This window comes from Furipterus horrens, unplaced genomic scaffold (assembly GCF_987537825.1).
Source record: "Furipterus horrens unplaced genomic scaffold, mFurHor1.1.pri manual_scaffold_4, whole genome shotgun sequence".
Taxonomy (NCBI): Eukaryota; Metazoa; Chordata; class Mammalia; order Chiroptera; family Furipteridae; genus Furipterus; species Furipterus horrens.
Genome location: NW_028327174.1, coordinates 3,820,412 through 3,887,058, shown reverse-complemented (window position 1 = coordinate 3,887,058; position 66,647 = coordinate 3,820,412). Strand labels below are relative to the sequence as shown.

Sequence of the window (66,647 nt, the reverse complement as noted above, 5' to 3'; positions counted from 1 at the left end):
GCCCCTTGAGGTTGATCCCCTTATGCTTCTTTAGCACAAAAGGAAACTGAGGCTCACGGAGGCAATGAGGCTGGCCCGGCCCCGTAGAAAATTTGCCCGGGTAGATGCCCCTGAGTGGGCTAGAATGGGTTCCATTTCTAACCTGAGAACCTCCAGTCTCACCCCCAAAGAAGGGTCACCTGTGGAAGGACGCAGGCCTCCACTTCGCTGGGTACTCTCTCCCAATTCCACCCCCCACTCGCCTCCATGGGAAGCCCCTGAGGGCTACAGACACCTGTCCTGTTCTGGAGCCACACTGTGCAGAGAAGACGCCACAGGGAGGGTCGGGAAGCCAGGAATGAGCAGCCCTGGCACTGGGAGTCAGACACAGCTGAGTTCAACCCAGGGTTTTGCTGGGCAGCTTCCTCATCTGTGAAATGGGCTCTCAGTCCACTGAGCCACACCAGTCAGGGCTCGTTGTTGCTTTTATTTGCATTTCTTCCATTATTAGTGGGGACATAGTAACATATACACATCCTCGGAAAAAAGGACAGGCCTGCAGGACTTGAAATAAAAAGAATTTATTTCCTATGAGAAAAAAAAAATCCCAGAATGCTTCAGTTTGCCAGGTACCCCTCATTCTTTTTTTAAATATATTTTTTATTTATGTTGACAGAGAGGGGAAGGGAGGGAGAAAGAGGGAGAGAAACATCGATGTGTGGTTGCCTCTTGCACACCCCACAACCAAGGACCCGGCCCACAACCAGGCCTGAGCCCTGACTGCCAAACTGGCGATCCTTTGGTTCGCAGGCCGGAGCTCAGTCCACTGAGCCACACCAGCCAGCCCCTCCTCCCCCCAAATTCTTCAAGGCAGGAGGAGAGGAATTCGAACAGCTGTCATTAGTGGCTGTGACACGGGGACGCCTGTGGGCCTGAGATGAGAAGCCTCCCGCGCCACCTCACCTGCCTGGCCTCAGTTTCCTCTGTAGAGTGGGAATCACAGTACTTACCCCTTAAGGCTGCTGTGAGGATGAAAGGAAGGGCGAGGGGCCATTCACCCACCCGTGAAGCAGTATCTGTTGCGGGGCCCACTGAGCGAGGTGCAAGGGAGAGAAATTGCACACGGATCCTACCGTCCTGGGGCTTATGGACCAGGTCTTCCTAGGGTGTCCCCTCCCCCAGAGCGGAGGTGCGGGCAGCTGCGTGGCTGCCGACACCGCGTGGGGGCCGCACCAGTGGCTGGGACCACTGTTATTGTTTAGAACACATCTGCTATCGCACCGATAAACCCAGCTGTCAAAGGGATGTTATTTCTGGATGAGAGGAGGTTCTGCAGGACCGGGGCTCCTTCCTGCCCGCACCCACGTGGGCCCGATCCCTCTCACGATGACCTGGGGCCCCGAGCCCGCTCCTGGTGGGGGCCCGCGGCGGCCGGCCGCGGCCATCACTGCAGGATGTTCGCGGCCTGCTGCCCGGGGCCTGCACAATGCTCAGGCGCAGACACCGCGTCCCCTCTGACCCGGATTCCTGGAATTGTCTGCTGGAGTGGAGGCCTGTTCTCCGTCGCCCGGACAGGTTGCCTGAGATTAGGTTATTTCGGTCACATTTGGTTTTTTGGCCCGAACGCGTCTCTTACATTGTTGTGGCCCTGAGCTGAGAGGCCTGGCTGGTTCAGCCTCTGTAATCTGCTCTGAAACGCGCTGGCCCTGTTTTCAATTGTGATACTACCCTTGTCACCAGTGAAACTGGCCTCTCCGGTTCCACCGAGCGCTCAGCATGCCAAGTACCCCTGGCAGCCATAAATCTGAGTCTTAATTAAAACCCTTGCTCTTAGCTGTTCCAAGTCTGATTCGTTGAGCTTTGCTTACTTTTATTTTGCAGTATCGCGTTGAGTTTTAATTTATGGAAAGTGCACAAACCTGAAGCATTCAGCTCAATACATGTTTACGTATGTACAGACCCCTGTGACCGCCATCCACGTCGCCCCAGAATGTTCCCTCAGGCCCCTTCCCAGCCAATACCCGCCCCTACCTCAAGAGGTAGCGGCCCATCTCACCTCTAACCCACAGATTAGTTCTGCTGTTCTTGAACTTCATGTCAATGGAATCATGCAGAGTTCTCTCTGGCATCTGGCTTCTTTCAATGAACAAAATGTCTATAAGACAGCTATTGTTTATGGCCAGAAACGTACTGCATGTTCATTGCAAAAATTACAAATACTCTATAAGAGAAAGAAAGGGCCACTTAATGTCCACGCCTGTTAACCGCCCTCTGCCTTCTAGTGTGTTCCTTACAGACCTTGTCAGGCAAAGGAAAAATATTTTCAGCTTAAATCAACTCCGATTATACCTGTTATTCTATAATGTTGTCTCAGGCAGCACAGCACAGCCCTCCCATCTCTTGGCTGTGCCGTCTTGAACCTGTGAGGACCTCTTTCTGAAGTTCAGTTTCCTCATCTGTGCAACGTGCAACGGGGATCCCACCCTGCAGAGGACCAGCAGGAGCGTACGCAATCGCCCGGCCAACACCAGGCTTTAGTTCGGGCCCCCAACTCTGGAAAGAAGAGCAAAACCCTTTGATGGGTGCTTCTTGATATTACAAGGCCTCTCTCAATGCTGGAGGATTTTCCAGACAAGGTGTCCCAAGGCTAGGGACAAAACAGGGCCATTGAAAACCTGCACAGGCGCCTGGTCCCCAGGTGGGCCCTGGATGCTGAGGCCAGCACTTGGCAAACACACTGGGCCAGCCCTCCCGCTCTGCTGCCCCGACCTGCTCCCTGCTCTTGGGTAGGGACGGTCCTCGGCTCTGGAAAGCACAGTCTTCACTTCTCTCAAGTCCTGGCACTAAGGCCATATCTTCTCCCCTTGACCACCCTGGCTGAAAGCCCCTTTCCTCCCCCTTGCTCTCCACTCACTGCCCGGCTTTACTCTCGCTCCTTGAATGCAGGCAGTGTGCCGGGCTGCCCTGCTAGGGTGCGTCATCTCTAGACCCCCACCATCTGCCACCCTGCCTGGCGTATTGTAGGTGCCAGTCAGCATTTGTTATATGAATAGCAAAATTACAGTCATATCAAGGACAAAACGCAACCCTGCGTTTGTGCCAGAGGACCTGCTGGGTAGCGGGCCCTGAAAACACAGAGAAAGTGGCTGTGGCCTCAGAAGAGGGGTTCACCAGGGAGGGAGGCCCCCAGCGAAGAAAGGGCTGCCCCACTGGGTCACGGCCTTTTCTTAGAGAGCAGGACCCGAACACAGGCCAGCAAATCCCCACGGACAAAGGGATACTGAGGCGCAGGACGGCTAGGGGCCAACTGTAGAGGGGTGGGAAGGGCAGGAGGCGTAGGGAGACCTGGGCTTGAACCTGCGTCTGCTGCCCACGCGTTCTGGCAAGTGGCCTCCTTTTTCAGAGCCTCAGTGTTTCCTTATCTGTAAAGTGGGGCTACAAGCTCTCTCCTCCCAGTGCACGGACCCCTGTGGGTGCTCCGGTGTCTGTAACACAGGGACGGCCAGCCCCACGCAGCCATTGTCAGGATTACAAAAGGTCATAGAAAGTGCTTGGTTCTGAGATTCCTTTGGGGACCTGAACAGATGGCGGTGACTGTTATCATTCGCCATCTCCCCCGAGGTTTGTTTGGGACTGAGAAGAAGCCCAGGTCCTCTACAGCCAATTCTTATTCAAAAAGTGTTTTTCCCCTTCTCTCCCTTTGATCAGCATATTATCTGGAGGCCTCACAAGGCAAACATTCTCACCCACCCTCCCTTGAGCCTTCTCTCCCCCATCTGCCCCCAAGCGGTCCTCCTTCCAGCCTCAGGTTTGCTACTGTTTACTGAACACCTACTATGTGCCTGGCACTGTGCGGTCAGCCTCCAGACCCCTTGGGAGACACTGCCACACTCTTGGTTGGTTCTTCTTGGCCCAGGGGACCCGTGTCATTGCCTCCCTCCTCATCTGCAGAGCGAATGTGGAGAGAGGCCCCTATTTTTAGGCTCCTCATGCCCGCCTGGAAGGCACCCTATGGCTCTTAGGGAGGGTCAGTGCCATCAGGCTCTGTAGGGCTGGGTGGAAATGTGATGTAGGGGAAAGCCCTAAAAGAAAAGATTAAAAAAACTCTCAGAGGCCAGAGAGCCCCCAGGGAGGGAGGGGCCTTGGAACTTAAGAGTTTACTAAACATTTTAGGATTATCTTCTCTGATCCTCCCTACAGCTCAGCCTGGGGGTGGGGGTCGGTGGGAGTGTGTTGGGGGTGGAGGGGGATGAGTGCTGTCATCCTGTTTATCCGATGGGAACACAGAGAGAAAGTAGCTAACACTCCTCACTTCAGAGGCGGGAAAGGGCGAGGGGGGCCCCAACAGGTAGCATGTGATAGAACTAGTATCCGGGGAGCCCCCCCCCCAGCCCCTGCTATTCACTGTCCTGAGAGGCTGCAGGACCGAGGTAAACAAGCGTTCCTGCTACAACGGTTACTTTGTAATTCCAGCCTGCCTCCCTCACCTCCAGCACAGACCCCTCACCCCTCCAGAAGCAACCCCCTTCCCAAACCTGCCCAAGGGCCGGGGCTCCACGCCATCTGAACCCTTTCTGATTTCTCCTCCCTCTCCAGGGCCTTTGGGGGTCGTCTCTGCTCCCCACTTCCCCCTGGGTTCAGGGACCCCAGAGTAGAGAGCTGGCAGACCCCGCTGTGGGAAGCAGAAAAATGGGGGTGCTGGGAGTGGTGCAGCAGGAAGGGTGGGGCGGGGCGGGGGTGCAGAAGTGGGAAAGGGGGTCGTTTCACGGGTATGGAGCTTCTTTTACCAGATGGAAAGTTATGGAGGTGGACGGGGTGATGGTTGCACCTTACGGGCGTATTTAACGTCACGAGCTGTACCCTCCAAAATGGTAAAGACGGTCAATTTTGCTGTGTGTGTTTTACCGCAATAAAAATAATTGAAAAACAAAACCTAACTGCGGGAACTGCCAGCACAAAGCACACGCGTATGGGAGTGCGGAATTCACGCGGTTCGTGCGGCACGTCATTTCGTCCCCTCGGAGCCTCAGTTTCCTCCCCGGCAAGATGGGCGTGGCAAGCGCCCCCAGCCTCGGGACTGCTTTGAGGGCGAAGGGAGGAGTCCCCGTAAAACGCTGGTGTTCTGTCCCCCGATCAGCCCGTGGATCCGCGCGCAGGACTCCGCGGAGCCCCCTGCGCGCGCCCGCGCTGGGAAAACAGCCCCCGCGACCAATCTGGCGGTCCGCGGGAGCAGGAGGCAGAGCGGGGTAAACAAGTAAACATCACACTTGTAGCAGTTGTGTTGCCAATCGTCCCGGCCCCGACTCTGCGCGCGCGCTGGGGGCCAGGGAGGCGGCCCCGGGGGCGGGCCCGGGCGGGGCGGGCCGTTTATATTGTCTCGCGCGGGCCGCCTGCTGCACACAATACGCCTCCCGGCTGGCGCGCTCCGGGCACCGTCACCGCTGGCACTGCCACCGCCGACGCGAGGTGAGTCCGAGCCCGGCCCCCCCCCCTGCAGCGACCTCAGTCCCGCTGTCGCCCGCCCCTTCGCCCCGCCGGGACCCGGCAGGTAAGCGCCCAGGGTGCTGCCCTGGGTGCAGCGCGGCTGGAAGGTTGGAGACCCGTAACCTGTCTTTTCCGGGAGGGCGGGTGTCGGATGTGTCACTTGCGGGAGACCTTTCGGGACACCGGCTCCGAAACACGGCCTCTCTGGCGGGGGCTCCAGGCCCCCGCGGGCGAGGGTGCTGGCGGCGGCCCCGCTGGCCTCAGTCTCCGCATCTGAGCGATGGTGCGGCCCCATCCACCCAGCCGGGAGGACCGGATGCCCTGTCGCCCCGCTCCGCTCTCGTGCGCGGCTTCCGGGCGCCGGGCACCCATGTCCTCCGGGACCGTGCTCACCGGGCCAGAGCGCGTTACTGCCAGCTCGGGTGTCCACTAAAAAGGGGAAGATGGCGTCGGGTACTGTCCCCGCGGGACCCGAGGCGCCGCGATTCGCCGCGATTCGCCGCGCACCTGCGAGGAGTCGGAGACAGGCTTGATTCCGCGACGCGGGGGAAGTCCAGAGCAGGAACTTGCGCGAGCGGGGCGCTGCCCTCACCCCACCTGGCTGCGACCTGCACAGGTGCGTCCTGCACAGGTGCGCCTGAGCGGCGCAGCGTAGGAACCCCGCCGGGTGTCGCCGTGGCCTGTTCTCGTGAACCCCGAGCCGGCCGGCCTGCCCGCCCTCGCGCGCTCGGCGCTTGGGTGGCCGCGGTGCGCGTTCCAACCGGTGACCCGCAGGGTTCTTGCCACCTGCCCGGCGCGGCCCAGACCTCTGGGCTTAGGGCTCTCGTGATGCGCTCAGGCCTCCCAGGTTGGAGTCGCGGTGAGAACCGTTAATGGTTACTGTAATTTTTGCTAGCACATACCTCCCCGGGGGGCCGGACCTTGTTGTTGCTGCTGCTGCTGCTGCAACATTTCTCCTGGGCACCTGCTGCGTCTGGGCCCTTGGAAGTTTTCTCCGTCAGCTTCGCTAAAGCTCCCCAGGAAGAAGGACTCAGCCTTATCCTTCCTCCATTCGGAAGGGACAGACTTGAGCTCTGTGCTGGCGGGCCTCAGGGTGGGGTCTCATCCCACAGATGGAGAGAAGGTGGGTGACTTTCTAGGAGGCGACAGAAATGCTGTCCAGCTTGAAGCCCAGAGCCGGGTTCTGGAACCCGCGGCTCAGTCACTCTCCATCCGTGCTGCCCCGGATGGGCGGTTCTGCGCAGCAGCCTCGGTTTGCTTGCTCTGGAGCCTGGGCCCGTGAGGGTTTTGACCAGGTGCAGAGAACACCCACAGTGGTGGTGGGCATCGGTGGCTTCCCACTTTAATCTTGGTCTGCTTGTTTGGGGCATGTTTGTATGGGGACCATTTCGCGCTTGTTCCTTCACTGGCCTGTCTCAAGTGGTGGCTGGGCCTGGAGCTGGGCGCTGGCACCTGGCTGCTGAGTGCTGCCGCCTCCACGCCGTCCCATCCCCCCGACTCGTCCCCTCCCTTCTCACTCCAGCATTTGGTGATTTCCCACCATCTTGTGAACCTCAGGGCCACAGCGCTGTCACCGACTGACTATCAGTGGCTTTGCCAGTCTTACCAACCAGCGTCAGGTTGTACAAGTTTATTTTTGCTAGTTTTTGTTTTCATATGTGTCCAGTGTCTGGGGAGACTGTGGGCTTTCAGCCAGTGCCTCCAAATGTCCTCCTGGGCAGGGCATCCTATGTGATAAACCTTCTGAGGGGGCTTGTTTTCGGTGGGAACTGTCTCTCGGCAGGGGTATTTCTCTAAGCACCCAGGAACCGGTGAGGCTTCCGAGGGGTGCATGAGGCTTAAAACAAAGGGAGTGATAACGCCCATTACACTCCCTGTGGCTGCCACCCTCAGCTCAATGGCTGCCTCCTCTGAGAAGTCTTTCCTGACTGCCTCATCTAAAAGTGCTGCCCTCCCTCTCCTCCCACCAGCTCCTCTGTCCTAGGACCTTATTCAGCTGCCTGCCGGACACTAAAGACAGTGTGAAATGGCCCATTTGGGCTCTCTTGGTGTGACTCACGCCAGCCTGCAGCTCCGTGAGAACAGGAGCACCAAATGTCATAGTCACAGTCCGGGCACGCCGGGGAGAAGCTGGATAGAAGGTTGTATGCGTGTTAATTACTGTCAGTTTTTAAGCGGTTAGTAGCTAAAAAAGCTGGATTTACTGGGCTGCAAAGAAACCAGAGAGCAGTGTTCACCCATTTTTTCACTTGGGATCGTGATCCACTCAGTTGTGTCTTGAAGCTGACCTCGGAGGCATTTTCCCCTCTCCCTGGAAAGCATCCTGTTTGTAGTGAACCTATTAAATTCGTAGACAATTAATGGCTTCTTGCTTCCCCTGCCTCGGACCTTGAGGATCCCATGAGAGTCTGGCTGTTTTTCTCTCTGCTTAGAACAATTCCAAGAGGTTTCAAGGAAGTCCCCGGCACGCTTGGGTTTTGTTTTTGGTGGCCACCAGGAAGCCTGCAGTGGCCTGGAAGGGACATGGGCACCTGACTCCTCCTCGTCCCCCTTTGTCCTGCTGCGGTTGGCTGGGGCCGGCCCTGGGAGAAATACGGAATGCAAGCAGATAAGGCCACAGGCCTGTCTTCCCTGTGGGCCCTGCGGCGAGCGTTGGCCTGGCCTAGTCGCCAGGCGCTGGGCAGGCTTGGGGAGGGCAGCTGATTTTCCTAGTGTCAATATTAGGATGTAACAACACAAAACACCCGCGGGCCTCGCGGGCACTGCACGGTAAACCTGTTTTTCTGGAGGCGGGTCACCCAGACGCGGCGGAGGAGCGGTACACACGCTAGAGCAAAGGAAAGCTCGCCTGGCTCTTTGGGGAGCTCGCTGTGATTTGAAGATGTAAGATGGAGAGTTCTTGATTATTTTTTTTTTTCCTCTCAAGAGGTGATCTGTGTGTGTCTGGCTTGGAGCTCAGCAGAGGCTCTGTCACGGCAGGGCAGAGAGGTCTGTGGACAGACATCGCAGGCCTGACCCTGGGTGCTCAGCATGGGTAGTGCTCCAGGCTCTCTGGTCCTTAGTGAGCGCTTGCTGTATACAATACCACGCATGCGTGCAGCGCCTCCTCACAGCTGCCTCCCGCCTAGGTCCTTCCGGCTGCCCTTTTACAGAAAAGGTGAGCGTGTGTCCCATCTGGGGTCCCCCAGCCAGGGTTGCCCGTCCCTGTGAGCCCAGCTCCGTCTCCCTCATTCTGTTTTACAACGTGCAGCCCTGAGCTGTCCGTGTTCACTGGGTCCCTGCACGGAGCAGGGGCAGACAGACAGGTAAACATTTAATGAGACCATAATGGGCTAAGTGCCCAATCCAGGTCTGTTTACCCACGGTGCTGGGACAGCAGTAAATTCTGTCAGGAGGAGCTGGATTCGGGGCCAGGCCTGGAGGAGGGAACAGGCCCCCCCAGGCCAGCCTGCCGGAGGCAGAGGGAGCGTGTAAAGGGTGGCTGGGGTGAGTCCAGGGGTGGGGGGCTGGGCCCCGTGGGACAGAGGGAGGGAATGGGAGTCAGCAAGTGATAGAGATCCTCAGAAAGCACTGCGGGGAGACCCCAAACTGCGGTCCATCTCTCTGAGCCCCTCAGGGTCTAGGCCCAGCAGGGCGTGACCCCTTAGTTACTTTATTTTTCATTTTAAAAAGATTTTATTGATTTTTAGAGAGAAGGGGAGGGAGGGAGAAGGAGAGGGAGAGAAGCGTCAGTGTGAGGGAGAAACGTGGACCTGTTGCCTCTCACGCCCCCAGCCGGGACCGTGGGGCCCCGCTGCACCCAGTGAGCCCACCAGCCAGGGCGCCCCTCAGTTCCTTTAGGGACGTGCCCTTCGAACTGAAACTCTGGACCAGGTGGTGTCCCAGCCCCTGACTTTCCAACGGTGACGGGAGAGCCAGAGGCCCGCTTGCTGGTGCCCGCGAGGTCTCTATGACTTGCAGAACATGGCCCCCCGAGTTTTCCTTTTCTTTCCTCTCATTGGACTGTTTACTGTAACAATACCACAGAGTGGGCGGTTCATAAGCAACAAGCTTGATGTCTCCCAGTTCTGGGTGCCGGAAGTCCAAGGTCAGGGTGCCGCAGACTTGCCTCACCTCCATGGAGAAAAGGGAGGGAGCTCCCCTGGGCCTCTTTCAGAAAAGCGCTAATCTAGCGGCCTCCCAAAGACCCCGCCTTCTGAAGCTGTTTCAGTTCGGGCTCCAACACACGCAGCGCTTGTTTTACCAATGAGGACTTAGGAGCCCCAAGGGGCGAAGGAACTTGTCCGACGTCTCATGGCCAAGCTGGGTGAGAACCCCGGCGTCCCTCGGCCAGGTGCCGCTTGGCACAGCCAGTTCCATCCAGGTGGGGCCCCGACAGCGGCCCCTCACTGCCTGCTCAGGTCTGCGCCCGACCAGGGGCCGGGTTGGCCTTCTGGGGGCGGCGGGGGGGCCGGGTACCGGTGAACCATCGGGCCATCTTGCTCGCGTATACCTGACAACCTAAAGGAAACTGCTCCTACCCCGGGCAGGTGTGACGGCGGCTCTGCACATGTACCCTTGTGCTTTTCCGGGTCCTAAGGGGTCACTGCGCCATCTGATACACTCGGTCCCCTTGGAAATATGAGCGGATTTGCTCCTCTCTCGCCTCTTTGTGATGCTCCGAGAGGGTCAGGGTTTGAAATCTTGGATCCTCTCCTGGTGCAATTGAGGAAATTGCGATCGGAGAGGTGGTCACATGCCCAGGGTCAGGCAGGACAGGGTCCACAGATGAACTGCTGGCTTGGGGTGATATATTTAATTATAGAAGTAATTGTACACTCCCTGGAGATAACACTGAAGTCTGCTCCTCCAGCCCCTGCCGGCCACCCAGGAATGCCGCGGGCCCCTCCCGAAGCAGCCACGTTTCCTTCCAGCTCTTCCACGCGTTTCCATTGTAACCAGTGAAATGCCCACATTTGCATAAATGGCCTCACAGCTGACTCCTCACCTTGCCCGTGTCGCTCAGCAGCTAACCACGACTTCTTTCCGTCTCCTTACACAGACGCCCACCTGCTTCCATTTTTACAGGGGCCGGCCTGCCCAACGGGTGTGGGTTTGGGGAGGCAAGGGGGTGCTGGTTTTGCACTGAGCTAACATTTCTGAGCCTACTGAGTGAGCTAGGTCCCCAGGGCGACCCCAGGACCTGGCACTGAATGGGGCCTGAACAGCGTGCACCAAATTTTTGGCCTGAACTCTGGCTTTAAAGACAGTGTCCTGGGGTTGGAGGCCAGGTTTAATGAAGCTCCTCCCCTCGGACGTGTGACAAGCCCCTCACCGCTGAACCTCAGTTTCCTTATCTGTAAACAGGGGATAACGTTCCTCTCTCCCAGAGGGTTAAAACTGGGGATGTGCACATGCATGCGCGGGACAGAAACATCTATTTGTTGTTCCACTCATTGATGCATCATTGGTGACTTATCGTGTATGCCCTGACCGGGGGTCGAACCTGCAACCTTGGCCGATCTAGACGATGCTCTAACCAGCTGAGCTGCCCGGCCAGGGCTCCATACCCGTACGCACCATTCTACCTCTGTTTCCAAGCCGGCTCACCCCTCCTGGGCTCAGAGGGTGGGGCACTAGCAGGTGGGACGACAGGTGTTTTTCCGAGGGTATCGACCCATTTTGCTGGGTCCGTGTATTTCTGGAGCCCAGACGTGGCTCTGATTGTGTGACGAAGAGGCTCTGAACTTCCGTTCTCAACTCTCTGGGGCCCCCATCTGTGAAATGGGGTGAACGGCCCCTCCTTCTGAGGGAGGTTAGACTCAGCAGATGCAAATAAAAAGGATGTAGGGGTCACCAAGGACACGAAGTCCCAGTCCCAGAGAGAGCAGTCCTTGTGTGAGGCCACAGAAGCCAAGCCGGGCCTGGACTTCTTGTCCCCATCTGCCCCAGCCCTGGGGAGGGCTCTGCGGGTTCAGTGGGGTCAGGCCAGCCCCTGCACTGCGTGCACATGGGGTAGCAGGACCAAGGGGCCATGGTCTCAGGGGTCCATTTCCAGCCACGATGTTCTAAATTAGTGACCAACACCCACCCATTCCCAGAGTGAACTTCCAACTTTATTTTTGCTTGAAATACCTTTCTCTCGCCTGACTTCTCTCTCCCTCCCTTTCCCCCCATTTCTTCTCCGTCACGTAAGGGAAGTGAACCCTGCCTTCCTAAACAAGCTGTTTGGGCATCTGCTGGTTCATAATGGCCGAGGCTGGGATCTGGACTTCCCCTGCCAGGTGGGGAGGGAGTGGGAGGAGGTGGGTGGGGGGTGGGGCCGGAAGGGGCTGGGTTATTCCTGAAATAGGCCTTAGAGGCAAATGGCTCCATTTCAGACCCATTCAAGCTGTGGACTGGAAATAATGATTTTTGATGTAGTTTTGAATCAGGGATGCCGGTGTGTGCACAGTAGGAGAAGTTCAAGAGCACAGAAGCACATGTAGTAAAAACCAAGTCTCCCTCCCACTCGTCCCAGAGACACCTGGTCACCCTCTTGACTGACCTGTGCAGATGGGAGTGTGTTTGCTTATGTCTGCGTTTTCATGCGCACAGCAGCGCCCGGGGACACAGTGACAAACCCTTCATTCCCGGCTGCATCCGTGTGGCCAGGCGCCTTAAGATCTGGGCCCAGTGGCACTGCAGACCCCCTGGGCATCTTCCTCAGGGCAGCCAGGTATGTGCCGGGGTGTATGTTGGGTGCACATGTCCAGAGGTCAAAGGTTCCGTGCATCGGTGACTTTGGTAGATACGGACTGAGGGGACCCGGCTGCCGCCCTGCTCCTCACTCACTCCCTTCGGGTCTCTTCATCCCTGAACCAGCTCTGCTGGGAGCCCCAGCTGGGCAGCGCTGAAGGGCGACAGTTGTATCTCTTCACCCTCCTGGCAGCCCCCGAGGCTGTGCTGCTTCTATGCAGGAGAGCCCGGAGCCAGCCTGAGGCTGCAGGTCCTGGTCTCACAGCAGCGGCGAGCTGGGACCGGAACCTGGGTCTGTCCTGCTGAGGTCAAGGCTTCGCGGCGTGAGCGTGCGCTCAGGGCATTGGGCGCGGGTGCTCCAGCAAACAGGGCATCGCCCCACTCATGGGCGGGGCAGGGCTGGTGACCCGGAGAGGTGCGGGTGGGAAGCCCTCCTGGAAGAGACTGGGTGGGGACCAGTGTTCCCCAGCAGCCGCTGGCCCGGCACCCAGGACCCCCGTGACCAGGTGGCACTGATGGGGCCCCAGAGCTATCATCGCCTGTTCCAGCTTCGCTGACACGTGGCAGGGCTGGGTTTGGGGGACCTGAGGGTCTATACTCCCAGGAAGGGCCAGCTGTCCGAGACCCAGTGTGTGTGGGGGTGGGGTGGGGGCACAGCCTGTGACCTGCAGCCTCCACTGACCCTCCCTGTGACCCGTATGGTCCCTTCCACCCTCTGTGCCTTAGTTTGCCCATTTTCAAAGTAGAAGTGGGTCTGCAGGTCCCCGCCCCACACCGGCAGCCTTGGTTCTGCAGTCTGGCAGGACACCTGCACCTGCCACACCGGCCTGCACTGCGCTCGGGTGCAGCCCTCAGAGGGAGATGGCGTCTCCCCATTTCCCAGGTCTGGAAACTGAGGCCAGGCCAGGAGCGGGGGGCCTGAGGAGCCTGCCCCCCTGTGTCCTCCAGGGCTGCAGGTGTCCTCATGGCCGTGGGGGCGGCTCTCTTCTGCACGGAGGTTAGATTTGCATCCTGACCTCTGTGGGCAGAATACGGTTCCTGGCTGGTTTTTCCACTGAGTTGTGTAGGAGGGTTAAGGTGTGGGCTGCCTGGGTGGGCGGGGACGTGTGGCTAGGTGTGCCTGCCTTTCACCGAAAAAGCGCGTTTTAAACCACTCATTTGCAAATCTGCTGGAAAAAAATAGAGAGCCACTGTGGCCAGTGCGGTTGGCTGGAGACAGAAGGGAGCGGAGGCAGGGGCTGCGGGACCCCCTGGGCCCCCGGCCTGACTCTGGGGTCTGGGAAGAGGATGGTAGAGCCAAGTTCTTTAGGGACAGAGAGGAGTGAGCCAAGCAGAGGAGACAGGATGGCAGCCGATGGGCACTGCCCGTGGGGCACGGGCACAGGCTGGGGAGGCGGCCTGGGGGCGGGGGGGGGGGGCCCGGAGAGCAGCGTGGCACTGCTCCCGTGGGGACTGGGAGCTGAGCGGAGCTGTGACAGCGTCTGACCCGAGGCTGCTGTCTAGGAATCAGATTGGAGGGAGCCCAGTTGGAGACCAGACAAGCAAGGCAGCTGGGGCCGGGCCAGGCGGGAGGTGGCCGGTGCAGGGCCTCCGCCAGGGGGCCGGGGAGCTGGGAGGCCGCTGCAGGGCCCTGTGCCCGGTTCCCAGCCACGCTCCGACCTCGAGCCCCGGGCCAGCGCAGGCCTGGCTGGTTTCTCGGGAGCCCATCCACAGCGCCTCAATCGGGCTTTGACAAGAGCAGATGCTCAGACACCCTCCAGGATTATAGCAGCTCACGCTGCTTCTTGCCTGGACAAGGAACCCCCTGAGTTTGGGGTCATTATTCCCATTTAACGGGTAAGGTTAAACAGTGCCTGGACCAAGATCGCATTGCCAGGGCCTGGCAGGGTGAGGATGTCACCCAAGATTCCCCTGCCCCTCTAGAGGGTCTTCAGTGCGAATCTGAGGACGGGGAGGAACTGTGGCAGCTGTCCCAGGCCCACAGGGGGTGGGGACCCACAGGAAGGCGTGGACTCAGGCCTATCCCCAAACAGTTCAGTCCACTGGAGGAGGCAGCACCCCACTGCGCACCCACCCTGGAGATGGGCAGACACACTCAGGCCTCAGCCCCAGCTTGGCCAAGCTGCCAGTGGTCACTGTCCCTGGTCCGGCACCTGCCCCTATAAGGCTGGCAGGGTGGTGCCTCCCCATTGGGTGCCAGAGGATTCCAGGACTGTCTGCTGGTGGGCCGAGGGATGATGGGGCAGTGCGTCATGGTGAGCCTCAGAGGCCACAGGCCCTGTGAAGCCCCCTTGAGGACCCTTACCTGAGGGGGCAGCAGGGGAGCACACAGCGGCCTTGGGGAGAGTGTGGAGGGGGGCGGGGTGGAGGCAAGAGGGAACAGGGAGGCAGAATGCAAATGAGGGCTGGGGCTGCTTTCCCAGGGAAATGGTCATTTTCATAGACACTGAGCCCCCTGCGGCCTGGGGGCAGCCAGAGCTCTGGGTCCCAATGTCACGCCAGCTCAGGGGGGTTAACACAGGGTCAAGGGCACCAGTGAGCGCACCCGGCTTCCAGTCCATGCGGGAAAGTGACAGTTTCCTCCGCGATAAGCACGCGTTATGTGAGTCGTTCCTGACAGGACCTCATGTTGCTGTAAAGGCGTATTTCTTTTCTACTAAGATTTTCGGGTCGTCTTGTAGGGGTGCCCTTGTATTTTGTGGGCTATCTTGGATCTGGCAACCTTGAAACTCTTGGTAGTTCCAACAGCTGGTTCTCCACCTCAAATGTTGTCTCTGCTGAAATCCTCCCTGTCTTTTATTAAAACGACCAGATCTTCTCCTGCGGTTTGAACCGTGTATGTCTTTGCTCCCCGTAGAGGCTTCCTCTGAGGTGCTGAGATCCATTTACAATTTCCTCTGTTGAAGCCTCGTTTAAGTCACCTTTCCTTCTGTACTAGCGTGTCCGCCCCTCCCCCCACCACGCTTTCCTTTCTCTGTTCAATCAAGCCAGGTTGCTGAAACCCGGAATGAGAGGCGTGGCCGTGGCGGGGGCTTCGCCCCCCGGGCCCCTGGCCGCCAGGGACCATGGTCTGCCTCTCAGCCGCCTGTCTGCCCCCAGCCCTGAAGGCTAACAGCCAAAAGTCAGCTCTGGTCACGGAAGTGGCTTCAGACAATAGTACTTACATGTCATGGATCACCACGCTGTCGTCCAGTCTAGATTGCCCGCCACTGAGCGGAACTATCGTGTGAAGATGATACGCCCAGAACAGCTCCTGGGCTGGGTATTTAAATTGCTGACAGCTCTTTAGGGCTCTTAGAAATGTCACCGTGACCTTCCCCGATGGCTTGGTCGAGTCCCAGGGTCTTGGGCCTGCATGCTTTTAACACTGCCTGCAGATGCCCTCAGCAGGTGGCAGTGCCGCCACCCCCCTCGCCTTGGGTGCGGGCGCTAGGGCCCACCCTCCCCTCACCCACCAGGTCCGACCTGCCAGCTCCTGTCAGGGGGAAGGTGCTTGTCCCGACAGGTGCAGGTGGCATATGTCAGGCCTCGGGCCCTCTGTGGCCATTGTGGCCGTGTTTCCTGCCTGATCCCTGCAGCCCCAGCTCCCTCTCCGGCTTAGCTGCCTTCTCTGTTGGACTTTCACCTGAAACAGATGAAGAGCTCAGCCGCATCCCTCTGAGGAAAGCCACCTCTCTTGGAGACAAATTCCGGGCCCTTGTCCTCCCTCCTCCCTCGAACAATGCAGTCCTTATGCGGTTTCCTCCTCAAAGGCCAGAGGGCCCCAGACCCCTCCTGCTCCGCTGCGCCTTTGATGACGTCAGGACACGTCCGCCTCTTTGCCTGCGTTTGGGTGCGTTGTTGAGACTAACCTGGCTGGTCTCCTGCCCGAGACACTGGGAGGATCCCCAGCTCCCCTCCATCCCCTCGAGCCCGGCCCTGCCTCTGCTTTCTCCGCCATCACCCTGTGAGGCTGAAGCAGGTGGTGAGTGCACTCCTGTCTGGTCTCAGCGTCCCTTCAAGGTGCCCGTGCGCAGCCTGCCTGCGGTTCCTCCACCCCAGGAGCGGGAGATTTGGGATTCTCCTTCTTTGTTCAGGCAGATGTGCGGAGTTAGTTGTTTTTAAAAACCCAGGACAGCCCCGGCCAGTGGGGCTCAGTTGGCTGGACCATCATCCCAGAACTGAAAGGTCACCAGTTCGATCCCTGGTCAGGGCACAGGCCTAGGTTTCAGGTCTGCTCCCCAGCCTGGGCGTGTACAGGAGGCAGCCAGCCGACGCTTCTTTCTTGCGTCAATGTGTCTCTTTCCCTTCCTCTCTCTCTAAAAGTGACGAAAAAAAATGTCCTGAGGTTAGGATTAAAAAAAACCCCAGGACGTTAATGTAAGAAAATAATAAGTAAACACAAGGTCATCACGGTTGGCACCTACTCCCTCGGTGTTGCAGGCTCTGCTCAGGTCCTTACAGGAGACCCCCACCCACCCCCACAACCCCGCGAGGGGCTACTGAGACCGTCCAGCTGAGAAAATGGCGGTGCCGCCCAGCTAAGGGGCAGAGCTGGGACTTGGACTCAGACGCTTTGGTTCCCGAGGCCGATTCTTCATCCTTCTATTCCAGACCTAAAGGCATCTGTCTGGCACAGGGTGGGGGAAAGAACGGTCAGGCAAGTCATTGGGCCTCACCCAGCTGTAGCAGGTGACGGTGGAACGCTTACGGGCGTGCAAGTCACAGTGGTAACAGTCAGGGAGACCCTTGGCTGCAAGGAACAGCAAAGTCAGTGAAGGTGATGTGACCAACCTGGGGTTTACTTTCCTTACCTGTTCGGCAGTCATCGGCTTGTGTCCCTTCTATTTCAACAAGACCATCGGGGAGCCCACATCACCGCTCTGCTCAGCACTCTATACATGGCGGCTGTTCTTGGACTCAACACCTCAGTCATGAAATGGCTGGTGCAGCTCGGACCTTCCCTTCTGGGCCGAAGGCAGCAAGGAGAGGGAAGAGCTGCGCCCTTCCCACCCCCACATCAGATTTCTGAGACCTCATCGAGCAGGACTGGGTGGCCCGCCCACCATTAGCTGCAGGGCATGCTGGGCCAGTGAGGAACAGGGGTGTCGTGAGTGGCTTAGGCGAACAAGGATTCGGAGCCACCCCGAGGAAAATCAGTTCTATGAGCAGGGAAGCGGGGAGGTGAAGGACAGACGTGCCAAGACAGTGCAGGAAGAAGGTTATAACACATTCCCGTTTTTGAAATCACTTGTGTGTGTGACGTGCGTATCGGCTTAGAAGCAAAGAGTGGGGATTCGCAGGGTCCCTCGGCGAACTGGGACTGTGGATGATGAGTCCCCGTTTAGCTTACTTGCTTTCTCTGCTCAAGGGAAGCAGCAGACATCGAAAGCAGGCACCATCGTCCTGGCTGGTGTGGCTCAGTGGACTGAGCACTGGCCTTCGAACCAAAGGGTTCCTGGTTCAATTCCCAGTCAGGGCACATGCGGGGTTGTGAGCCAGGTCCCCAGTGGGGGTGTATGAGAGGCAACCACACATCAATGTTTCTGTCTCGCCCTCCCTCCCTCCCTTTCCCTCTCTCTAAAAATAAATAAAATCAAAAGAAAGAAAAAAAAAAAAAAAGGTGGAGCCCAGCCTTTGTCCACTATTTTGACAACAGACACCTGGGTTGTTTTTTTTTAATTATTTATTTTTTTTATTTGTTCTACACTTGGATTTTTTAGTTTGCCAACTGGTCTCTTAGGGGGTCAGTATTAGAGAGCCCCTTATATTTATACTCTGACTCTTCATTTCACAAAGAGAAAAGACAAGAGCCCTTATGCATCGTCTCCAGGTCCTCGACTTTAGAAATGCATGCCCGGGAACAGAGAGGCACAGTGACTGGCCCAGAGGCACACAGCCAGCGTGCGGCACTGGGCAGGGAGGCCGGTGGTGGCTGCAGCAGCGGTGGGGTGGGCGGGGGGCAGAGGCCGGACGGCTGAGTGAGACCAGGCGCACAGTTCTGGGCATCAGTGTGTGTCTGTCTTTTTTCCCCCAGAGAAGAAATGTCTCAAGCGGGACCCCTCTCCAGGGGCCTCGTTCTGTGCGCCTTCCTTCAGGAGCATGGCCTGCAGACTGTGGAGGCTCCCGACATGACCAATCTCAGTCTCCTCCCGTTCAGCTCTGAGCCACTGGGGTAGGTCCCAAGGGCCCCTCTGTAGGCGCCCCCCCACCCCCGCCCGGCCAGTGACCTTCAGGGGGCGTGGTGAGAAGAGCAGGCCCTCTGGGTTCCCGGCAGGACTCCAGAGTGGAAATTCCCCAGGTGTGGTCATGGAGGCAGGTGCCAGGAGGGAGGCTTTGCTGACCCCAGGTCACTGAGGGCGCCTCAGAGCCCCCAGCATGTCCACAGTCCCAGGAAGGACCTTGGACACCTGCCGTTGAAATGGCTCAAGCTTGTGGCCTTAGGACAGAGTGCCTCTTGGTCCCCACGACCATGGTCACCTGGTCAAGGCCTCTTAAGAGATGGATCCGAAGTAGCCTGAGGCCACTTCAGACACAGCTCTGGCCCGGGCTGCTAGGGCAGCAGAAAGGGGATGTTCCAGGATCACTTCCGGTTCTGGGTGCTCCCTGCTGCTTGAGGCCTTGGGGTTCTCTTAGTCATGAGGTCCCAGCCTCGGGGACAAGGGCTGGTTGGGGTTTCCGGGCTGCAGGGACCGAAAATGTGCCTTTTCCCTTTTCCCTGGTCTATCTGTAGATGCCAACAGGGGACGTTCAGCCTGGGACAATGTTTTCCTGAGGTCCCACAGGGTATGGGCATACAGGTGGGGCTTCGACCCACCTCCCTGATTGGCAGCCCGCCCCCCATTGCTCCTGGAGTAGAGAGAGCATGAGCCCCGGGGACTGGAAAGGTGGCCGGGGCGGTGCTGGGCCGGGAGACCTCTGGGTCTGGGGATTCCCAGGCAGCTGCCTAGTCACCAGCGTGGAATGTGCGGGCAAACCCCCGAGAGCTGGGCTGCACCCCGCCCCGGCGCCCGGCGGGGGAGGGGAGAATGTCCGGCTTGGAGGTTGGGTGGGAGTGTCTGCCTCTGTTTCCTTGAGGGACTCCGTTCATGAGAGTGGCGGGCCCAGTCAGGGACTGGTTAGCCCCTCCCTTCTCAGAGGGTGGTGACACAGGCGGTTTCAGGAGTGGGGACCAGGCAATAGGTCCCAGAGCTGCTCCCCACGAGGAGGGTAAGTTGAGACCCCTGTGGGAAGCCAGCCTCAGAGCCTCCCCCGAGGGCTCAGACCGAACCCAGAAGCCCCCTGCCTCCCACACCTGCGGACAGGACCTCGGTGGCTGTTTCTTCAGCCGAGTGGGAGCCAGAGGAGGGGCGTGGGAAGGCTCCTTGCCCCTCGCCCTGCCCTGCGCCCCATGAACCTGTGGCCCGATTGGCTGGGTGGGTCTGGGTGTGAGAGTCCCCAAGCCGGCCCGCCCCTAACTCCCTGCACCCTCCTCACAGGGACGTCCCTCACGAGATGGCCATGCGGCTGGCCTTCATCGGGGACGAGCTGGAGCTGAGGTGGACGCTGCCCCGCATCGCACAGGCGCCCTGGATGGCCGTGTACAGGTGACCAGCCCCTGCCAGCGCCGCCCGCCCCGGGCGCTGGCCTGCTGCTCCTTGTTCTTCCCGCCTTCGCCCCTGACAGCAGCCGCTTCTCCTTCCCTCGCTCGTCACGCCGAAGGGCCTTGGTGTAAAGTGACAGGTGGCAGTGTCCATGTGTCCTCCTGGGCAGACACTCAGCGCCCATGATTTGCCAGCATCCCTGTGGGTTCTCAGACCTCACAGAATTGCCCAAGGTGGGGGCATAGGAACCTTATTCAAGACCAGGGCCAAACGTGACGTGCTCTCTTGGTCTCCAGGGTGGCAGCCTTCTTTGGGGTGCCCAGGCCTCTATTCAAACAGAGCTCCTCTGCGGGGTGGAGCTGCTCCCCTGGACCTGCCTCTTTGGGGCTGTGGACAGTGGAGCGTTTTCCACGTGGCCGGCTCCACGTGACCAGCTCTAGAACGCAAGGGCACGTGGGGGAGGAGACGGGAAATCGGATGAGTTCAGGACCAGGAACGGCCCGTGGAGAAAGGCCCTCATTGCAGAGCCCAGGAAAGGGTGAGGGTGGCAGTGGGTGGCGGGGTGGGGGAGGGGGACAGACCCACTCCTCCCCATAGCTGTCGCCTGAAATGAAGGCCCGGTTTGCGAAGTAATGGCCCACGCCCCATTTCATCTGTCTTACAGCTTGGCTTTCACCTACAACCAGACAGGCCTGAGGGGCGTTCTCAGAAGTTTCCTGGGTGGCCTCACCAGCCTCAGGGCGAACCGAAGGTTCTGGTGCTTCCTGACCCTCAGGGCCAGGGTAAGCTCTGACAGTCTGCAGCGCTCCCTAAAGCGTCCCTCTCCGGTGGCCGCAGTCCCCACCACTACCACTTGGTCCCCGGCTTCACCTGCTGCCACTTCTGCCTGGTCCGTAAGGCCACGGGGTGGGGTGTGCTGACTGCGCACGCGTTGTGTGCCTCACCTGCTCCCCACCTGTGCCCACGTGGGTCCCTCGGCCAGGAGCACCCTCCTCTGGCAGACATGTCTGGTTCCTTGCTCACCTGCCCCAGGCAGGTGCCTCTTGACCTGAGCAGCTTTCCTGGCCACTCCCTGTTCCTCCCACCACCTCAGCCTGCCATCCCAGTTCCCAGCAGATGACAGCCGGGGGACCTGGCCTCCCCTCTGCTGGTCCTCAGTGACACTGTCCGCTCCCACCCCTCCGGCCGGCCTCGTCTTGCTGGACCCTGGTCCCCAGCCCCTCCCGTTCTGAGGTGCTCCTGCACCCCCGCCCCACCGCCCCACCGGGCGGGCACAGAAGGCAGGATGAACCCGCCCCTTCCAGGCCGCCTGCCCTCACCTCTCCACCTCCTCCGACAGGTGTCCCCGAACCTTGGCCCCAACCTGGGGCGCAGGCTGTCCCTGCTGCTGCTGCTGCTGGCGCTGCTCCTCAACTGGGGCCGCCACGTCCTCCAGTGACGGCTGCGCGGGTGCTGGGTGGGGCAGGCCCCGCCCCCGGACCACCACCCTGGAGGTGGCCTTGTTGATTTGCTGTCTTTTTAACTTTCTTATGCTCCCTTTTTATATTTAAATTCTGAGTGCTGGACACTCCTGAGGTTTCATACTTGTTTTTGTTCTGTCCTGTTTTGTTTTTGTAAGAGATGAATTACACCTCTGGGATCTTTAGGGTGACCTGCTCTCCGACCCCAGGGCCTGTCCCCAGAAGGAGCAGGTGGCGGGGGGAGTGCTGGCCGCACCCCCGTGCCTGCGATGCCGCAGCAGAGAGAAGCTGCTGGGCTAGTTTGTGAGGGGTGAGGAGAGCCCAATAAAATGTTGGTTTCCATTCGCCTCCGGTCCTGTGTCGGGGTGTATGGCGTGGGCTCCCTCTTGCCCTCGGAGGGAATGATGGCGGAGGGGAGGGCAGGGGAGGGCATGCTCCTAGCCACCTGCCTGCGTCACAGCCTCCAGGCTCATCCTGGCACCTGCAGGTGCTGCCTGAGCCCCAGGGAACGGGTTTGCTGCGGCCCCGCCCTGCCTTGGTCCTGAAACCTACCACTAGGGACCATTCCCGTGGGCTGCCAGGGCCGCTCTGCGTGCTCCCCGGGGGGCTGCGTGCAGATGCGGAGGGAGGGAGGCCGGACCGGGGGCCCTGGGGCAGTTCCAGCTGATATAGAAAGGTGCCGCGCTCTTAGGAGTTAAAAGCAGCTTCAATCCAAGTCCATAGCGATTTAAGAAATTACTCTCCAACCCCCCAAAAGGACCAGAGGCCTGTCCCTCCCAGGAAGGGGGCAGGCGGGACATGGGTCCCCCAGTAGCCTCCTGATCCCTGAAGAATTCCCAGAGCACCCCCCATCACCTCTCGCAGCAGCTCTGCACAGGCCGCGGGGCGCTGCGGCAGGGGGGGCCCGGACCCCTGGCCCCGGGGACAAGTGGGAGGCTGTGGGGGCAGGAGGGGCCCCACCATCCTTTTCCATTCCAGCTTTTGAACAAGGTCCGTGGTCTGCTCTGGATTTCTGGCAGTAGGGCAAGGTGGGGGGTCAGGAAGAAGTGCCCATGGCAACCTGCTCCTGCTGGGCAGGAGAGCAGCGCCCAGTTCTGGGGAGTTGGGTTCCCCGCTGACAGGCCCACCCACCCCTGCAGACTCTGAACCTGAAGGAGAGACAGAGGCACCAGGCGTTAAGGGAGGAGCCAGCCAAGGCAGAGCCTCCATCCTGTCTCCTTGGGGAAATGCCGACAGCGTCCTGTGCTGGGAGGCCACCCCACCTTTGGGCCTCTCTGTCCCCCTCCCATCCCTTCCCTCTAAAAATAAATAAAATCTTTAAAACAACAAATAAAAAAATAAAAGAACATAGTTCTTCCTGAATGTTTGAGGATTTCTACAACAAAGTTTTAAGTGCTACCAGCGCACGGTGGCCGGGAGCCAGGACAGCGTCCCACGGGCAGGGGGTCCCATGGGCAGGGCGTCCCACAGTCACTCCAGGGATGACTCGGGGATGGGGGAGGAAGCAGGCCCTCATCGGCCCTCCCTGCACCCCTCCTGCTTTGCTAAAGGACCCTTCCCCCCAGAGCAGAGGCCACCCCCTGGCACCGGCAGGCGCCCAGTACCATCTCCCGGGCCTGGTGGGAGGGCTGCCAAGGCCAGCCGGGTCCTACGGCGCTTTGGGTTCAACGACAGAGGAACACACATTCTGGGGATGGGTAGCTGCAGGGACGGTGGAGTCCCCCGCGTCACTGGCCTGCCTTGTGGCCACGCCGGTGTGCCCACAGCACCTGCCACGTAACAAGACAACGGGTCAGGCCGTCTCAGCCCATTTCGGAGGCACCTCCTGAGCCCGCTGACCCGGCCTGCCCAGGAAGCCGGCCGGGGAGGCAGGGCGCGAGCCCAGCGGTCTCCTCACGGGCCCGGCACTGTTGCTTCGTTTCCCAGCATCCAAACGCGTTTCAAGGGGGGTAAATGGTGCCCTGCCCAGCGTGCCTCAGTGGGTTGGGCGTCCCCCCCCCCCCCCAAGTGAAAGGTTGCTGGTTCGATTCCTGGTCAGGGCACGTGCCTAAGTTTCAGCCTGAGGCGTGTACGAAAGGCAACCGATGGATGTTTCTCTCCCTCCCCTGCTCTCTAAAAACAAAATCACTTTTTATATTTAAAAAGAAAAAGGAGAAATGGACCGTCTTGTATAAAGAAATACTCACTCCTAGTGCTTTATGTGGCGTTCAAAGCTATTTGCAAACAGTCCCAATCACGCGGAGGGGGAGGCCGGACAGGAAGGAAGGGCAGCCCGGGCCTGGCCCCCCGCGGCCCCCCACCTGGCCCGCGCTCCTCAGGAGGCCCTACGCGTCCTGCTCGGGGGCCTCGTCCGCCCCCAGCACCTCCACGTTGCTGTACAGCTTCCAGGCCTGCAGGTTGCAGCTCTTCAGGATGGCTCCCAGCTGCTTCCCCGGCCCCACCTCGAAAGTTCTGGGGAACGCGTTGCCCTTCTTCCTCTCGTACACGGCGTGCATCGTCTGCTCCCACTTGACCGGGGAGACCACCTGCTGGGCCAGCAGCTTCCGGATGTGTTTGGGGTGCATGTACCGGGCCCCGTCCACGTTGGCGTGCACGGGCACCAGCGGCTTCTTCACGTCGATGGCCTGCAGCACCTGCGCCAGGGGCTCCAGGGCCGGCGCCATGAGGCGGGTGTGGAAGCCGCCGCTCACCGGCAGCATCCTGGTGCGTCGGAAGTGGTACTTGGAGGCGTTCTTCTGGAGGAACTGCAGAGCCTGGAAGAAGGAGAGGCAGGTGAGCCAGGCGAGTCTCAGGGGGAGACACAGGGAGGCAGCGGCCACTGGGGCCGGCGGCCCTGTCCCCGTGTGCGACACGCGCTCCCGTGCGCTTCACCCTGCGAACCGCCGGGGGAGCCGACGCAGCCCGCCTCTGTCTTCCAGGTGAAGCCGCTCCCATCACTGGTGTCCCAGGAAGCTGACCATTCACGCGTCCCCCAGGCAGGTGACCACAGGGTGGCGGGAAGAGACCCGAGGCTGCAAACGTGGGACCTGGGTCCCCTCCCAGCACTGTCACTCACAGCTTGGCCGCCCCAGGCAGATCACTCGACCTCTTTGAACGTTTTCCCATAAAAAGAGCACAATTCCACCCGCTTCCCAAGGCTGCTGGGACGTGACCAGGGCCGTGCGTGGCAGTGTCGGATGAACAAAGAAGCACCCCCTCCCGAGTGCTCGGGCTCCAGCCTCACCGCTGCCCCCCGGCCTGCACTGCACCCGTTCCCAGGTCCCTGCCTGACGTCCCACGTGGACGCGCAGGCGGCGCCCAGCTCGCGTCCCATCGGGGTGCAGCAGGCCCACCCCGGGAGCTGTTTGCAGACGACACCACTTGCAAACATCTTTAAACAGCAGATGTTCTCGAGACCCTTTGCTCTCAGGCCTGCGCAGGACCCGCCGCTCTGACAACCGCCCACGTCCTTCTCGGGGCTGGGCCGCGGCTCCTGGAAGACGAGGGACGCCTCCAAGGGGCCCCAGCAGCCGCGCGAGCTCAGGTGGTTTTACTTTCCCCTCGGGCCTCGATCTCCTCCTTGTGAAACGGGGTGAGCGCGGGAGTCACAGGCTGTGCTGAGGACAACTCCACCTGGCACTCAAGTGTCACCCTGACACCACGTCCGCCCACGTGCACCGGGTAAAAGCCGTAACAGGGTAGCTCACTGTGCCGCACAGGGCAGGAGGGATTACTGTTTTGGGGGGCTCGGCATCTCGGGGCCGCTCCCTGCAAGACTGTGTCCACCCGTCCCCACCAGTGCAGCCCTCCTGTCAGTTTGTCGTGTCCCACACAGATGCCACCCCAGCAGCGCGAGCCCCAGGGCTAAAGCAGGGCAGGGGTGCATGCAGCCCCGCAAACCTCACACGGAGCACGGCCTGCGCTTGTGGGGAGCACGCCTGTGGGGACCATGGACTGGTTTGGGCCCTGTCACCGTGGCCGGGGCTCTGGCTGACCCAGGCTGACCCGGCGCTTCACACCCACAGCCACCCTCCAGCCACCGCCACGCAGTGAGGGACACGCCCCAGTGGCCTCTGAGCAGCGGCCTCTCGGGCTCCACAGCCAGGCCCCGCGGTGCCGGGACTGCTCCGGTCGCCCCCAGCGCCGGCGCGACGGCCCCTCGGCGTCCCCCCGGGTGCTTTCCCGTGTCTCCGACCCCCCAGCTCGGGCCCCCAGCAGCCACTGCCGCCGGCGCCAGCAGGCCCTCTGTGGCCGGCCCTCAGCTCGGGCGCCGGTCTAGCAGGGGCTGGGGAGTTTCTTTGGTCCGTTGAGGACCCCGGCCCTCCCTGGCCTCTTGGCCGTGGCGCTTCCAACTGCACGGGGCGGCCACACCTGGGAACCGGGGGGCCATCAGCGGACCAGCACCCACCTGTCCAGGAGCGGGGGGGGGGGGGGGGGACTGTCCTGTCTGGGCTGCGGTCTCCGAGCCCACTCTGGGCTTCATTCCGGGGCTGTTCATGGGAGCCAGCAGCAGCCTGCCTCACGATGACTCGCGGGCCGCTGCCACTGACCTCATCGTCGCCCTGGGACTGTCACAAGAGGGGCCCGTGGGCCCCCACCGATGCAGAGGCGGTACCCAAGGACGCCGGGCGGGCTGGCAAGGCCTCAGGAGGAAGCAGATCCCAGACTGAGGCGGACTCCAGCTCCCGTCTGTCCCCGTCGCCTCCGAGCACCCACCCCCTCTGGGGGCAGGGGGAGGATGTGACTCGGGGCAGAAACAGACACCTCAGAACAGGCAGGGCCGCGCGGAGCAGCCCAGCAGGAAGGGCCCTCCTCTCCCTAAGGAAGCGCCCGCTCCGGAGGCTGTGGGAGCCCAGAGTGTCCTGCAGGAAGGCCCTTCGCCCTGCAGGTGGGCTCGGCGATTGGCCCGGGGAGGCCCCCGTCTGTGGGTGGTGAGGGGGGACGGGGTCCCAGCCTTCAGCCTCCCGCTGCGGCGCTCCCTGTACCACACCCCCGGCCCCCCGCACGCCCCCATCCCCCCACCCCCTGCACGCTGCGACAGACCCCCGGGCGTGGAGGAAGCCCACCGTCTGCACTGGCCCAGGGCCTGGGAGGGCTGTCCCCGCCAGCACCCACCTCCAGGTGTCCTGAAATCACCCTGCAGTCCGGAAAGAGGTAACTGGCCACCTCGCACACAGGGCTCTCTATGCCCAGAGTCTTGCAGTGCTCCCGGGCTTCCAGGCAGGCGAAGGAGAACTTGGACTGAGGCCGGCCGAGCACGGACAGCATCCCACTGGGGACGGCTTCGCAGGCTTCCTGCATGGCCTCGGCTCGCACTTTCACCGCGTACAGACCTATCCGGAGAGAAGCGCGTTCAGGAAAATCAGGGCACGTCACGGAGGAGGGGACCCAGGCCGCAGGAAGCAGCAGGGCTGCCCCACGGAGCGCGGAGACCCTGACGCCGGCGCTGCCACTGCTGTGCATTTGCGCCTGTCGCACGCAGACGTGCTGCGAGCATCAGAGCCGGGGCTGCCTGTGCCGCTGCGCGCAGTGCCCACGGGCTCCTGCCTTCTTCTTTTTTAAGTATATTTTATTGATGATGTTGTTACAGTAGTTCCAATGTTTTTCGCCTTTGCTCCCCTCCGCCGAGTACCCACTTCCCCCTGGCAATCCCACCGCCCTGGGCTCCTGCTTTAAAGCTGGCTTGGTGGAGGGTCTGACCAGGGGTAATTCTGCCCCTGGGGCAGTGTCTGGAAACATTTTTTTATTGTGACAACTGGAGGTGGGGTTTGCTACTAGGAATTGGTGGGTAGAAGCCAGGGATGTCACTCAACAGGAAAAGTGCCCCCCACGCAAAGAATTATCTGGTCCAAAATGTCACAGTGCCACTGTTGAGAAACCCTGGCATGGGGCGAAAGGAGGCGGCTTCAGGGCGATATTGCTTTGGGCAAATCACGATCTCCTTCCAGGTCAAACTTTTAGTTAGTAAAGTGAGGCTAACAGTAAATAATCTGTCTGGGCAGTTGTGAAAAGTGGGACGTGCCAGCGATTTAGTTTATTATTTAAGAGAAATCATGCTGAAGAAGAGAAGCAAGAGCCAGAAGTAAATCAAGCATTACTGCCCTCACTGAGAGCTGGAGAACTACTCCCCAAAACCTTGGGCTCTCAGCTCAGTGAGGCCCAAGTGCAAGGTGAGGGGACAGGGCTGGGCCCGGGGAGGCAGCTCCCATGATGGTGACGCAAGAATGGCAACCACTGGACGTCCACCCTCCCGGTCCTGGGTCTGCTCCCAGCCTGGGAAGGTTAGGGGACTAGTTCTGGGTTCGACGGGCCAACAGAGAAGGTCTGAGGGGCAAACCTGGCACCTGTCTCTCCAACTCATCCTCCCTCACTCCGTCCTGGTACGTATTTGTACTGAACTCCCAGCCCCCGTACTGTGCAGCAGATACGTAAGAGCCCGTGGTAGGAAGTAGGAGAGAACACACAGGCACGTGGAGGGAACCTGGGGAAATGCTCCCATGCCGGCGTTCAGTAAATACCTAAGCAAAATGCCAAGTGAAAAAACTGAACAGGGCACACATGCTGCAATTCTGCAACTTACTCACCCATAAAACTACGTACGTATACAGTGATCCCTCACTTACCGCGGTATTACGTTCTAGAGCCCCCACAATAGGTGAAAGTCCGCAAAGTAGGAACCTTACATTCTAGTATTTATATATATTTTAAGGCTTTAGAAACCCTTCCCACACACTTATAAACCGTTCCCACGCCCTTATTAACCTTTTCCACACTTTTTTTTTTGGTGTATCAAATATTTAATAAAATATAACAATAATATTTCAACCATGTAAAGTGAACAGCAGTCAGTAGCGGTATTAAGGACTATCATCACTGTCATTAACACATGAGGAGAGACTTTAAGGTTAAAGTACTCTCTTTCCCACACTTTTATAAACACTACTTATGTTCTTAAACATTCTACACCCTTAAACCTACATCACTTTAACATACGTATACAGTACCGCAAAATCCCGCGATATAGCAAAAAACTCCGCGATGAATAATTAAATATATTTTTTAAAATTCCGCGATACAGTGAGGCAGCGATAAGTGAGCCGTGATATACAGAGGGACTGCTGTAAAACTTTTATTAGCATGTGGAAATATGAAACACTTTTCCTTTCCTTAATAGTGCTATATTAAAAACCAAACCAAACACTGAGGTGAAATTCACAGTGGTTCCAGAACGTTTTTGGCAGTGTCCCTTGTCCCAGTGAGCCCGGCAAAACAACACCCGTGTACGAAACCAAAGCCCTTTCTGTGTACCTTCAGCAAATTCCATGGCTCCGGCAAACACCAGGGCTGCAAATTCTCCCACACTGAAGCCAGCAGCAGCGACACAGTTCTCAATGACCTGCGGTGACATATGCAGAACGTGAGGCCCTGTTCTCGGCGGCCCGGTGAGCCAGGTTCGGCCGGCCTGGTGCTCCAGCTAGAAGACGACACACCGGAGGGGCCTTGACAATCACCGATCCAGCCCCGTTCCTGCTGAGGAACCTCCCTGGCAAGCGAGAGCCCGCTGGCTGACTCCGGGGTAAAGCTGGGACTCCGACCCAGGGCCCCGCGTTCTCCTGCCTCTGCAAGGGGTCGCCTCCCCGGCCGGAGGGAGCCAGAGGGCGCGCATTAAGCACGGAAGTTAAAAGCACCCCACGGCTTTCAGGGTCGCGGAGAGCTGGATTCGATTCTTAGCTTGGGATTTCTCCCTGACCTCTCCCAGCCTGTTAGCTCGCCTGCGACATGAGGAAGGAGCAGGGCCCAGACCACAGGGCTCCCCAGAGAATTACAGAAAGACCATGTTTTCCAAGCACTTGGCACAGACCTGGCCCCGGGTAAGCACTCAGTGAATGTTCTTATCAGGACACTCAACTAACTCCTTTCGCGTCTCTGAGAACCCTCCCCTCCCCCACGAAATCACACTATTTCACGAGGCCCTTGCGCGGATGAAATGGCGTAAGGAGTTTAAAGGACTAGCTTAGCATTCACTGCCTTGGTGGTGCTGAATGCGAACAGCAGTCAATCACACGTTCAGGTGCAGCGACGTTCTCAGGTGTTTTCTCAATGGTCCTTATTAAGGATGTCCGACCCTTCCGAAGTAACTTAGTAATTAACGAAAGTATCAAGGGCCACCGAAAGTCACCAGCCGGCCCTTGACCCCCGGGCCCCCTTTCCTGCTCCGGTTTCCTCTCTACCGCGCAACGCTTATCGCCTTTGACACGGGCGCGGGGTGCACAGCGCACCCAGTCATCTCTACGGCCCCGCCGCCAGCAGGCACGCCCGCCGGGGGCAGCGGTCCTCGCTCCCGTTTCCGGCTGCAGCCCCGGCGCCCGGCCCCGCGCGGGAACCCCGGCCGGCCCGGCGCGTCCGGCGGCCAGAGCGCGGGCCTCACCGCGGGCTGCAGGTGATGCAGTTTCTCCACGGCGGCCAGCGAGGCCACGAAGACCGCGGGCTGGCAGTGCGCGGTGCGGTCCAGGTCCTCCTGCGGCCCCTGCAGGCTCAGCTCCAGCAGGTCGTAGCCCAGCACGCGGCTGGCGGCGGCGTAGAGCTCGCGGACGCGCGGGTAGCGGAGCAGGCCGCGGCCCATGCCCACCCGCTGGCTGCCCTGGCCCGGGAACAGCAGCACGGAACACTGGCCCGGCGGCCGCCGCGCCGCCGCCGCCCGGGGCCCGTCCTCCTCCGTCGTCGCGTCCCGCAGCAGCTCCGCCACGTCCACGGCGCCCGGCGGAGGCGGCCGGAAGTCCGCGGCGCCGCGGCGGCAGCCCGCGCCCCAGCCCCAGGCCCGCAGGGCCCGAGCGACCCGGACGCCCATGGTCGGGAGCCGGCCCCGCGCGCGTTACCGGGGCGACGGCCGTCCGACTGCGGCGGCGGGCGCGGTCCCTGACGCACTTCCTCCCGCCGGGCCGGGGCGCGCGGGCCGGGGAGAAAGGTTCCGCGGAGACTGGTTCCGCCGAGCCCCGAGGCGCTCCCCTGCTGCGTGCGGGGGGCCCAGGGCGACCCACGCGCTTACCTGACCCCGGGGACGATCAAAGCTCCGCATCGCGCCACAACAAGCCCTCAAAGACACCCACTGGATGAACACGCAACGCAGTGCGGTATTCACTTTGCTGTCTCGCACGTGACAAGCGCCGAAACGCTTCCACGTCCTTTGACTCGGTGCGTGTTTGATCCTCCCAGCCATGCGGGGCGGTAAGCGAGACAACAGCTCTGTTTTATCACGTCCCTGCAAAGCAGAGGAGGGTCGACCACTGCTGTTCACATAATAAACACCCATAAGTACTGGTTTCGTCGAACACAGCCCCGGGTGTTTTTCTGACACGAGCTTACTGCGCTTCTCCCAGCCACACCACGATGAACTGGTGCTGCTGTTATCCCGCTTTATGGGCGAGGAGACAAGGCCCTGAGACTGCGTGAAAGGTGGTTAGCGACAGAAGGACAATGGAAGGCGGGGTTCCCCCGCTTCTGAGCAGTGGGGCGAGGCTGGGTCAGAAAGAGTCTAACTCTTGCCCTCACCCCTGTGGGAAACGCTCACAATAAAGACGGGGACACAGGACCTGAGCAGCAAAGCGGGGCGTTTGTTCACGAGTCTGCAGAGCCGGGCGCGCCCTCAGCCAGGGGCATGCGCTTGAAGTAGACAAAGGAAACTGGTTTTATACTAACACGATTAGCTCCCCTCCCCCGCTTTCTCCCCAGTTTCTCCATTCCTGGTTAATCTGGGTTCAAATCTAATGCGATTAAGTACTTAACTCAGGGTGTGACTAACTAAGGGTAATCTAGCTATAGGTCTATTTCCAACTCATTTGCAAAGTTGTCCAGCTACATCTTCCCATTTCTCTGTGTTTGGTGACAACAATCTTCCTCCTTCTGACCCCAGAGATGTGTGTGAGGAGCTGCGGAATGTCATTTCCTCGCCCCTTTTCCATGATTCATCTGTTAATTATCTCCTACTGGTTTGAGAGTCCCTGGCTAGCTTCTTTATCCCTCACACCCCTAACCACAACCCCCACCCCCACCCGTCTGCTTCTCTCTCATTTCCTGCCAACTTCTTCTAAGGCGCCTAGGACACACACATACACACACACACACTTTGCACACCTCATGAGAAAGATGGAGGTAGAATGGCATCAGCAAATCCTCAGTGCGTTTGTTCTAAGAAAAGAATTAAATGGGCGGGGACCTAACTCCCAGGACATCATGCAGCCTTGCTTTGGACAAGGAAAAATCGGGAATAAGCTGCATGCCCAACTAGAGGAAATGAGTTAAGTGAATTGTGGCAAATCTATACAATGCTGTGGTCACAAAAGATAGGGAGGAGAGTTTCCAGTTGAGACATAAGAAGAGCACAACCTGCCTCCAGAAGCCTATAAACCTGCAGTAAAGTGACCCTGGAAAGACGCAAGTCCACAAGGACAGGGAGAACAGGAAAGGGGGCCTCAGCAGCAGAATCTCTGGAAGCTGGAAAGCAGGTAGACCGGTATTACCTGACTTAGCCAAATCCTTCCCAGCAGCGGAGCTGAGAACCAGCGCTTATTCATACACCAGGGTCTTCAGAAGTTTAGGAGCTGTTACACTCGCTGCTTCGAGATCTAAGGGTGAAAGAAGGCTAAAGTAAAGGGAACTGTGGATTTGAAGGTGTCTCTGAGAAACAGTTGGATCTTTGGATCCCCTTTCTAGCCACTAGGTGATGTCCTTCCCCACTCTAGCACACATCTGGGGTTAGCTGTGGCAAGGGCTGGGTGCAGGGACAGCGGTGAAGGTGGGTGTTCTGCTACTGAGTGCTGAATGCAGAGACGCCTGCCAGTGCTCTCCCCCACTGCACCCCAGAAACCTGCAGCCAGGCCCCTACCCTCCAGGCAAGGGACTGGAGGACCTTGGGGAATCTGACCAGTTCAAGAAGAAAATCCCAAAGATATCAACAGCCCGGGGAGGTCCCAGACAATTCGCCCACCAAGGTCAACTTACAGTGGAGCTAAACCAACAGATACCATCCACAGACTTACTTTCCTCCTTTTTTTCTAATCACGGGCCGCCATCCCAAGAATTCTTTTTAGATGCAAAACCAAACCACATAGATTTCAGAAACTACAGAAAACTATCATTGATAGTTGAGAAGACACAGCACCCATAAGAAAGGAACAGGGAGTTATAAAAACAGAAGAAAAGCAGAAAACACAAAGCGATCCCAGAAATTAAAATTAGCATTGCAGAACTGAAAAACTCAAGCGAAGGCCAGGAGGAGAACGTCGAGGAAACCTTGCAGAAGGGAAAGCAAAAACGCCAAACAGGACGAGTAGGAGAGGAAAAGGAGCTAGAGGCCAGCCCAGGAGGTCCAGGGGATTGAGTCCCAGCGGTTCCAGAAAGAGAAGTGAGAAGATGGAGAGAATTCCTTCCATTTCAGCAAACTTTTTTTTTTTCTCTTTTCTGGAAAATAAAGAATACGGGAGTCCTGTGTGAAAGGGTCTCTGGGTGCTGGCCTGATGAATGAAATTAAACCCACACTGAGGAGTATCAGTGTGAAATTGCAGGACTCTGGGGACAAAAGTCTTAAAATCTCCCAGGAAGGACAAAATAGGTTCCATGCAGAGGCTCAAAACACAGAATAGCTTCAGCCTGCCCATCGGGGCTGTGGCCGTGGGAAGGTCACGTCTTTGACCTGCGGGACAAATAGCTCCAACTTCGGGTTCTTACTCGGCCGAGAGTCCATCAGTCAGGATGGAGAGGGCAAGACTTCGAGCAGCCTTTCTCCAGAACTCCTAGAGGATGGGCTCATCGCAAACATGCAGGACCAAGAAAGGCATAGAGGTGCCACCCAGGAAGTGAGCAGCAGGGACCCAGGATGCCCTGTGCACAGGCGTGCAGGCGGTCCCCCTGGGAGCAGTGCGGCTCCAGGGATGCTCTCGCTACGATGCCGGCTGCCACTGTGCCACCCGTTTAAGGACAGTCCCTGGGCAGCCCCGCCCAGAGTCTTGTTCACACCTGGTGGGAGGCGGATGAGGTCCTGTTCTCCTGCCACTGCCTGTGGCCTGGCTCGGCTGAAGACACCTGCTCTGTCTCACAGAAGTGGCCGCCCACGTGCCTGAGTTCTGAACATGCGTGCAGTGAGCTCAGAAGCAAGAAGACCAAGCAACCCATGTCTCTGACCATTTCTTGCCGAGTTTCCTGCCGCAGCCCCGCCTCACCCCCAGCCCTGCCCATGACTGCCGTATGCGGGGAGGCTGAGGCCAGTCCCGCTGGACCTTCCTAGCGGGCTCCCCCTGGTCTGGCCTCATGCCCACCGTCTCCAGTGAAGTGTGGGCTACCCCTTCCCCTCTCGAAGCATGTGAGGTGGGCTCCATTCCCTCAGGACTGGAAGGGCGTTTTCCCTGCCTCCTCCCGGCAGGGACTGAGGTCAGAGGCTGGGTTTGCTTGTGCTGTATCCAGCAGGGTTCAGCCCAGAGCCCAATATTTTGTCCCTCAAAGCTCCTGTGCTCAGGGCTGTGGAGGTCAGAGGTCACAGCCCACTTGGAGTGGAGGTTGCACAGAGTTGGGGTGACTCTGGAGAGCCGTCAGAGTCGGACACATGGAGATGCCCACGGTGGGAATGAGTGGTGCTCTGGGCAGGGGAACAGCGTGCGCAAAGGCACTGAGGTGGGAAAGGGCGGGGCAGTCAGCTGGACCCCGGCTTGGCAGGGCCTTGCGTGCCAGGCTCCTAGGGCGGGGGGAGCCATGGAGGGGTCTGAGTAGAGGAAGGGCCTGGAAGGGAGCTAGGGGCCAGCTAGAGGCTTTGGCTGCTGCCCAGAGGAGGGGCAATCACTGTGTCCAGGCTCAGGGGGGGCTGATGGGTTGGGGAGGAGAGAGGCAGGAGTCACGGGACGTGGGCAGGCACATCTGTACGCACATCTGTATGTACATCTGCAGTGTGAGTCCCTCGGGCAGCAACTCGCCCTTGGAGCTGCAGGCTGTGACCTGTGCAAGTGTGTTAACTTTGTGAGGGTGGGGCCTTTGTGGGTGGGTGCTCAGCCCCTCCCTTTGGCCCTGGCATGCCCAAGCATTTGGGGACAGCCACCTCTGCCTCCCAGGGTGTCTCCATGGGCCTGGAGCCCTGCATGCAACAGGGCTGAGGCCGGAGGGAAGCCACATGGCTTCCTCCCCACGGGTCTTCCGGGGGAGGAAAGGGCCCCTTAGCCAAGCTGGGGTCACCTTCGTAGTGGAAGAAGGTAAGGGCTGGCAGCTCTTGGGGGGGGGGGGCGTGACCAGACCGCCTTCACTAGGAATGGGGGCACAGTGCCTGGAGCCATCACACTTTGCGGGACCCAGGCAACTACCTAAATCTCTTTTAGAATCAGAAGAAAGCGGTGGGTGGAACCTAGCCTGGACTATACTTGTCATTACACCACTGCAGTCACACGTGCAAGGGGCCTTGGGAGCAAAAATGACAGGGCCCAGCCTGGGAAAGTGGGACAGCGGCCTGGAGGTGCCCCGCGCGGAGCCTGGGGCCCGCCCTTGACCTGTCCCCGAGGACCAGAATGGGCAGCTGTGGCTCCTGCGGGCTGGGGGCCCTGCCAGACCGTGTCAGCCCAAGGTGGCTGGGACTTCGGTGACCAGGCAGCGCGCATATGGGGAGGGGAGGTGCTCAAGGCCGGGCCGGCCAGGCCCGTCCCATCAGGGGGCCGCTGGCAAACTGGAGGCCCCTCTGGGCCGTGATGAGTGCAGCGCCACTCACAGAGCGCCACGTGTCTGCAGGGCGCCCTGCCTGGGTCATGCTCATGAGGCCCCCGGTGGTGAGGACCTGGAGGCCGAACCAGCCGGCCAGTGGCTGAGCCAGAAGGAAGAGAGCAGGCCGCCTCGGGCCCCCAGGGCGACAGGAAGAGGGTGCTCCTCCGCAGACGGCGGGCCAGGCTGCGGTGTCGCAGGGTGTTCAGGCTTCGCCACCGGCGCTGTAAGGTCCCTCTCCGGCGCGATCTCTGTTGACCCATTTTACAGATGGGAAAAGTGAGGCTCGAGAAGCGACCCCCGCGTCACAACGCCGACCTGACCTGCGGGAAGGAGAAGCGGCTGAGAGACTTGCCCCTGGCGGGGGAGGCAGGAGCGCGTCCCTGGCGGCGCCACCGAGGTCCCGCGGGCAAGCCAGTGGGCGGTGGCCCGGGCGCCCAGCCAGCCGGGCGGGGCCGGGCGGAGCCTCGCGGTGGGGGCGGGCTGGGCAAGGGAACTGGCTGCCCCCTCCCGCCGCTCAGTGCCCTTCCTGGAGCGAGTCCTCGTCGCTGGTGAGTAGGGACGGGCTCCGAGGGGCCCCGCGGGGGTGCGAGCCCGGACAGCGCAGCCCCGGACCGCGCCTCTCCGCCGGCGCGCGGTCCGAGGGGGAATCTGCGGCCGGAGGTGGCAGGCAGGGGCCCAGGGCGGGGACCCGCGCGGTGGCAGCGGGGCTGCCGGGTGAGTCAGCGGGGGCGGCGAGCGACCCCGGTCCTGGCCTGGACTCCGCTGGCGCTGGCGGATTCGGGCGGGAGATGGGGGGCCGGGGATGTGGGGGAGAACTTGGGCAGCCCCGCCCCGCCTCCGCCCCGTCCGGCCAGGCCCCGCTTCTCCGGGGGAAGCAAAGCCTCCGCGGGGCGGGGCAGACAGCGCTCTCCCTCCCGCTGCTGTGGTGAGCGAGCCCGGGCAGGGGAGGGCGGGAGTGGCCGAGGCCCTGGTCTCCCGATCCACTTGAAACAACACCCCATTTCTAGGGGCGGGAAACCCAGGCCAAAGTGGAGAGGTTATTTGCCCCAAGCCAGGTAAGACCTGGTCCCCAGTTCCCATTCCCAAGCTCAGGTGAGCTCTAGCCTGGACACGGGCCTGGTGGGCGACCTGCCTGTCCCCTCTACCCACCTGCCGTAGAGGGAACCTGAGGCCCAGAGAAGCCCAGGTGAGAGGGTCGTGGGGCTTCCAGCCGTGAACACACTGCTGAGTGCTGGGTGGGCCTGGCACACGCCAGGGGGGCCGGTTCTGGGCTGGGAGGCTCTCCCACGGGCCTGTCGAAGCGCGTTGGCACCAGCCATGTGCTCCAAGGTGGATGGCAGAGAGGGCAGGACTCGGGCCTTCCCAGGGACGAGGGGCTGTCCTGCTCCGAAAGGGCCGTGGGCCAGGAGGGACGTCGGAGGAGGCTGTGTGCAGGAAGCAGCCGCGGGGGCACCGGGCACACAGCAGGCCCAGCACCGAAATGCCAGCCACCCGCTGGGACGCAGGCTGAGGGCCCCATGTCCCTGTGGGGCAGAGTGCGGCCCCCGCAGGGCAGCAGGAGCCGGGGCAAGGGAGCTTGTCTGCTGGCGGTGAAAGGCGCTGAGGCCGGGACAGGGGCGGGTAGCCGGCCTCTTTGGGAGGCAGGGAGGGAGGCTGCCTCTTCCTCAATCTCCAGAGGGACCCTCACAGGAATCCCTTTGAACTGGGGAGACTGAGACTCCCCCAGGAACCTGTTCAAGGTTAGAGCTGCAGCAGTGGGACGAAGGTTTGGACCGTGGGGTCGGCTGGGGCCCGGGGCTTGGGCGGACAGGCAGGGGCCTACTTTCTCCATGTACACTTCTGCCTTCTCAACATTTTAGTTTCGGATCTGGGTTCTATTAATTTATATTTTCTTTGACTTAGTTTTCATTGTGCGAACAAGGCCTGGGTGTGCTGTGTTTAAAAAGTAGTCATGTTCCATAGCGCAAGGTCCCCTCATCTCCCCAGCCCTACCCGGCCCACACCTGCTGTTACCTGTGGGCCATGGATCCTTCCAGGCCTGGTGTCTGTTAAGGCTTCGCAGAGGTTACAGTGAGGGTTAGCTGAGAGTCCTTAAAAACAAAGAAAGAAAGAAAGAAACAAACAAAAACATAAGCCCCTGGGGCAGTGGTGGTTTCCGGGAGGGATAGGCCTGGAAGATTAGGTACAGCTGGGGAGGGAGGGGTCAGAGAAAGGGCGAAACCCTTTGTGCTGTTTCTGGGCAGTTTTGTCACCTTCTCTAGGGAGGGTCACCTGCAGGGAGGCCACAGAGAACTGGAGGATCCCCCAGAGACCCACTGGCTCAGCCCTGCTTAACAGATGGGGACACAGATGCTGGGGAGGTGAGGCCATAGGGCTGGGAGTGAAGCGTCACAGGAGGTCCTGGGTCCCAGTCTGGGGACAAGGAGGTTGAGATCCTGTAACTCCGTGGGGGCTGGGACATTGGCCTGAGGGCTGGAAAGAGTGAGGCTGTTGGCTCTGAGTGAAGCTTCTAGCACTGGTCAGCTGGGGTGGGAGGGGCAGGCCTTCAGCGCCATGTTGGGAAGATGAAGGAGGCCCAGAGCAGGGAGGTGACACAGCCGAGAGTGGCCGTGTGGCCCGGAGCTGAGGCCAGCAGGTTCCCAGCTCAGGGGGTCGGGGTGGAGTTGTGGGCCTGATTTACACGGACCCAGAAAGTGCTGTGATTCCCTGTGCCTCAGTTTCCTCTTTTGGACCATGGGAATAGTCGTCAGTCCACCGCGGAGGCCGAGTGGGCCGTGCGGCTCAGGGCTCTGAGAAGAGGCTTCCGGTCCCCTCCCCGGAAGAGTAAGCGAGGTGCTGACCCTCCCAGCCCCTGCTGGTCATGCCCAGAGGCCCAGAGCCTTCTCCTGGCCCCAGGTCCTGAGCCCCGCCTGTGCCCCATGCTTGGCCTGTTTTCGGAGGCGGCCCCGCGAACGGCCCCGGGCTGGGGGCGGGGCCTTCTGTGAAGCGTGCTCACCTGCGCTCTGGTGGCCGACCCGCTGGCTGACGCTTCTCAGCCTGGGACCCGCTCCGCGGGGGACACTCATACCCACAGCCCCTCACCCATCTGAGCCTCAGCTGAGCCTCCTGTGACCCGTGGATCAGGCAGGGCGGGCTACACCCTCTTGCCCTGGGGGAACTGAGGCCCAGAGAGGTGCTTTGGCCTGGGGTCACCCAGCCAATTGGAGGCAAAGCCAAGGTTTGGGTTCTTAGCCACCTTCTGACCGAGACAGAACTGAGGGTGGGGTCTTTGCCCCTCTGCCTATGTCCCGAGCCCCTTCCTGGCTCTGGGCGCCTCCTGGTCCTCCCTGGGGCCCCCTTCCTGAACGGAGCCCTCTCAGGCCTGCCTGGCCCAGCATGACTCAGCTTGGTGGGTCCCCCAGTGGGGTGACTCAGGAGCCAAGCGGTCCCCAAGGGGCCCAGGAAACTCCCTGCTTGGCTCTCTCCGTGTGGGACATCTAGCCTCTCCTTTTTCTGACCTCCGACCCCCTAGGCCCAGTGGAACCTGGACACAGCCAGGCCCTCCAAGGGGCACCTGGGTTGCGGCAGGGGCACCGGCTCACACCCGCTCTGTTCTGTACCGCGTGGGGGGACGGGACTGGATGGCGGGCTCCCGCGCCCTGCCGGCTGGCCCCCTGGGGATTTCCCAGGCAAGGGGTGGGCGCTGTGTCAGGGTGACATGAACACCCTCGCCCACAAAACTTGGGGGGTACGGACACAGGCTGCAATGTGGGTGAACCTCAAAACACGCTCAGGGAATGAAGCCAGACCCTAAAGGCCACAAATTGTAGGGTTCCGTTAGCCTGAAACCCCGAGGAAAGGTAAATGCACAGAGGCAGAAAGCCCCGGTGGGTCCCAGGGGCTGCAGGAGGGAGTGGTGACCGCTGAGGGGGTACGGGGCTCTTTTGGGGTGATCAACTGCCTCAGAACTTGAGATTGACGGTGGTTGCACAGTGGTGGGGTGTACTGACTGCCACTGAGTTGTGCACTTTAAGGTGGTTAATTTCAGCCCTGGTCGCGGTGGCTCGGTTGATGGTGCCGCGTGCTGAAAGGCTGTGGGTGCGTCCCCGGCCAGGTGCCCAGGAAAGGCACCCGATGGGTGTCTCTCTCTCACATGGATGTTTCTCTTTCTCTTTCTCTCCCACGTCCTCTCTGAAAGCAACGAAAAACGCCCTCCTGTGAGGATAAAAAGAAAAAATTAATTTCCATGTTTTGAGAATTTCACCCCAATTTTTAAAAATTAGGAAAAACGACAGGAGCCAATACTGTCATAGAATGGGAGTGATGTGAGGACGTGGGGGCTCCGAGGGGCAGGTGGAGGGGTGGGCCCTGGGAACAAGCACTGGTGCCCTGACACAACACAGAGCACTGTGCAAGGGACTACCCAAACCAGGATGCTTTTTAAACATTTTATTTTGAACTAGTTTATTTATTTTTAATGTTTATGTATTGATTTTTAGAGAGAGAGGGAGGGAGAGAGAGAAGCATCGATGTGTTGTCCCACTAATGGATGCATCACTGGTTGATCCCCGTACGTGTCCTGACCAGGGGTCAAACCTGCAACCTTGGTGAATCAGGACGATGCTCCAACCAACTCAGCTATCCGGCCTGGGTTGTGTTTTGTACTAGTTTTAGGCTTACAGAAATGTTACCCAGTTCCCACATACCCTCAGCCCCAGTCAGCATCTCAGCTGGCCAGGCGCATGGCACGCTGCTGGGCACATAGTAGGTCCTCAGGGTGGATGGGCCGTAGGGCCTCTGGGAAAGGGGGTGTGGCTGGCGAGCATAACAGGGAGGCCTGATACCCAGGTCCCCGGCCCTGGGGGTGGCTGCTTCCGGGCGTTCCTTGCCCTGAGCCCTGCCAGCTTCTCAGGGCTGCCAAGGGGACTCGCCCAGCGTTGAACTCCTGCCCCTTCCGACTCACCACCTCAGTGGCCCTGGGTATCAAGGCAGGAGCAGGGCAAAACTTGGCCTCAGAGTGCTGTGTGACCCCAGGTAGACTGCTCTCCCTCTCTGGCACACGGGAAGGGAAGGTGTTTAGAGGGGGCCTGTGGGGTGGTGTGAATCACCTGTGTACAGACAGTCCCCACATGGGACTGGGCCCAGGTAGGCCGGGTTGATGTCCCATTCTACAGAGCGGAAAACTAAGGCCAGCCCGGAGAGTTGATCTGCCTGAGGTCACAGTGAGGCAGTGGGGAGCCAGGGTTTGAGCCAAGCTCTGTCTGCTACCCACTGCCTAGTGAATGAATGAATCACGAACAACTGAGAAGCACCAGAACCTAAAGCACAGCGTATGGACTCCCGTAGGCCTCCCAGATCCCCACCCCCTACTCCTGCTACCCCCACCCTGCCACCCCTGCTGGCACTTGGCCTGGGAAGCCTGCTTGGTGGAGGGGACCCAAACTGGCCTGAGTGAGGTGGCAGCAGAGGGCTCACTTGCCAGGAGACCCAAAGTCAAGGCTGAGGGTGAGAGCACGACCTTGGCAGCCGGGCTGGAGCTGAGGGGGAGCCGACAGTGGGGACGGGGGGCCCCTGAGAGACACCTGCGGTCAGGACGGGCTGGATGGAAGTGTGCTCACTGGAGCCCTGGGGCTGGGCTGGCAGGGGCTGCCAGTGGGAACCCAGCGCTCCTCGCCCTTGTTCATGCTCCCCGCCTCCCCGTCTTTCCTTCCGATGAGTGATGAGGGGCTAGGGACCGATCTGTCCCGGCCCCAGGTTTGTGCAGTCCGTCCTTGGGGAATGCCCGGTGAGGCCTGGGCCCGGGGGCGCATGGCCTCTCAGCCCAGCCCCGTCTTCTCTTTCAGACCTTCCAGATCAGCCAGCAGTTCAAGCAGCCATGGCACCGCCCTGGCTGCCCGCCGTGGGCTTCACACTGGCACCCACCAGCGTGGGGGCCTTCCTGGGCTCCTACTACGTCCGTGGAGAGCGCCTCCGCTGGTATGACAGCCTGCAGAAGCCCTTGTGGCAGCCGCCCCGCTGGACGTTCGGCCCCATCTGGGGCACGCTGTACTCGGCCATGGGGTAGGTGGGCCCGTCCACCCGCCCGCCCGCCCGGGCAGGGCCATCCTCCCCTTCTCAGGGGCCCGGGCTGGAGGCAGGGCACCTCCTGCGGGGTTTAACCGTCCAGTGCTCCTTGGGCAGACACATTTGTGTCTCGGCCGCACGTGCCAAGTGAGGGTGGAGAAAGCCTCGGGACCAGTTGATTGCAGCACCGAACCTTCCCCTCGGGGCCTCCTGGGAGGGGCGGGCGGATGGCTCAACCCCGCACTGGCATCCTGGCTGTTTGCACAACTCCCCGGCGAGACGGCTCAGTGTGCAAAGTTCAGGCGTGGGCAGTGTGGCTGCTCCCAAGCTCAGTGTCTGTTACAACAGCAGCAACCATAGTGGCTTCCCTTCTGAGCACCTGTTCAGTGCCAGACTGTCCCGGGGAATTTTCATGACACCACCTTTTTTTAAATAGATTTTATTTATTTATTCTTAGAGAGAGGGGGAAGGGAGAGAGAAAGAGAGGGAGAGAAACACTGATGTGCGATCGATTGGTTGCCTCCCGTATTCTTTTCTGACCTGGGACTGAACCCATAACCCAGGCTTGGGCCCTGACCAGGAATCAAACCGGCGACCTTTCGCTCTGCAGGACAACGCTCCAACCCACTGAGCCACGCTGGTCAGGGCATGATCGCCCACCCACCCCTTTTGACAAGGGACTTCCTGGGGCGCAGGGCTGGAGGGTAGGGCCCCTGCAAGGAGGAGTCCCTGGACTAGGCTGGCAGCCGCTGTGGCGAGAGGAAATGCTGGGGGAGGGGTGCCCCCTGGTGACCGCAGCGGGACCCACACGCAGGAGTGAGGTCAGCCTCCTCACCTTCTTGAATGTTCCTGCATCCTGGACCTAAGTAAGCCCAGTGCAGGGTGGGGCCGCGGACGCTAGGCGCCCTAGGGGCAGGTAGGGGCGGCCAGGTCGGGTGCCCCAGGGTTCCGGTGGGGGGAAGACAGTCCTCGAAACCTGGGTGCCGCCTGGGCCCCACCCCGCATCAGGCCCAGACACCTGTTCCCGCTGCAGCCCGCTCTAGCCTCCAGGCCCCCGCCTTCCCCACCATCGATCCAGATGAAGCCCAAGCGGGGCCCGCCCCTCTCCTTCCTAGGAGCCGGTGGAGGCCCCCGTAGGTCCTGATGAGGTCAAACCTCTCCCAGCAGCAGGAGCCCTGGCGCTGGCCCCGGTCACCAGGGTTCAAGTCCGGACTTGATTTGCGGATCGGCTGCCTGCTAAGAGGTCTTAGATGTCCCACCTCCCTGTGCCGCGGTCCCCTCACCTGTAGAACGGGAGGGATAACTCTGCCCATCTCTGCTTTCTCATGAGGATGGCGTGACTTCGTGCTTGGGAAGCTGCAGAGCCTGGGGTGTGAGAGTGCCGAAGGGCAGGCGTTAGCTGCCATGATTGGCGGTGGTATTATAGCCCTGGTCGCCCCAAGGGCTCCTGCGGCCACGTCCCCATTAGCCTCTTCAGCGTCACCTCTCCGGTGCCCCCAGGACCTCGGTCTGCAGTCGGGCAGGCTGACGCAGGGGCTCACACCTGCCTCTAAGCCTTGCCATAGCCTTGTTAACCACCCCCGGCAAACTCCTACCCACCCTGTGAGACCCAGCCCATGTCCCTCCATTTGGTGCAGGGCCCTGGCTAGGCTGGCAGCCTCGTTTGCTTCCCCTTCCCAGCACTGATAATGAGGATGATGATGAATACTTATGAGTGGCCCTGTGCCAGGCACCGCCCTAAGCACTGCCATGGGTCAGCGTGGTTCCTCACAGCAGCCCTGTGAAATGAAGGCCCAGAGAGGTCAGGCAACTTCCCTGAGGTCACGCAGCAGTCAGTGGCAGGGCCTGCCTGAGCCATCATTGTCACCCCAGAGGGGAGCCTGGCTCTCTGCTCTGCAGGGAGGCTCCTGGCTCCTCCCTGGTGGTGCCCGGACAGATGGCCTCTGTTTCAGATACGGCTCCTACATCATCTGGAAAGAGCTGGGGGGCTTCTCGGAAGAAGCCATGGTTCCCCTGGGCCTCTACGCTGGGCAGCTGACCCTGAACTGGGCATGGCCTCACATCTTCTTTGGCACCCGACAAATGGGATGGGTAAGTGTCGCCCTGGTCCCTGGGGGTGGCCCATGGAGGGTGGGCCTCCCAGGGGGAACATGGGCATCACATCCCAGAGGGGGTCAGGCTCTGAAGAGGGGGGCAGGCTGGCGTACAGCTCAAGGTCAGTGTCTCCTCAGCTCTTGGGGAACAGTGCCCTCCTGTGGCACCTCCACACCTGCCCCTCCTCAGCTGAGGAGCCTTGTAGGGTGGGATTGCTGGCTCGGGTTTGGGGGCCTCTATGCAGGAAAACCCGCGCTGCACCCACACATGGCCTGGGTCGGGCAGGGGCAGTTGTTGCCACTTCCTATATGGGGACGCCGAGGCAGGGAACCAGGGAGGGGGTTGGTGTAGCCATTTAAGGACTCAAGGGTAGCATGGAGTGAGCACCCCAGCTCCCTGTGCCCCCTGCCCGTCTCTCCACAGGCCCTGGTGGACCTGCTGATGACAGGGGGGCTGGCGGCAGCCACCACCGTGGCCTGGCACCGGGTGAGCCCCACGGCCGGCCGGCTGCTGCACCCGTACCTGGCCTGGCTGGCCTTCGCGGCCGTGCTCAACTACTGCGTGTGGCGGGACAACCGCGGCCGGCGCGGGGGCCGGAGGCTGGCGGAGTGAGCTGTCCCGCCCCGAGGACTGTGGCTGCCACCAGGCAGGCCTCGCTGGTTGCGGTGGCCCTCACGCCTTTGTGGCCACCGAACCGAGAGTCTGTCTGGGTCTGAGCCCAGGGGGTCACCACCAGCTTCAGAGCTGACCCAGGCTGAGCCTGCGCCCCAGCAAGTGTCCTGCACTGTCTGCACCGCTTGGGGCACACTTTTATAAACCAAATAAAGCTTTTAACCTGGCACTGGCCTTTTTCTTGGGGGGGCCGCTGGCTTTGGTGGGGGGCAGAGGTTCACCCTCCTGTTGGATCTGTCTGGGGGGCTGTCATCCAGATGAGCTGGACCTACACCCCTGAGGATCCTCCCAAGACCCTTTAAGAGGTGAGGGGCCTGCCCACGGCGGACCCAGCGCCCACACGGCTGTGCTGCTGCCTGGCTCCCGCTGATGAGCAGGCCCGCCCACCTCAGGCTCCCGCAGGGTGTGGGTCTGCAGTCCGCCCGGGCCCCACACAAGACCCTCAGTTGGCCCTGTCAGCATGGGGCCTTTGGGGGTGCCAGGACTCACACAGCCTCACCCCATCTGTGGCGGCCCCACCCACAAACACCTAATGGGTGGGAGGGGACCTCAGAGGCAGTGGGACCATTCCCCAGCCCAGCAGAGAGCAGCCCCTCACTAGCCCAGGCCAGCCCAGGGTGGGAGGTGTCACCCCGACCTCACACAGAGTGACCCACAGCCCCTCCAGGCAGCGGTTCGGGTCTGGGCAGAGGCCTCGCCCACAGGCGGCTGGAGTGACCCCCTCCCTGGCGCCGAGCCCCACACCGCAACCTCCTGGGACCATGGCAGGCCTGCTGGGCTTTCTGCCGCTCGTCTTGTTCCTGGCTGTGAAGTTAGTCCGAACTGAGAAACGGTTCATGTTTTAGAGTGCCCCGGCCAGGGATCAGGCCCACGCCTCGGTGTGGCAGGCAGGACGACGCTCGGACCCGCTGGTGACCCCGCCAGGGCAGTGCCATCTGATTTCTTCCCCTGTCTTACATCTTGATGTTCTGGTTCCTCCCACAATCGGAGAGAGCGCCGCCGACCGGACGCCTGGCCTGGGGCCCCGGTCCCCCCAGGGTGGGGAGGCCCCAGCATGGATTTATTGTACAAATCCAGTTGGGCAGAGGACAACGCCAGCAGCTGAGACAAGGACCTGCCTGCCACACCTCTACCTGGCTGGAGGGAAGGGCTGAGGCTCCAGTCAGCAGAGGACAGACGGACACAGCCGCAGAGGTGGCAGGCACCGTCTGGTCCAGTTCCGCTGCAGGGACTGTCCCGGCTTCAGGAGGAACAAGCCCCGTGACCCTCGACAGGCACAGCGAAGCTCAGCACGCCGCCCCGCCCCGCCGGGGCCACTGCCCACCTCCCAGGAGCTGGGCCCAGCCATTGCGGCCACACATTATGCTGGCACCTGACTCCAAATTTCAGAAACGTTGACAACAAGAATTTTATATTTTCTTCCCGTAAACGAAAGAGTAACAGCAATCCAGCATTGACTCCAGACTCTGGTAGATGGCGTCTGACTAATGAAGTTCTCAGTGGAAGCATCTTTCGAAGCTGTCCACTACCTGGTGCTCTGCTGCCCACACTGGTCCCCTTGACAAAGCGCACCCAAGCTCAGACAAGGACGGAACCACAGTAGTGCCAGGGAGGCGCCTGGGACCACAGGGACAGGACGGGCTGGCCCTCACTAAATGGCAAAGCATCAGCAACAAAGGGCAGCAGCGTCCTGCCCCGGAGCTCAGGTTTGCTGGTGAAGGTTCCGACTGAGCTGGGGTGGGGGTGGGGGAGAAGGCTGGGTCTGGCAAGCAGGTTCCCCAGTGTTCTAGGAACACCTGTCATCCAGGGCCCCGAGGGAGGGGTCAGGGAGCCTGATCCTTGCTCTGGGGGAGCCAGGGTGCACAAGCAGACTCTCTGGACAAGAGCCAGCCCAGGCCTGGGCTCCCAGAGAACACCTCATCACACCCCCCAGAACCCCTCTTTCCCTAACACCCCAAGAAACACGGCAGCCCAGAAACCAAACTCTCAGTGATAAAGCCCTGGGCTGAGCTGGGAGGAATCACCGCACAGACGGTGCAGCGGGGGTGTGGACAGCAGCCTGGCCCTCCACCCGGGACAGTGTGACCGGCCTGTTCCTGACCTACGAGGGGGCCGAGGACCCTGCACCCCAGCTGTGAAGCTGGGACGTGGCCCCCCTGTGTCCGGAAGGTGGAGGAGGCGGAGGGGGAGGGGGAGGGGGAGGAGGGAGACCTTGCAGAAGCAGCTCAGAGACCTGAGGCTGGAAGAACAAGCAGAAGGGCCTGCAAGCGCCTAGGCCAGGCGGGTGACGTGGCAGCTGCTGGGCTCATCCAGGTACAAGGTGCTGAAGACGTCGTTGAAGAAGGTCGGGTGGTACCTACAGGCGCGCTCACAGTCAGGGTTGAAGTTCACCTCCAGGATCTGCGGCTGCATCGCTTGCTTCCCTGACGGCACAAAGCGCGGGCAGCTCACTCTTGGGGGGCCGGGCTGGGCTGGGGCCTGAGCTCTGCTCCTCCAGGGAAAGGCCGGAGGGCCTCTGCCCGGGGTTCTCCTGAGCCACCACCTCCAGCTCTGCCTGCTCCTTGGCTCACAGGCGGCAGAGCTGCAGGCTCAGCAGGGTGTTGGCCCCTGCCCTCTGCCCACCCCCCCCTTCCTGCGGCTATCACCCCTCGATGGGGGGCCTCTGCAGACCCAGGTCTCCTGGCTCACTAGAGGCAAAGGACAACCCAGGCAGCACTGACTGGCAACGCCCTCTCTGTGTCCCCTGACGGGGGCGGGGAGTGGGGTGCCGGCTCTGGGTGACTGGGGCGGTGTTTGGGTTACGGGGAGCTCCCCTCACCATCTGCATGGCTGTCCCACTTCAGCATGAGGTCGATGGCATACACGGCCCGGGAGGACGGGTAGTCGCAGAGGCCCAGCGGTGGCGGCTTAGCACACGCCGCCCGGAACAGCTCCGTGAAGGCCTGGAAGATCTCAGCCTGGGGGCCAGAGGAGGCCAGGTCAGGGGGCCTGCATGGCTGGTGCTGGGACCAGCTCCCCAGGGTGGCCGCTCCACGTGGGGTTTGCTGCCCCTTCCGCAGCCCCAGCCCCCAGATGGCCTAAGTCACCTCCTCCAACATCCTCCGTGTCTCCAGACCTGGCCAGAGCCACCTGAGCCTGACGCCACCCCTCTCACCCACCTGCCTCCGTCCCCTGCCTCGAAGGCCCCGTGGCTCCCCTCTGCACCAAGGTGTGCGGGGCGCCACGAGGGCCCACTCCAGGGCCTGGAGCCAGCCTGCACCCCACTGCCTCCTTAGGTTTCCAGTTCCTGGGACAGGCAAGGCCTGGAGCCGTCTGGCTGTCCCAAGGGTGCCCTGAATACCACCCCCAACGACACCCCACACCATCTCCTTCACTAGCCTCAGTGGGAGGAGCAGAACCACCCAGAATGAGCACCTCCTACCTCTACCACTAGCCCACAGCGGAGGCCCTGGCCGCTCCAGCTTTGCTCAGGACTTACCTGGACGCTCTTCCAGGGGAATTCTGGGTACTGCTTCTCAAACTCAGGAATGAACTCATCATAGTGCACCTGCGACAGAAACAGGGCCCGTCATGCTCTGCTCTGCCCTGCCATGACATGGGCCTGACACTCACTGGGATCACAGGTCAGCACCAGCAGCCTGCCCACCCGACCCCTGGGCAGCAGGAGACGGGGGTGTGAGCTCTGGCGCCTCGACGTCTTTAGCTATAAAATGGGACAGTGCTCCCTGCCCAGTGTTGCAGGGCTGCTGTGAGCCTCCAGTGAGACAGGAAATGCCAAGGGCTCGGTGGACTGTGAGGTCAGGCCGACAGGTCACCACGCCCGTGTCAGGACAGCGCAGGGGAGGCAGCCCTGGGACCCGCATCCGCAGGGCCAGGACTGAGCTCCTGGCTCGGCAGCTCACAGGGCCAGAGGGCAGCAACGTCTTCTCAGGCTCAGGCTTGACCCAGAACACACCTGAGCAGGCCAGCAGCCGGCGCAGGTTTCTCCGGAAAGAACCAGCACTGCCCCTCTCCGCCCTGGACACGCCTCCACACATGGGGGCTTCAGGAGCAACGTGACCCTCAGCACGACACATTCACAACACAGCAGGAAGACACTCGGATCCCCCAGAGACAACACCCAACAACGTTCCGGGGCCCCGGTGACAGCTCAGGGTCACAGGGACTGGTCATCGACAGCTCAGGACACGAGGCACCAGCCCCCACTGGGGTGTGCACGTGGGCATCTGCCCTCAAGGGCGTCTCCGAGTGTGACCAGGGCAGTAAGTGCACAACAGCGACAACCCAGAAATGACCTCAAGGTCTGTGATCGAGTGAGACGCGCGTGACCTGCGACTGGCCTGCGGCTACACGCACCGGGGTGGCCAGTCTGAAACCACGCTGCTCGGCAGCAGAAAGCTGCGGCCGGTTTGTTCCATGGGATACTGTTCACAGGAAAACCTGAGTATGCAGAACAGCCCCTTGACTTGCTTAGGGGTGAACCCTTGCTGCAAAGAATCAAGAGGTGCCTGGACATCGCCACAGCTGGGACAGTGGCCACCCAGCCGGTGCGGGGAGAAGGCCATCACCAGGCCTGTGGCGGGGCATATGTGGGGGTTGGGGGGCAAGTGGGCGTGCCCTACTGCCTGTCTCTCAAACTGCCCTGGACCAGCCAACAGGTGAGCGGGCTTTGGGGACGAGGTGTCAAGTGGCCCGTTTCTCCTTTCCTCCCGGCCCACCCAAAGCTGGCCCTGCCTGTGCCCAGGCGGGCGGAGCTGCCCCAGGCGCACCGCTGGCCCGCTGGGGCGGGTGCACCCACCTTGGAAGGGGCTTTGCCCTGATGCCCCTTTGGTCCCAGCGCCCAGGCAGTGCGGGGCGGGCGGAGAAACCAGGCAGGATCGCAGGCCTCCGCCTCCCCTACCCCCGCCGTGTGGGCCGTGTGACAGGTACCTCTGTGCCTCCCCGCCCCCTGCCCTGGTGCCTGGAAGGTTCTGAATGAAGGGCGGTCAGTGCTTCCGGGCCAGGCCGATGGCCTGGTTGGCTCCGACTCCCTGGAGAGCCTGGGGCCGCCCCCGTCACCTCACGCAGTGTGCGCCCCTCGGGACCGCAGGGGGGCCCCTCTGCCTGCACAGCCCGCTCCGTAGACAGGCTGACGGCCGGGGCTTCCAGGCCCTGCCAGGCGCCCACCTGCTTCAGCACCGCGTCCGCGCTGTAGTTCATGACCGTGAAGTGTTTCTCGTAGTCGTCCAAGTCGTCGAGGGTGAAGGGCCTGCGGGACAAGCAGGCAGACCCTTGAGTGGGTCCCCCAGGCAGGCACCGGTCCCCCCACAGCCCCCCACGGGGGCTCCCTGCAGGCCCGTGAACCTCACCGCGACCCCCAGGCGGGGGTGCCTGCTTTGTGAGGAGCGCTCACACCCCTCACGGCGGCTGAGGCGCCTGGCGGGGCCCCTGCGGGTGCGTGGGGAAGGCGCTCCGGGGCTGGGTCTCCGTCCCTGGCCCCCGGGCCGCCCGCCCCCGCTTACCGGTTGGAGAAGCGCAGCCAGAACACGTCGTACACGAACAGCCTCAGGGGCCTCACCGAGCGCAGCAGCACGACGTAGCGGATGTCGAACTTGACCCTCCCCACGTCTTCTCGGAGGAACAAGACAGGACTTTCAATGTACTTGGACACAACCTGGGGGGGCACAGACGCGGGCTCACGGCAGGCTCTGCCCCCCCCCCCCCGGGCCTCCCAGCTGTGGGCTCACGCTCGTGAGCCAGCCGGCTGGCGCCCCCACATCCTGGGGGAACGGGCATGCGTCCGCAGCCCCTCCTGCCCTCGTCTGGCCGGGGTGACTTATCTTCTCCTTTGCTTTAATGGAAGAAGATCCCACCAGCTTTTAGGTTTGGGAAACTGAACACGTTCTCAGGCTTAAATCCACCAGCTCCCCATCGCATGGCCAGAGACCCCCAGTGCCCAGCCCGTGACACGCTTCCCGCGGCCTCTCCCCAGGCGCCCGGTCTCGTGCCCTCAAACTCCCCGGCACAGGCTCTGCGGTGCCCCCTGGCCTGGCCATCTCCCTCCTGCCATGTGGTCACCCGTGATGCGCCGAGCGGGGACTCTGAGGTCAGACATATCCAGGCCGGCTCTGACCGAGCCTCCCTCCCCTCACGGACTGTCACGGCCCCTCCCTGCTCGCAGGGCAGTGGGGGCCCTGGGGTGGGGGCTGCAGAGACTCCTATGAGCTGAGTGACTCATCATCTCAACACTGGGACACAGGCCTCGACCCCCGAGTCCCCCCGCGCCCGGTGGCCAGCCTGTGCACCCAGCGCCCCTCGCACGGCCGGGGCGCACCTTGGGGCTGCTCTCGCGGTGCCGGATGATGCTGTGCAGGCTCCTGGTGACGTGAGTGTCCAGGCTGCGCGCCAGGTTCCAGGGCTTGCAGATCCAGTGGTTGTCCTCGCCACTGGGAGCAGAGGGGCTGGCTGGGTAGCGCCCGGGGCCACCCTCCCAGGCCACATCTCCCCAGGACCATGGCAGCAGAGGGACACCCAGCCTCCTCAGGGAGGCAAGAGGCTGGGCCTTGGGGAACAGGGAGGCGTCTGCTGGAACCAAGGGGGCGGCGCTCCGGGTGAGGCCCAGACCCTGCGGCTGCTGGGGGCAGTGGGTGGGGGGCATTTACCGTCTCTCCCGCTGCTGGAAGTAGCTGACAAACTGGGGTAGCTCAGTGTGCAGGTTGAAGGTGCGAGGCAGCCAGGCCGGGCCCTCGGGGCCCCCCGACCGGCGCGCGATGGAGGCCAGGCAGTCCTTCACCGTCAGCAGGCTCTCGCAGGGGAACTGGTTCAGCAGCACGCGCGGCCTCTCCTGGCTGAGCCTCCTGCGGCCGGGCGGTGGGCGGCTCAGGGGCTGGGACTTGGGGGCCGGGGCTCGGGGCGGCGGCTCAGCCCGGGGGCTGCGTGCGGGGGCGGCCGGGAGGCGCCTCACCTGTAGTCCTTGAAGTGTGAGAAGGGGTAGAGGATGTCAGCATCCGCCTCGCTCTGTGTGAAGGTGAAGCGAGGGTGGGTGAGGTGGCTGAGCACCTGCTGCACGTCCGTGTAGACCCTGCAGGCAGAGGGGGGCTGCCGTCGGCCAGTCGGGCGGAAACCCGCTCCCTGGGACCCCACCTGTAAGGGGGCCACACTCGCCGTTCAGGTGAAACGGCAAAACTGCGTGTTGAACAGGTGCAGCTCTCTCCTCCCAGCGGGAACACAGGACAGGCCGACACCACGCATTTCCCAGAGACACGCCAAGAACTGGACCCTTGAGAAGGGGGCTGCTGCCCCAGGTGCCTGAGACCAGCGCCCTGAAGGCCTCGTTCTGCACTGGAGCTCGCGGTGCCTGCCGGCCGGGCCTGTGCTGGCCCTGGGCGGAGGTATGGACGGGCCTGGGAGCCCGTCTGCTGCAGGGGGTGGGGGTGGGGTCAGCCCCAATTTGAAAGCAACAGGTGGAGTGTGGAAGCAGGAGGGACCCAGCCTGGGACGGGTTCCAGGGGAGGAACAGAGGGCAGGAGCCAGGCTGCTCGGGCAGGACCGGAGCAGGACCTGAGGGGGCCTCAGGCGGCCTCTGACCCCAAGGAGGTGGAGGGACGCTGGGTAGTGCGCCTCAGTGAAGGGGCGGGCAGAGGGCAGTGGGAAGAAACCCCCAAACGGCGGCAGCAGCGGAGTGGAGCGTGTGGCCCTTTCTGGCGGGAACAGGCCTGGGCAGCCAGGGGAGGGGCTCCCACTGGAGGCAGACGCCAGGTCACCCCGGCTGAGCTGGACTCGGCTCCGACTGCTCTGCACCTTCACGTCCTCACCCACAGACAGGAGCATCCGCTTCCACGGGGCTGGGGCTGGGTGACCAGGGGGCAGCCTGGGCTGGCCTGCCTGCTGTCTGTGACCGGCCAGCCCCACCTGCAGACACCTGCACAGCCCTCCCGGCAGCCCGGGCGCCTTTCCTAGGTGCCCAGCAGGTCATGCTCAGCACGAGGCCCCCAGCCTCCAGGAGGGGCCGGCGTACACAGGCCTGGCTGTTTCCACTCCAGGACCGATGGACACACTGGGAACCCAGGCATGCAGAGCAACCCCACCTGGCGGAGCCAGGGACACCACGGCCCGCGCCTTGGGACAGGGACGCGGTGGGACCAGCTTTGGGCTGGCCCTTTGCCTGCCGCCCTGCGTTCCCACAGCCTGTTTCTGTCCTCCAAGGGTGAGCTTACACTGTCCCTCCAGGGCCCTGCTCACCCCTTACTTTTTGTTTTTTTTTTTTTTCTAAACTGTTATTTTATTTTTTTCAGATTTAATGTGTTTTATTGATTAAATTATTACATTTGTGCCAATTTCCCTTCCCTCTGCTCCCCTCCACCCGGTGGCCCCCCTCCCTCCAGTTGTCCCCCCCTTTTAGATTATGTCCATTAGTTGTGCATACAGTTCCTCCCAACCTCTCTCCGTCTATTCCATTCCCTCCTACCTTGATCCCCAATTCCTATATCATCTCCCTCCCTTTCCCCATTCCCCCTCCCTGTTGACCTCCCCCCAATATGCTTCCCGTACCCACAGTTCCTCTTCCACTCTCGTTGCCTATTTAGTTTGCCTTTGTTTCATCTCCCTAGCTTCTGTTTTTTTTTAAACCAGTCCCTTTAACATCTCATATAACAGTGGTTTGGATCTAATGAACTCTTTCAGTTTTATTTTGTCCTGGAAACACTTTCTCTGCCCTTCTATTCTGAATGACAATTTCGCTGGATAGAGTATTCGTGGTTGTAGGTTTTGGATTTTCATTACTTTGAATATTTCTTGCCAGTCTCTTCTTGCCTGTAGGGTTTCCCTTGAGAAGTCAGCTGATAGTCTAATTGGGACCCCTTTGTACATAATTCTTTTCTTCTCTCTTGCTGCTTTTAAGATTCTCTCTTTATCTTTAATTTTTGACATTTTGATTATAATGTGTCTTGGAGTGGTTCTCCCTGGGTCCAGTCTCTTGGGAACTCTCCTTGCTTCCTGGACCTGCAGGTCTATTCCCTTCCCCAAGTCTGGGAAGTTCTCCTTTATTATATTTTCACTCAATTTTTCAAGTTCTAGTTCATCTTCCTCATTCTCTGGCAAACCAATGATTCTTATGTTGGGCCTTTTATAGCTGTCCCAGAGGTTTCTGATCCTTTCATTGTTGCTTCCCATTTCCTCTCGCTGCATTGGTGGACTGCTTGTTCCTTCTCCATATTCCAGTTTGTTGAAATGAACTCTGGATTTTATTTCCTTTCCGTCTGTCTCGTATGCGGTTTTGTTCCTTTCGTTATGAAAGTTTTTCGCTTCTTTCATATCTTTTTCCTGCTCTTTTGTGAATTCTGTAAGCCACCTGATAACAATGGCCCAGAACTGAGCCTCTGACAGGTTTCTTATCTGTTCATCTGTCAGGTTCTCTATCTGCTGCCTGGTGAGTTGTGTTACCGGTATTTCTATAGTTGCCTGCCTCATTTTGACAGATGCGTTTTGTTTTCTTGGGCTGGCTGTGGGGGCGGTGCCTGTGTACGCGTCACAAATTAGCGACCGGCGCCTGCCTGTCCGCGACCTATTTCGCAGCCCTGTGGTGCTTTCTTTGGGGGCGGGGTTCCAAGATGGATTCACACAGTTATTCAGCTAGGAGACCGGGGTCCGTCCTCCCGCCCCCCCCTGGGCCTCACTGTTCAAGGCGATGCGGCGGCTGCTCTCCCCAGCGCCGGAGTCGCGCACCGCCAGGGGCTTGCGTAGCCGGGATTCCTCGCCGGGGTCGCGCACCGCCAGGGGCTTGCGTAGCCGGGATTCCTCGCCGGGGTCGCGCACCGCCAGGGGCTTGACTGCCGCCCGGCCTTTTCGCCGCCCCCGCCGCTGTCTCAGGTGCGACCGCAAACAGCACTGCCCTCTTTAACTCTTACCTGCCCAAATGGCACCGCTGGTTTATAACTTCATATGTTGGACTTCCGTGTAGTTTTATTTTCTGGAATTTCTAGTTATCCTTTGTTTTGAAGTAGTTGTATTTCTCTATAGTTGTAGAGGGAGACCTAGCGTGTCCGTCTAAGCCTCCATCTTGGCCGGAAGTCCTCACCCCTTACTTTTTATAGCATTCTCTCTGTGACCCTGAGAACACCACCTCTGGTATCTCAGTCACTGTGGTGCCACCAGGACAGAGCAGACCTACTGAGCGCTGCCGTGTGCCAGGCACTGTTCTGGGAGCCGTGGGAGCTGGGGTGTGTGTGCGTGCACACGTGCGTGTGTGTGAGAGCGAGAGCGAGCGCGCGCAGTGACTGAGCACAGACCTCCTGCAGCTGGGAAGGGGCTACGCACCTGAACGTGTAGTCACAGGGGTGCACCACTGGGTCGATGGCCACTGGCAGCTTTTCCTTGTTTTCCTCCAAAATGGCCTGGAAGGAAAGACATAAAGGTAGAAACAGACCTTTGAGGAAGGAAGCCAGTGACTACGCACCTCTCCAGCCTAGGTTTAGGACTTGGGGGGCACACCCAGACCTCACGGCGTGGTGCCTTTCACCAGAGCCCTCTGGCCACCCCACCCAGGGGTTGTGGGGCTCAAGGCCCCTCAGGTGCTGAATCGCCCTTTTTGCCTCAAAAGAGCACCACCAACATTGTTCTCAGTCTTCTCACGGCTCCCCCAAACACAGGCGGTGGAGGGGCCCGGCTGCCCGGGAGGGCGCTGCTGGTCCTCGGGGAGCCCCCACGGGAGCTCAGGCAGTGCGGAGGTTTAAGCCACGCCCACCAGCGCTGATGCTCCCTGTAAAACAGCTGAATTCTAGCCAATAAAAACGAGATCACCACGCGACCTGACCACAGGCCGCGCGGCTGCCTCCCCATTTCCCTCGGGTTCCCTCTCTGAGAGCAGCTAGCTGCCACCTCAGGGGCACACTCAGGCAGCGCTGTGGGGACCCCCCACGGGAGGACTGAGGCCTCCTGCCCCCAGCCAGCACCATGTGGCCAGGCACAGGCGCGGGGCGGCGGCCCCCGGGGCCTCCGAGGACACGGCCGGGCCGACAGGCTGACTGTGCGTCAGGGCCGCTCTCCATACCCCGTCCCACAGAAACGGCGCCGGACGACAAACGCTTGCTCTCGGGAGCTGGAGGGCTCTGTTACGGCGGCGGTAACTAACCAGTGCGGGGGCCGGGGCCCAGGCGGGTCAATGGGAACCAACCGGGGCGCCCCCACAGGGCCTGGCCCCTTGTCTCCCCTTCCTGACCACAAGAGGGTGACCTGAGAAGGAGAGACCTTCTAACTCATGTTCCCTTAACAAGCGAGCCCAAGATCAGGAAGCCTCGCGCCTTGGTACGCACGCATTTCTTAAAGCCCTCACTAAGCCCCTACTAAGCGCAGGCGCTCTCCGAGCCCAAGACACTGACCTTTCAGATGGTTAGCTCAGGCCAGCACCACGGGGACAACACAGAACCCACAGGGCCACCCCGGCAGCGGCGCTCATAGGACCGCCGGCGCCACATAGCGCTTCCCACGCTGCCTCCCGTCAACTCGCTCACCCCGCCCGGTGCCCTCTGCGCGGCCCGTGAGCGCGTGTGGCGTGTGGTGTGTATGCATGGTGTGTGTGAGTGGGTGGGTGTGGTGTGTGTGGCACACGTGGCCTCTGCTCACAAGCTATCAGGTCCCCTTGGCGTTGGACTCCCGTTCTCCCACGAGCACTCTCTGGACCTCAGTTTCCCCCACCCCAGTAAAAGGAAGATAAAAGCAGGACTGGAAGTCCTACCGCTGTAAGGGCTGCAACAGAACGCGCCCATGAAGTGCTGAGCAGTGGCTCCCTCGTCACCTGGTTTCCAGCTGCGATCAGCCAACAGCAAGCAGTGGCAGGAGACCAGAGGCCGCGAGACCCCCTGCCTGGGGCTGTTCCTAGAGACGCCCCCCCCCCGCCCCGCCCGCAACCCCAGGCCTGGTTGGCGCTGACTCCCCGACCAGGCCCTGCCTAACTCTCCCGGCGGCCTGGCGCCTGTGAGGGGCCGGCTGTGTCCTGGGGGCCCCTGACCGAGAGGCTGTGCAGGGACTGGAAGCACCTCTGCTGGCCGTTAACGACGACCTGCTGGGGGCCGACTGCTGGCCAGAAACCAGGCCGCCCAGTATTTGAATACAGTGTCTTCCCGTGCCTGGGGCGGGAGGTGTTAGCAGCCGAGGAGACGAACACGAGGCAGAGCAGCCCTGACGTCAGCACCCAGCTCTACCTGACCCTCTGGAAGGACGGCTCCCAGCGCCACCCCCGGGGACGGGGCTTGGGCAGGACGCCCACCAGCGTCCACACAGGCAGCTCCCATTCGCTCCTGAGCCCTGAGCCCTGGTCTCCCAGCCACTCCCCAACTCTTCTCCATCCCGACAGTAGCCGGTGTCGTGCAATGACACCTGGTGACTGAATGGAGAACGTTCTAGAAGCCACCAGGCCACCAGGCCCAGGGGTGAGGGGCAGAGGGCGCAGGGCCTCACCCGGTAGTGCTCCTCGGGCGGTTCCGGCGTGCAGGAGCTGAGGCCCAGCATGTCGGCGGGCACCCACGGCAGCAGCCTGCACCTCCGGACCAGAGCGTCTGTCTCTCCGTAGGCGAAGTCCCGGGTCACCTCCTCTGCACCGAGACACACGTGCCCATCAGTGGGGGCAGGGGTCGCGGCCGGCCCACGCCCCGGGGCAGGCGGGCGTCTGACTCACCGCCCGTGCTCAGGTCCCTCAGGGGCCACAGCAGCGTGTAGGCCACCTGCTGGGTCATGTAGAGGAAGGGCGCGGTGGCGAAGCTGGGCGCATCCGAGTGCTGGATGCGCGAGCCGAACTCGTCCATGATGTACCACACCGGCTCCTTCTCCTCGGCCGTCTGCGGGCAGGACACGTGCGGTCTCGTCCTCCGCCCGCCCACTGCCCGGCACCAACCACCGCCCCTGAGCCGTGAGCGCCCCTCACCACCTACCCCCCAGGCGCTTGAACCAGGGGCACCTGGGGCGGGGGCCCCGCCCTGCAGACCAGGACTCAGGCCAGCAGACACCAGGGCGGCCGGCCGTGTGCTAAAGGCGCGTGGAAACCAGGCACGCGGCCCAGCAGCTACAGGGAGTGCAGTCCTGTGTATGCCGGGGTGGGGGGACGGGGGAGACGTGCGTCTGCGGGAGGTGACATCTAGGCTGAGCTCATGGGACACAAATTGTTTTCCAACCTAAACGCAGGGAGGGCGGGAGTCCGAGGGTGAGTCTGGGAGGCCGGGCGGCGTGATTGACAGAAGCCCAGGGACACGTCTGACAGTCCTCAACTCTTCCCCTGGGGGCAGCGAGCACCACGCAGGCCGGGAGACAGGACCAGCAGCCGAGCAGGCACCTGGGTCCCTGGCACTGGCTGGTCCACGGCGGAGGATCGGGCCCATGACAAAGCCACAAGGACCGGAGGGGTTTCAATGGGCCACGGGAGAAGGCGAGTTTGCTCTCTGGTGGGGTGAAGGCTCTGGGCTGGCCGCACGGGCAGTGAAGGCCTGTCTCCGTGTCTGTCCTCTGCGCCCCGGGGGCCCGGCTGCGCACTCACCCCGTGGGACAGCTGGTAGGTCTGGTTGAACTTCCACATCTCCTCCAGCACCTGGTCCACGGCCTCCGCGCTGGGCAGCTCCCCGTGGAACTCGACGCCCATCAGGTTGGCCATGCGGTGCAGCAGGCCAGGCACCTGGTGCAGCTGCTGGCGGGCGTGCGCCACGCGGCACGTCCACGCGTGGTCGATGAGGAAGATGCTGCAGGCACAGGCCACAGGGGCGTGAGCCCGCCACACGGGCACAGCCAGCAGGTGAGGATAAGGAAGGGGCCTGGGGCTGTGGCTGGGACTGGCACCCAGCCCCAGACTTGGTCCCCAGCAGCAGTGGGTCTGGGTGGGGACCCAGGCTATGCCAACCACTCATTGGGTGGCCATGGGCATGGGCCTCTCCCGCTTCCAGTTTCTAAAACAGGGCAACAGGGGCCCCACGCCCTAGCCCCGGGCTGATGCGGCGTCCAACGGGACAACACACACAGCGTGCTGGGGGACACCAAGTCCTGGCGTCCTCTGTGGTGCAGCAGTCACCGCCAGGGTCCGCCACGGGACTCTGGCCCCGCCCCCGCCTTGTCACCTGCAGCCTGGAGCTCAGCCGGAGCAGGGGCTGCGCACGCGGGGAGGCCAGGGGCAGGCGCGCGTGCAAAGGGGCGGCCATGCGGTGCTCATTCGCATCCGGGCGCTTTCTGGGAGGCACTAAGGCCTTTTTTCCAGAGGCTTCAGGCCCCGCACACACGCAGGGGCGCCTGGGGCCACACTCCCGGTTCCCTCGGAGGAGCCAGTTCGGCAGTACAGCCGTCCCTCGCTGCGTCGCGGCTCCCTCACCGTGGCCTCACTGTCCGCGGGGTTTTGTAAAATATTATATTTAATTAATGATCACGGATTTTTGCTATGTCGCGGGATTTTGCGGTACTGTATACGTATGTTAAAGTGACGTAGGTTTAAGGGTGTAGAATATGTTTAAGAACATAAGTAGTGTTTATGTAAGTGTGGAAAAGGTTAATAAGGGAGTGGGAAAGGTTAATAAGGGACTGGGAACGGTTTATAAGTGTGTGGGAAGGGTTTCTAAAGCCTTAAAGTGTATATAAATACTAAAATAAATGTAAGGTTCCTACTTCGCGGATTTTCACCTACCGCGGGGGGTCTAGAACGTGACACCCGGGATAAGGGAGGGGTCGCTGTATTGACTTTATTGTGCTTACACAGTCGGCCCCCTGTATCCACGGGTTTCAACCAACTTCGGATCAAAAACATTGGAAAACCGTTACATAGTTGCCCACGTGCGCCACCACGTAGTCAGGCCTGGAGGGCTAGGCACCCTCTCCCACACAACGTAGCGTTACATCTGTTCCCGTAACGTGGACGGTGTAGGCAGCGTGATAAGGGCGGGATATGCGAGGTTACAGGCCAATACACGGCGGGCAAACGCAGGTTTACAGTGGCTCGTACGGAAAATAATATAATAATTAACGTGTAATAATACAAGAATAAACTGTTCCGCGTGCCCACGGCTGTAAACCTGCTTTGCCCACCCTGTACTACGCCCTTCTACGCTGGGGGCAGGAGCACCTGCGGATTTTGGCATCTGTGGGACAACTGTGTTCCTTTCTGTTTGTAGAGCCTGAAACAAACGGAAATGCATCCCTCCTGTCTGCCTAGAGCTGATGACCACGTGAGCGGTGCAGAGCCAGCGGACAGGTGCGCGCGAGGGGCCCTGTACGCGGAAGGGCAGCCAAGAGGACAGCGGTCGGGTCTGCCACCAGGGGAGCCTCAGAGGCCTGGGGGGAGAAAGACCCAGGGATCCCCCCACCCCTCCCAAACCTGGCGGTGGTGGTGCGCGGTGCAGGGGCCTCTCGGGGTGGCCACAGTGCCCGACTCACCCCAGGCCCGCACAGGCGGGGACGGCCAGGCACACACGGAGGCCGGTGGCTCTGACCCGAACAGAAAGAGCCTGCACGTTCCCGTGAGTGGGCAGAGGTGGCCGCCGCTGTCCTTGCCTGTGCGGCCGCGCCCACCGCCTCACGGCACATGAAGGAGGCCAGCCCCTTCCCTGAAGAGCCTGGGACACAGCCCGATGACTCTCCGAGGCCAGCAACATTCTCTGAAGCTCCCCACAAAGCCGGGCAGGGGCGCCTGCAGGCCAGTCCTGGCTGACGGCCCCCCGTGGCCCCTGGGCGGCAGGAAGCCGGGGTCCAGGCTCAGCTCTGCCCTGTGGCCCTGCAGAAGGCCCCGCCCCACCCTGGGCCTTCAGGTCCTCCCCGGAGGGCTCCCCAGACCACACCTCTCACATCCTGGGAGCACAGCCCCCGGAGAACAGCGGGCACAGCCTCCCTGCTCCACCCGGACTCAGCTTCAGGAGGCGCGGGCGAGGCCCCGGGTCCTTGGGGAAGCTCCCGTTCACAGGTCAGGCTGCCGTGGGTCTGACACCCACGCCCAACAGCCACAGGACCGTGTGCAAGTCCTTCCTGTTTCCTCATCAGCGAAGTCAGAACTCATCGCCTGTCGTGTGACCGGCGGGACATGGGGACGCTGCCCTCAGGACGGTACGAAACACGGCCAACCTGGCGTGTCACCAGCATCGGGACCGACACAACCCTGAAGCCCCGGTGGAACCACGGGGCCACAAACAAGTGCTCGTCACGTGGGACGCCCACGAGTGCCCGCAGCTGCGGTGTCGCTGACTGCAACGGCCTCTGGCCCCGAGAGCCCCGCCCAGGCCCCTACCTGTTGGGGTCGGCCGCCTGGAGCCCGTTCTCGTTGGTCACGATGACCTTGTAGCAGCGCTCGCGGCCCGGGTTGGGCTTCTTGTGCGCGTCCCGCGCGGCCTCCTCCTCACTCTCCTCCTCCTCCTCCACTTCTTCCACTTGCATTATCCCAAACATCTCTCCCGCGTCGAAAACCTGGGGGCCGCAGAAGGGGTTGTTGCAGGATCACCCCAGTCCTGAACCCTGACCGCAGCCTGGACATCCGCTTCCGGCCTCCCAGGCAAACGAGACCCGTCCGGAGCACCAGGACCTATTTACTGCCCAGCCGCCCATCTCACAGGTCGGGGCACGGAGGCTCCCAGAGAAAGCAGTCAGGGCTGGGATTCAGTCTCCCCTGCGGGACCCATGTTGAGAAGGGGGCCCACAAACATGATCGAATTATGTCCCCTCTGGCCCCTGGCTTTACAGGGGAAATGAGGCCTAAGAGGCAGAGGGGCTGCTCTGGTCACGCTGGAAGTAAATGGAAGTCAAGATCTTGGTGGCCAGGGATCTCCCCCAGTTCCGCTGTCCTGAGGAGCCAATCCGACACCAGGGCAGCGGAGGCAGCCCCGAGGCGGAGGTGACCAGGAGTCTGCTTGCGGCTGGGGCCTGCCTCCTGAGGTCCCTGGCCAGGACGGGACAGGAAGGGAAGGACCCTGGTCTGGAGGTCAGCGCAACAGTGCGCAGCAAGCCCCCGGCACACAGCAGGGACTCAACACAGGCTGGGCCCCCTCCTAACACCCCCTGCTCATGACTAGTAAAAGCAGGGAAGATTCGTCCCAGCAGTTGGACGCCAGGCAGCCCCCGCGGGCTGGGGACCACAGGCCCCTTGGGGGTGTGAGGGGGAATCAATCATGATCTCGCCCAGCGAGCTGACGGCCGAGCGGCGGAGCCAAGCAGGGCTGGGCCGCTGGGGAGGACCAGGGAAGTGGTGCTGGCTGGGGGGCCTGGAGAGACATCATGGAGGAGACAGTCAGAGGTGAGCACTGGAGGAAGCGGGGATCTAAACACGTGGCTAGGCGGTGAGGTGCAGCACTGCAGGCGGGAGCAAAGGAGCTGGGGCAGGGGGGGCCGCAGAGACGAGACTCCTCCCAAGATAAGGAGAGCGCGGGCACTTTCGGGGCTCTCCTTCAACCCTCGCAGAGCCTGGGGGGGCCAGTGAGGGACCCCCAGCTCAGAGATGAGAAAAGCAGCTCACAGGGCTGGAATTTACACCCAGAATCCCAAACCTACAGCCCTCACCCCCAAACCTGACAGGAAGGAGGGAGCAGGGGTGCAGCCAAAGGCCTGGTGGGGTAGAGGGCCTGCCTTCTCCCCAGCTGTGGAGTGGGGGCGACCACACCCCTTCCCGGTGGAACTGGGAAGTGAACGCTGACGGAAGAGCTGAAACTGACTTCAAAACACCCCCTGCCCCCTGGCCCGACCCCCGCTTTCCAAGGGAACCTTTCTTTTAAGGCTGATGGGCTGGCACAGACCCCCCTTCCTGAAGGCAGGGGCCTGGGCTGTGGGTGTGCACCCCCCCACACCTGGGCCCCCGGCTGCAGCAGGTTTCCCTGGGAACAATGCCTGCAGGGTGGGTCAGGCCAAGTCGTGACTCACAGCTCTGCCCATAACTCAGAGCGGCAAGGGAGGGCCCTGGACAAACACCAGTCGTGGAGCGGTGGCGGGCAGGCCTGAGGGGCACCGACCTGGCGCTGCCACTGGGTGCTGGGCACCAGCTGAGGCGTCTCATGCCGCTCCACCCCCTCCCTGCCCAGCCAGTCCTGCTTTCTAGATAAGAGGCTCTGCTGGGTGACTCGCCCAAGGCAGGCTGTGCTGCTGGCTGGCCTGGAGCTAGGTGTTTGTTCCCACGTGGTGCTCCTGTCGCCAAGTACACGGGGAGCTTTTTAGCCTCACTAATAACTGCTGGGGTCCCCCCCTACGCAGCACAGGCCTGGGACCAAGGCTCAGGAAATGCGGGGGGAATTGAGGGCAAGTCACTCCCAGGAAGGAGTGACAGAAGATAGTTACAGAAGATAGGTATGCACTGCCTGCTGCTGACATTGTATCTTTTTTATAGCAACTGCCTGTGTTTTGAGCAGGAAGGTACCTGATCCAACCCGTTTTACAGATGGAGAAACTGGCTGAGAGGGAGGGGTTTGTCCAGGCTCAGGGGGCCACCCTTTCCCTGGCTCCAGAGTGCCCCCCCCCCATCACCCAGGAGGCGGCCCCCTGAAGAGAGGCCTGGCTCCAGCTAAGAAGGACCCACTGGCTAGCACCTGAGCAAACTACCCAAGCCCAGGTTCCCCCCGGCACCCCCAGCCAGGACCCACCTGGAGCCCCTCTGCAGGTCCAGGCTAAAGCAGCTGGTGATCGGCTCGGAGCTGTCCCCGTCCCCACAAAACAAGAGAGACCCTACAAACAGCTAAGACCTTCTAATTTTCCTTTAGATCTGTGCGCCATCTCCCAGACTTTTTTTTATAAACTTGGAAAATAAGGGTGAGTCAGGCTCAAGTCAAATGAGGGGACAGGAAAGAATTTTATGACCCCAACAGTTAAAGCCACAAAAATTCATGGGGCTCCTGTTCTCCCACAGGGAGGCAGTGGCTGAAAGCTTCTAATCCCGAAGTCCGCCACACTGGGAGCCCCTTCCTCTCCCTGAGCCTCAGTTTTCTCAACTGTGTAATGGGGGTGCTGACTCTTCCTCCTCGCAGGCCTGCTGGCAGCCCCAGCAGGGCCCACAACTTTGGTCCCAGCCCCCCGCCCCCCACCCCCCCCGCAGCCCCGGCCCGACCCCAGGTGCGGGCAGGACCAGGGCCACCGGCGCGGGGTCACACCGCGGGGCCCTGGCGGCCGCTCTCACGCCCCACACTTCAGGCAGCTCCCACACCGCCGAGGAGGCCAGGTCTGAAGGTCGGCCGTCAGGTAAAGTGTGGCTCTTCCTCATCAAAGCCTTGCCGGCTGCTCCGGCCGCTTCCAGCCACGGCGCCTCCCGCTCCCCGAGACACACACCCCGGCGCTTCCCACCGAGGCCTGCCCGACCGCTGAGCCCGGGCTCCCCGGCCCGCAACGCGCGGGCACATCGCGAGCTGCCCCGACAGCCTCCCAACCGCAGCCGCACGTGTCCTCCGGGAGGCCCCGGCCTCCCAGCCGCCCAGCCCCAGCAGCTCTCGGCCAGGAGCCGGCCCGCAGCCCACACCCTTCCCAGGAGAAGGGTCCAGAGCGGGCCGCCCCGGCGCTCCCAGCCAGGCGCCTCGACCTCCCCGCGTCGCCCCGGCCCGCACCTCGTGCTCCAGCTTGTGCAGGAGGCGGCCCCAGTACCGCTCGGGGACCCCCGACGCGCGCAGCGCCGGGCCGTGCAGCGCCGCGAACTCGGCCAGGGCACGCGCGCGCTCCTCGGGGCCCCGGCCCCGCTCGGAGTTCAGCGCCGCGTCCGCCTCCATGGCGCCTGCACCAGCGCCTCCAGCAGCGCCGCCGCAGCCCGCGGGCGCAGCCCTCCCGGCTCTGCCCCACAGCCGCCGCCGCCGCCCCGCCCACCTCTGGGGCTCCCCGCCCACCGCCCCCCGCCGGGCCGCGACGCTCAGGGGGCGGGACGGGGGCCCCGGGGGCCCGGCCGCCCGGCCGTCGGCGGAGCGCGTGCGCGGGCGCGCGGGCGTGGTTGCGCGGGCCTGCGCCCCCCGCTCGTGACTCCGCGCCGCGGCGTGTGCGCACGCGTGGCTGGTGGGGGCGGTGCCCTTGTGCTTCCCGCGGCCGCCCCGCGGGATGCCGGGAGTGAGGCTCCGCAGCGGTGGAAACCGGAAGCGCCGCTCGAGGCTGTCCAGGACGGGAAACTGAGGCCCAGAGACAGGGTGCGGCTAGGGCGCCGCGCCGAACCGAGGCGCCTGCGGGCCCCCCGAGGCGGGAAGGGCCGCCCTGAGCCTGGGATGCTTTGCCAAGTTTAGGTCCTGCGAAGGGGCGGGCCTTCCCAGTTCCCTTACGTTTGGATTCGGAATGTAAACGGATGCAGTTAAAACCGAGAGGTTTTTCTTACAAGCGGAGGCATTGCAAACATATTTCAAGGTGTAATTACGGAATTTCAAAGATCATTCTTTTGACACAGTAATTTTTCAAGTTCTTCTGTTGCTTCTGTGGGGGCTCAGAGAGAGCCACCCCAAGAGGTGCGTCGAACAGGCGGATGACTTCTTTGCTCAAGACCACTGAGACCCTGTGCGCGCAGGAGGAACCTCTGCTCCAGCTCCAGCGCAGGACGGACAGGTCCCGGGTCTGCTTCCGAGGGTCCTGCAGCGGCCTCCCGAAGCCCCCGGGGCAGTTTGCCTCGTCCCCAGCTCAGAAGGTCACAGCACGGTGCGGATGTGTTACGTTTGCTTCTTCTGGGTCTTGTCTCCCTTGAATCCGTCTCCCGTCTCCCGGGTTAGGCCAGTGGAAGGCACCGTGAGGGTCCCGTCTCTTCCTCCCGCAGGAGCGCGGCCACGGTTCACTGGCTCCCCGCGGGCAACTTCGCAGTAACCTGTGTTTTGCTAAAAGGCGCAAAGACTTTAGTGTTTCTGTTTGCTTGTTTTTTTTTTTGTTTTTGGTGCTTCAGTTGAATATTTTGATCAAAATTCTTCAACTGAATTTGAACAAAATGTGGCGGAGGATTTGCTGCACCGAAGTTGGTCCGTAGAGGCTCAGACCCCGGGTGGTCAGGGGCGCAGAGGAAGACGTTACCGCCGTGGGGAAGCTGTTTGTTTGTTTTTTATTTTTTGTGTCTAACGTTGCTTGGTCACAAAAACTTTGTAGTTCAATTACCCTGTGAAAAAATACTCGTAAAGTTTCTACAACGATGAATTTTAATTCAATTGGTATAATTTTAGTTTATTTGGATGAAATTATTAACCACATCCAGTTGCAAGTGCACTTCTGCTCCATGGGGTTATTAATTTACTAAGAGTGTTAGTTCCCGCTCTACTGGGCGCCATCCAGTTTTACGTGAATATTATCGTTGCAGAAAAAGGCCTTCAGTGTTCAACTTCTTCACTGAACTTAGCTGAGTAGCATTCACAGTAGCGCTAGTTTTTCCCTTGGGGCAGAACGACCTTCTGACAGCTTAGTTTTGACCCATGAATTGGACAAAAACAATGGAACCATCTGATGACTTTGATACAAACTGGCTTCAGCTGTGGAATAATTCCTCAGCTGGTGGAGCCAACACAGTAATGGTGATGGTTTTGCTTTCCCTGTGAACACAAGAAATATCTGTCCGGAACTGCTTTCAATTCTTCTGGTTATGTTCCCAGAAGGTTCCTTAGACTTGTAAATCACTGTGGTGAACCTAGAAAAAGTTGGTGTTTACCACTTACCGTATTTGGAATATTAATGTAGTTTATAAAATTGTTTCTGTCCTGTCGAGTGGCTGAGGCTGGAAGGGTCTCCACATTATTGATGAGTGACGTGGTTATCAGCCTTTTGGGGGGTATAGATTTCTTTGAGAAGCTGATGAAAACCGCCGGCCACATTCCCAGAGACATGCACACGCACCTAATTTCTAGGGGCCCGGTGCCCCGAAGCTCACTGTGATGATGGTGACTCCCGAACTGAAGTCCTGGTGCAGAGGACCATGTCCTGTTGCGTAATGCCAGCCGTTGAGAGGTGGGATTTGAAGCACAGAGGCCTCACTTGGGGGCAGTTGGGCAGGAGGGGGTCTGCTCCCTCCCGCTGGGTGCGCTCTGCCTGCACTTCTCACTGCTTTGCCTCCAGGACTTAATGTAGCTTCTTCCCTTCCAGCCCTCAGCACAGCAGGGAATTTCTTTCTTTCTTTCCATATTTTTAAAAGATTTTTATTTATTTTTAGGGAGAGGGGAAGGGAGGGAGAAAGAGAGGGGGTTGCCTCTGGCCCTCAACCCACTGAGCAACACCTGCCAGGCACAGCCAGGGAATTTCTGACAAAATTATGTTTTTCTTTTATGATTGTTTACCTTTTGTCTCCAGCCCCCTTCATGACCAAGACCTCTGATGAATGAGAGAAAGGAGCAATACTTAAGTTCATTTTCTGTTTATTATTGGAATGATTTTCACAAATGTTTAATTACATGCATATGTATGAACATAATGGAGAAGACAAAACTTTGGATATTCAAGGCAACTAAGAGAAAAACGTGGTCACACGGGTATTTGTCACTCTGTAGGCAGTGATTGCCAAAGCGCCAGGACAGCAGCCCGGCCGCCGCCACAGCAGCCCGGGTTGAAGGCTGTGGGCTCAGGGGTTCAGCTCTGGTCCCCCACCTCTCTGGGGTGTGGATATCCTGTGTCAGAGACGTATGGACTGCGTCTGCTCAGATGGTTAAAGGTCTGATCTCAGCGCAGTAAGAAGTTTCCCCGAAGATCCGTGTGGCCTCTGGACTGAACAACAAAACACTTGGCATCGGCCAGCTTTCTCTTTGCCCCTACTTTTCACCACGCTGTCAGTTGAGCATGCGCTGGGGCCTGTAAGAGGGGAAACTGGGGAGGGGGCGGGGGGCCAAGGCTGCGCAGGGCCCGGGTTCACCCCTCCAGCTCAATTTGGAATGGAAGGGCCTCCCCACCAGGGAGAAGGGAGAGGCCCATCTTCTCGGAGGGACCAGCACTCAGTTCCCGCCCCTTACTCTCTCCTCTCTCTGCCCTTCATGTCCCTGCCCCTGGGTGCTGTACTGCCGGGGCTGACCAACCTATAAAATTCAGTATCAACATTTCA

At 60.9% G+C, this 66,647-nt stretch overlaps 4 protein-coding genes across 7 annotated transcripts; 2 read left to right on the top strand and 2 right to left on the bottom strand.

Moving 5' to 3' along the window:
- The first annotated feature begins 5,387 nt into the window (after nt 1–5,387).
- Nucleotides 5,388–21,549, top strand: BIK (BCL2 interacting killer). Of its 3 annotated transcripts, none has more exons than XM_090272291.1 (5): nt 5,388–5,445; nt 18,197–18,334; nt 19,638–19,745; nt 20,407–20,524; nt 21,082–21,549. In XM_090272291.1, the coding sequence occupies exons 2-5, from the start codon at nt 18,204–18,206 to the stop codon at nt 21,178–21,180; spliced, it is 456 nt and encodes a 151-aa protein (XP_090128417.1). In that variant the 5' UTR covers nt 5,388–5,445; nt 18,197–18,203; the 3' UTR covers nt 21,181–21,549. The 3 variants fall into 3 exon arrangements, with proteins under 3 accessions (XP_090128417.1, XP_090128416.1, XP_090128415.1); XM_090272290.1 differs by lacking the exon at nt 21,082–21,549 and adding an exon at nt 18,893–18,959 and having other exon boundaries at nt 20,407–20,592; XM_090272289.1 differs by lacking the exon at nt 21,082–21,549 and having other exon boundaries at nt 20,407–21,022.
- Nucleotides 21,550–23,365: 1,816 nt separating this feature from the next.
- MCAT (malonyl-CoA-acyl carrier protein transacylase) lies at nt 23,366–30,063 on the bottom strand. Its single transcript, XM_090272288.1, has 4 exons — nt 29,610–30,063; nt 28,490–28,577; nt 26,297–26,514; nt 23,366–23,955 (listed from the first exon to the last, which is right to left on the bottom strand). Exons 1-4 carry the CDS (start codon nt 30,027–30,029, stop codon nt 23,527–23,529), a joined length of 1,155 nt encoding a protein of 384 aa, XP_090128414.1. The 5' UTR covers nt 30,030–30,063; the 3' UTR covers nt 23,366–23,526.
- A 5,322-nt stretch (nt 30,064–35,385) lies between these two features.
- TSPO (translocator protein) lies at nt 35,386–43,887 on the top strand. The gene is made up of 4 exons (XM_090272286.1): nt 35,386–35,460; nt 40,735–40,951; nt 42,907–43,045; nt 43,472–43,887. The coding sequence occupies exons 2-4, from the start codon at nt 40,767–40,769 to the stop codon at nt 43,658–43,660; spliced, it is 513 nt and encodes a 170-aa protein (XP_090128412.1). The 5' UTR covers nt 35,386–35,460; nt 40,735–40,766; the 3' UTR covers nt 43,661–43,887.
- On the bottom strand, nt 42,260–63,454 carry TTLL12 (tubulin tyrosine ligase like 12). Of its 2 annotated transcripts, XM_090272285.1 has the most exons (15): nt 63,223–63,454; nt 59,940–60,115; nt 57,222–57,420; nt 56,370–56,529; nt 56,153–56,286; nt 54,014–54,090; nt 50,664–50,780; nt 50,362–50,556; nt 50,034–50,145; nt 49,222–49,373; nt 48,887–48,968; nt 47,199–47,267; nt 46,539–46,677; nt 45,954–46,143; nt 42,260–42,319 (listed from the first exon to the last, which is right to left on the bottom strand). In XM_090272285.1, the coding sequence occupies exons 1-14, from the start codon at nt 63,379–63,381 to the stop codon at nt 45,992–45,994; spliced, it is 1,923 nt and encodes a 640-aa protein (XP_090128411.1). In that variant the 5' UTR covers nt 63,382–63,454; the 3' UTR covers nt 42,260–42,319; nt 45,954–45,991. The 2 variants fall into 2 exon arrangements, with proteins under 2 accessions (XP_090128411.1, XP_090128410.1); XM_090272284.1 differs by lacking the exon at nt 42,260–42,319 and having other exon boundaries at nt 45,917–46,143.
- Nucleotides 63,455–66,647: the final 3,193 nt, after the last annotated feature.

Excerpts from the sequence above, each read along its gene's own strand:
- BIK (XM_090272289.1), top strand. The coding sequence starts at position 18,204 with ATGTCTCAAGCGGGACCCCTCTCCAGGGGCCTCGTTCTGTGCGCCTTC. Across the intron at positions 18,335-19,637 it reads TTCAGCTCTGAGCCACTGGG|GGACGTCCCTCACGAGATGG; the intron begins GTAGGTCCCAAG and ends CCCTCCTCACAG. Across the intron at positions 19,746-20,406 it reads CCCTGGATGGCCGTGTACAG|CTTGGCTTTCACCTACAACC; the intron begins GTGACCAGCCCC and ends TCTGTCTTACAG.
- MCAT (XM_090272288.1), bottom strand. The coding sequence starts at position 30,029 with ATGGGCGTCCGGGTCGCTCGGGCCCTGCGGGCCTGGGGCTGGGGCGCG. Across the intron at positions 28,578-29,609 it reads TGCATCACCTGCAGCCCGCG|GTCATTGAGAACTGTGTCGC; the intron begins GTGAGGCCCGCG and ends ATGTCACCGCAG. Across the intron at positions 23,956-26,296 it reads TGATTTCAGGACACCTGGAG|GCTCTGCAGTTCCTCCAGAA; the intron begins GTGGGTGCTGGC and ends TCCTTCTTCCAG.
- TSPO (XM_090272286.1), top strand. The coding sequence starts at position 40,767 with ATGGCACCGCCCTGGCTGCCCGCCGTGGGCTTCACACTGGCACCCACC. Across the intron at positions 40,952-42,906 it reads ACGCTGTACTCGGCCATGGG|ATACGGCTCCTACATCATCT; the intron begins GTAGGTGGGCCC and ends CCTCTGTTTCAG. Across the intron at positions 43,046-43,471 it reads GCACCCGACAAATGGGATGG|GCCCTGGTGGACCTGCTGAT; the intron begins GTAAGTGTCGCC and ends GTCTCTCCACAG.
- TTLL12 (XM_090272285.1), bottom strand. The coding sequence starts at position 63,381 with ATGGAGGCGGACGCGGCGCTGAACTCCGAGCGGGGCCGGGGCCCCGAG. Across the intron at positions 57,421-59,939 it reads CAGGCGGCCGACCCCAACAG|CATCTTCCTCATCGACCACG; the intron begins GTAGGGGCCTGG and ends CTGTGCCTGCAG. Across the intron at positions 49,374-50,033 it reads ACCGCGAGAGCAGCCCCAAG|GTTGTGTCCAAGTACATTGA; the intron begins GTGCGCCCCGGC and ends GTGCCCCCCCAG.